This window comes from Rutidosis leptorrhynchoides, chromosome 2 (genome assembly GCF_046630445.1).
Source record: "Rutidosis leptorrhynchoides isolate AG116_Rl617_1_P2 chromosome 2, CSIRO_AGI_Rlap_v1, whole genome shotgun sequence".
NCBI classification, from domain to species: Eukaryota; Viridiplantae; Streptophyta; class Magnoliopsida; order Asterales; family Asteraceae; genus Rutidosis; species Rutidosis leptorrhynchoides.
In genome coordinates this window covers 51466599-51538687 of record NC_092334.1, presented here as the reverse complement: position 1 = coordinate 51538687, position 72089 = coordinate 51466599, and the positions used below count along the sequence as shown (strand labels likewise).

The 72089-nt window shown below is 31.2% G+C and overlaps 1 pseudogene; it reads left to right on the top strand.

Moving 5' to 3' along the window:
• Positions 1-11852: 11852 nt before the first annotated feature.
• LOC139887866 (dicarboxylate transporter 2.1, chloroplastic-like) lies at positions 11853-70335 on the top strand (annotated as a pseudogene).
• The last annotated feature ends 1754 nt before the right edge of the window (positions 70336-72089 follow it).

Here is a 72089-nt window from a genome sequence, read left to right as displayed (position 1 = left end):
TTTATATATATCATTAAGTGTGTTAACAATGAACTACATATGTAAAAAACAAGACTACTAACTCAAGAATTACGAAACGAGACTTATATGTAACGATTATCGTTGTAACGATATTTTAATGTATATATCATATTAAGAGATATTCATACATCATAATATCATGATAACATAATAATTTAACATCTCATTTTATATAATAAATATTGGGTTAACAACATTAATTGAGATCGTTAACTTAAAGGTTTCAAAACAACACTTACATGTAACGACTAACGAAGACTTAACGACTCCATTAGAATGTATATACATTTTGTGTTTTGATATGTATTCTTACACTTTTGAAAGACTTCAAGACACATATCAAAGTACTTCTACTTACCAAAAATGCTTACAATTACATTCTCGTTCAGTTTCATCAACAATTCTACTCGTATGCACCTGTATTCGTACTCGTACAATACACAGCTTTTAGATGTATGTACTATTGGTATATATACTCCAATGATCAGATCTTAGCAGCCCATGTGAGTCACCTAACACATGTGGGAACCATCATTTGGCAACTAGCATAAAATATCTCATAAAATTACAAAAATATTAGCAATCATTCATGACTTATTTACATGAAAACAAAATTACATATCCTTTATATCTAATCCATATACCAACGACCAAAAATACCTACAAACACTTTCATTCTTCAATTTTCTTCATCTAATTGATCTCTCTCAAGTTTCATCTTCAAGTTCTAAGTGTTCTTCATAAATTAAATAAGTATAGTTTCATAAAAATCAAGAATACTTCCAAGTTTGCAAGTCTACTTCCAAGCTTTCTAATCCATTCCAAGTAATCATCTAAGATTAAGGAACCTTTGTTATTTATAGTAGGTTATCTTTCTAATTCAAGGTAATATTCATATTCAAACTTTGATTCAATTTCTACAACTATAACAATCTTATTTAGTGTGAAAATCTTACTTGAACTGTTTTCGTGTCATGATTCTGCTTCAAGAACTTTCAAGCCATCCAATGATCCTTTGAAGCTAGATCCATTTTTTTCATTTCCAGTAGTTTTATCCAGAAAACTTAAGATAGTAATGATGTTCATAACATCATTCGATTCATACATATAAAGCTATCTTATTCGAAGGTTTAAACTTGTAATCACTAGAACATAGTTTAGTTAATTCTAAACTTGTTCGCAAAAAAAAGTTAATCCTTCTAACTTGACTTTTAAAATCAACTAAACACATGTTCTATATATATATGATATGATAACTTAATGATTTAAAACCCGGAAACACGATGAACACCATAAAACCGAATATACGCCGTCGTAGTGAAACCGGGGGCAGTTTTGGTTTGGATAATTAAAAACTATGATAAACTTTGATTTAAAAGTTTTTCTTATGGGAAAATGATTTTTCATATGAACATGAAATTATATCCAAAAATCTTGGTTAAACTCAAAGTGAAAGTATGTTTTTCAAAATGGTCATCAAGATGTCGTTCTTTCAACGGAAATGACTACCTCTTTAGTAATTGACATGTAACTTAAATTTCTGACTATAAACCTATACTTTTTCTGTTTGGATTCTTAAATTAGAGTTCAATATGAAATCATAGCAATTTGATTCACTCAAAACGAATTTAAAATGAAGAAGTTATGGGTAAAACAAGATTGGATATTTTTGATCTTTTTAGCTACGGGAAATGTTTAACAAATCTATACAAATCATATCCTAGCTAACTTATATTGTATTATGCATGTATTATAATATATTATGTAATATTGGGATACCATAGACACGTATGCAAATGTTTTGACATATCATATCGACCCATGTATATATATTATTTGGAACAACCATAGACACTCTATGTGCAGTAATGTTGGAGTTAGCTATACAGGGTTGAGGTTGATTCCAAAAATATATATACTTTGAGTTGTGATCTAGCCTGAAACGTGTATACACTGGGTCGTGGATTGATTCAAGATAATATATATCGATTTATTTCAGTACATCTAACTGTGGAGAACTAGTTGTAGGTTATTAACGAGGACAGCTGACTTAATACACTCAAATCTTTAAACATAATAAAAATGGTTGTAATTATATTTTGATCATACTTTTATATATATGTACATATTTGTATAGGTTCGTGAATCGATCCGTGGCCAAGTCTTATTTTCGAGGAAGGAAATATCTGTGAAAGTGAGTTATAGTCCCACTTTTAAAATCTAATATTTTTGGGATGAGAATACATGCAGGTTTTATAAATGATTTACAAAATAGACACAAGTACGTGAAACTACATTCTATGGTTGAATTATCGAAATCGAATATGCCCCTTTTTATTAAGTCTGGTAATCTAAGAATTAGGGAACAGACACCCTAATTGACGTGAATCCTAAAGATAGTATAACAACCCTCACATTTTCATACTTGAATTTACTAATTTGCCTATAGGGTTGTTATCCATACGTAATATATAATTAAATTCGACGTTGATCAAATATTTATTTTTAGTCGACACGTTCTGTTAACTAAAGTTTACACTAATTATATAAAATAACTTTAGTTAATATTAATGCGTATTATATTTAAAACTATATGTAACATAATTATTAATTAAATGATAAGTTATTTTAATCATTATATATATTTTTAGCTTATAAAAAAAATAAAAATAAAAAGAAATAAGATTTTTTTTATAAATTAAATAATGAGCCCATGAATTTTGACTAAATATTTTCAAAAACAAAAACTTATTAAAAACATTTTTAACATGTTTTTATTATTTTGTCAAAATTGGCACCTTTATTTTATTATTTTTTTTCTTTTCACCAACCATTTTTTACCTATAAATACATAGCTCCTCATTCATTTTTTCTTGCCAAACACAAAAACTTAAGTTATTCTCTCAAAACCTTGAAGAAAATTTGAGGTACTTTCTATTTTTTATTAATTTTTCTTCAATATTGTCATTTATATTTATAATTATTGTATATTCTTTATAAAATTCGAAATTAATTATGTTTATATGTTATAATTAGTATTATAAGTGTTATGATGCATAAAAATAATTTTGATAATTTATGGAATATTATTTATAATTAAATACGAATTATGTAGTGTTTAAATATAAAAACAATGTAAAATTCGTAATAAATACTTTTAACCAAAAATAAAATATATATAATTTTTTTCCGAGTTTTTAAAACTTATATAGATCTGAAAAAATTATAAAAATAATTACTTGGGTCGAATTGGTATTTATTATATAATTAAACTCTATTATTATGTAATTCGAAGGTAAATTAAGAATAAATATAAAATAATAAAAAATATTTTTTTTTAATATTTTTCTACTGGTTAGTAGACTGATAGAAACTTATAAAAATTATAAAAATAATTATTTGGGTTTATTTAGTAATTATGTAGAATTAAAATTTTTTTGTGAATACATTAAGGGTAAAAACAAAAATAAATACAAAAATATAATAAAAATGTTTTCTTAAAATTTTCTACTAATCTATATGATTAACTAAGACTATAAAAATTATGTATGTAATTTTTAGATATTTAATTTATTATTTAGACATTTTTGAATAATATTCGATTAATAAAACACTATTATTTTTGAAGTAATTTAGGTATTTATTTAAAGGTAATTATATTTAATATATATAAGATATACTAAGGTATAATAACTAAATATTAAATAATACTTAGGTTATATTATCACATATATAATTATTAAGTACATTAATAATTCGTTGTGTGTATACACCTAAAGTGAAGGTTAATCAAAGATAATGTACAATTCATGTGAACTTCATCGCTACTCACGGTCGTAAGTGAATGATGTCTAGGTTGCCATTTATGGGTAAGCTTGTGGATCTCGAATGCCATGACTTAGATTCTGGTCAAGAATCCTGGGCCCCCGGTTACATCTGGTCATTCCTGACTTATTTGATAGCAACGAAGTTTGAGTAGAGTTGTACAACATCTTGCTAAAGATTAACCCGAACTTTCTAAAATTGGAAAATTACTATAAGTGGAAACTTTCCATAAATAGTAACCTTCCAAAAATGGAAATTCTTTAGTGAACCATTACTATCAATATAGTACTATATACTATTGTCTGTTAGGCAATGTCTGATCATACGTTCTATCTCTAGGTTGAGATCTCGGTCACGTCCTTCCGTTCAATTCTTTCGTGTGCTACTAAGGTGAACTTCATAGCCCCACTTTTTACTATTTCATAACTGTTTTATAACTTTTGGGGTGAGACACATGCTTGCTTTATAACTGTTTTACGCTTAGACACAAGTACTAAATTGTTAACTATGCTGTCATGCTTTGATTCATGCTAAATCCCTACTGTAATATCGTCAATTGCTACGTTTAAATGTAAACTTAATTATTGTGAGTAGGCCTATTGAGAGTAACGTCTCTAACCATTCGACCGTTGGTCTTTGGTTACATAATAATGATTCCACGACACTGACAGTACAAGGTGTCATAGGGTAAATTGTTTAGTAGCGATATTACAAACTGCAGCAACACTTTTAGATTGATATATCTATATTGATTAACTTTAAACTAAATCTTGTGGTCTAAAACTTTGGATATTATTTATAAACCTATGAATTTCACTCAACCTTTTTGGTTGACACTTTAAGCGTGTTTTGTCTCAGGTGGTGATTGAGCTAGCTGCTACTTGCTACTTGATGATTGATGTATGCTTTGCTGCTTGCATGGAGTCCATCATTCATATTTATCATTTTGTTTAAGACATTTTCCATTTACTGTACTCTTATGATGTAAAACTTTGAATAATGCTTTCGCTGTTTATTTAATAAATAAAACGTCTCATTTAGAGTCGTTCTCGCTTATACAACTGTGTTATGATATGATTGGTCACAATTATCCCTGGTCCATTTTGGGGGTGTGACAGATTGGTATCAGAGCATGTTTGTTATAGAGAACCAGGATTGCATTTTATGTGTGCCTTATTTGCTAGTTAGGGTACCTTAGCAATCTTTAGGACTATAACCTTTCCTGCCTTAGTTTTAAGTGCTTTTCCCTTATATCTTACCTCGTGCTTTTATGTCATCCTTAGAATCATTCTAGTTATCTTTCCTTCTTTCTTTTAGGATGTCTAACCATAATCCGATCATCATCTCTGACTCCGAAACTGAAGGATCAGTCAAACGTAATCCGATCATCATCTCTGATTCTAAAACTGAAGGATCAGGCAACTCACCAACTTACGCACCTGCTACTCCACTTGCATCACCAGTTTATGTTCCGACTACACCGCCTGCACCACCAGTCTATATGCCCGCTACTCCACCATATTCACCACCTGCTGGAGAATCCCAAATTGATGCTGACTATGATGGGGATGATGATGGAAAAGAAATCATGGAGGAAATCATTGAAGAAGAAGAATCAGAACCCGAGAAGGAGTCTGAGCCCACTGTTGTCTTAGCTCCCTCTCAGAAGAGGAAGGAACCTGAGATACCTATTGTTGAAACCCCTAGTTCCTCCAAGAGACTTAAACACAACTAACTTAGTTATTAAAAAAAAAAAGTCAAGTGTTTTTCATATAAAAGGCTTTGCCTACTCATCGTTTTCTGTGTAATAAGGATACTTTATCCATTCGTTATTAATAAAAGCCAAGTGTTTGTTTTTAAAAATTTTGTCTTATCTCACCATATCTATATGTGTGTGTTGTGTGATTATTATGAATCATAATTGCAAACTTATATTTATAGCACCATCACTCTTCAATTAATACTTTATTTATGTATTGAAGAAAATGACTAGTGGTGCGCAAACAAATGACAACAACACTATTTCCAACATCACTCTCTCTGCCGAGCAATTTCAGATACTTTTAGCTGCCGCCCAGGGCAACCACAGCAATGGCAACAACGGTCAACAGAATCTCCCCAAAACTTGTTCATACAAGGATTTCTCAAATTGCAAACCTCCAAGCTATAAAGGAACTGAGGGACCGGTTGAACTAACCCGGTGGTTCGAAAAACTTGAGTCTATTTTCAGGATGTGCAATTGTGCCGATGTTGATCGCGTTAAGTTTGCTACAGGATCTTTATCTGGCGGTGCATTGACTTGGTGGACCGCATACTCTCAAACTGTGGGACTTGATGCTGCAAATGCCATCCCATGGACTGTCCTAAAAAGAATGATGACGGACAAGTATTGTCCAAGAAATCAGGTCCAGAAAATGGAAAGTGAGTTCTGGGAACTCAAGGTAAAGGGTACTGACATTGAGGCTTATACCAACCGTTTCTTAGAGTTGGTTACATTGTGCCCTGACATGGTACCTACGGAACATAAGAAGATTGAACGTTATGTTGAAGGTCTGCCTGATGAGATTCAGGGTAATGTGATAGCTGCTGGTAAAGAGACCGTCGATGGTGTGATATTGATGGCTCAAAATTTGGTAATGGCGAAACCTCTTACTAAGTTAACTCATAAGGGGAAGAAGTTTGAATGGTCTGAAGAACAAGAATATGCGTTTAAGATTTTAAAGGAGAAATTGACCACAGCCCCGATTCTATCTTTACCTGAAGGAGACGAGGATTTCATAGTTTATTGTGATGCCTCGAATCAAGGTTTCGGTTGTGTATATACCACACATGACCTGGAGTTAGGAGCTGTGGTATTCGCTTTGAAGATATGGAGACATTACCTTTACGGAATTAAATTCACGGTGTTTACCGATCATAAAAGTCTTCAACATATCTTCGATCAGAAACAACTAAACATGAGGCAACGACGATGGGTTGAACTACTAAACGACTATGATTGTGAGATTAAGTACCATTACGGTAAGGGAAATGTTGTTGCCGATGCTCTCAGTCGAAAGGAGCGTAATAAACCTATTCGAGTCCGAGCTTTGAACATGGTTATTCAGACTAATCTTACAACTCGAATCCGTGAAGCACAACTTGAAGCATTGAAGGAAGAAAATGTTCAACTCGAGGGACTAAAAGGTCTTGAAAAGCAACTTGAACTCAAGGGAAATGGAACACGGTATTTTAATAACCGAATCTGGGTCCCAACCTTTGGAAATCTTCGAGAACTAGTCTTGGATGAAGCACATAAGACTAGGTATTCTATTCAGCCAGGCTCTAGTAAAATGTATCATGATGTGAAAGAGTTTTATTGGTGGCCTAATCTGAAATCTGATATTGCTGAGTATGTGAGCAAGTGTCTTACTTGTTTGAAAGTTAAGGCTGAGCATCAAAAGCCGTCTGGTTTACTTCAACAGCCAGATATTCCGCAATGGAAGTGGGAATGTATCACTATGGACTTTATTACTAAATTGCCCAAGACTTCTAGTGGCAATGATACTATTTGGGTCATAGTGGATCGCTTTACTAAATCTGCACACTTTTTACCGATAAAGGAAACTGATAAGATGGAGAAATTGTCACACCTTTACATCAAAGAGATTGTCTCACGATATGGAGTCCCTATTTCTATCATTTCTGATCGCGATAGTCGATTCACTTCTAGATTCTGGAAAACTTTACAATCTGCTCTTGGAACTAAACTCGACATGAGTACCGCTTATCATCCGTAAACTGATGGCCAAACTGAACGAAACATTCAAACATTTGAAGATATGCTTCGTGCTTGTGTTATCGACTTCGGCAAAGGTTGGGACAGACATCTGCCCTTGGCTGAATTTTCTTACAACAACAGTTACTACTCAAGTATTAAGGTTGCACCTTTTGAAGCCTTATACGGACGAAAATGTAGATCACCCCTATGTTGGGATGAACTAGAGGACAGACAATTGACTGGTCCTGAAATCATACATGAAACTACCGAAAAGATCGTACAGATTAAGAAACGATTGGAAACTTCCCGTAGCCGACAGAAGAGCTATGCTGATAAACGTCGAAAGGATTTGGAATTCCAAGTTGGTGATAAAGTCATGTTGAAAGTATCCCCTTGGAAAGGCGTCATTCGTTTTGGTAAACGAAGCAAACTAAGTCCGCGTTTTGTTGGACCTTTCAAGATTACTGAGAGAATTGGTCCCGTGGCGTATCGATTAGAACTACTTGCTGAGCTTATTAGAGTACACGACGTATTTCACATCTCGAACCTGAAAAAGTGTCTTGCTGATGACCCACTTGTTATTCCTTTGGATGATCTCCGCATTGATGATAAAATGCACTTCATCGAAGAACCTATTGAAGTTATGGATCGTGAGATTAAACGCTTGAAACAAAGCAACATTCCCATTGTTAAGATCCGTTGGAATTCACGACGTGGCCCCGAGTATACCTGGGAACGTGAAGACCAAATGAAACGAAAATATCCCCACCTCTTCTCAATCGCCGATGCATCCGAGAAGTCTACTTGAAACTTCGGGACGAAGTTTTCTTTAACGGGGAGGTACTATAACAACCCTCACATTTTCATACTTGAATTGACTAATTTGCCTATAGGGTTGTTATCCATACGTAATATATAATTAAATTCGACGTTGATCAAATATTTATTTTTAGTCGACACGTTCTGTTAACTAAAGTTTACACTAATTATATAAAATAACTTTAGTTAATATTAATGCGTATTATATTTAAAACTATATGTAACATAATTATTAATTAAATGATAAGTTATTTTAATCATTATATATATTTTTAGCTTATAAAAAAAATAAAAATAAAAAGAAATAAGATTTTTTTAATAAATTAAATAATGAGCCCATATATTTTGACTAAATATTTTCAAAAATAAAAACTTATTAAAAACATTTTTAACATGTTTTTATTATTTTGTCAAAATTGGCACCTTTATTTTATTATTTTTTTTTCACCAACCATTTTTTACCTATAAATACATGGCTCCTCATTCATTTTTTCTTGCCAAACACAAAAACTTAAGTTATTCTCTCAAAACCTTGAAGAAAATTTGAGGTACTTTCTATTTTTATTAATTTTTCTTCAATATTATCATTTATATTTATATTTATTGTATATTCTTTGTAAAATTCGAAATTAATTATTTTTATATGTTATAATTAGTATTATAAGTGTTATGATGCATAAAAATAATTTTGATAATTTATGGAATATTATTTATAATTAAATACGAATTATGTAGTGTTTAAACATAAAAACAATGTAAAATTCGTAATAAATACTTTTAACTAAAAATAAAATATATATAATTTTTTTCTAAGTTTTTAAAACTTATATAGATCTGAAAAAATTATAAAAATAATTACTTGGGTCGAATTGGTATTTATTATATAATTAAACTCTATTATTATGTAATTCGAAGGTAAATTAAGAATAAATATAAAATAATAAAAAATATTTTTTTTTAATATTTTTCTACAGGTTATTAGACTGATAGAAACTTATAAAAATTATAAAAATAATTATTTGGGTTTATTTAGTAATTATGTAGAATTAAAATTTTTTTGTGAATACATTAAGGGTAAAAACAAAAATAAATACAAAAATATAATAAAAACGTTTTCTTAAATTTTTCTACTAATCTATATGATTAACTAAGACTATAAAAATTATGTATGTAATTTTTAGATATTTAATTTATTATTTAGATATTTTTGAATAATGTTCGATTAATAAAACACTATTATTTTTGAAGTAATTTAGGTATTTATTTAAAGGTAATTATATTTAATATATATAAGACATACTAAGGTATAATAACTAAATATTAAATAATACTTAGGTTATATTATCACATATATAATTATTAAGTACATTAATAATTCGTTGTGTGTATACACCTAAAGTGAAGGTTAATCAAAGATAATGTATAATTCATGTGAACTTCATCGCTACTCACGGTCGTAAGTGAATGATGTCTAGGTTGCCATTTATGTGTAAGCTTGTGGATCTCGAATGCCATGACTTAGATTCTGGTCAAGAATCCTGGGCCCCCGGTTACATCTGGTCATTCCTGACTTATTTGATAGCAACGAAGTTTGAGTAGAGTTGTACAACATCTTGCTAAAGATTAACCCGAACTTTCTAAAATTGGAAAATTACTATAAGTGGAAACTTTCCATAAATAGTAACCTTCCGAAAATGGAAATTCTTTAGTGAACCATTACTATCAATATAGTACTATATACTATTGTCTGTTAGGCAATGTCTGATCATACGTTCTATCTCTAGGTTGAGATCTCGGTCACGTCCTTCCGTTCAATTCTTTCGTGTGCTACTAAGGTGAACTTCATAGCCCCACTTTTTACTGTTTCATAACTGTTTTATAACTTTTGGGGTGAGACACATGCTTGCTTTATAACTGTTTTACGCTTAGACACAAGTACTTAATTGTTAACTATGCTGTCATGCTTTGATTCATGCTAAATCCCTACTGTAATATCATCAATTGATACGTTTAAATGCAAACTTAATTATTGTGAGTAGGCCTATTGAGAGTAACGTCTCTAACCATTCGACCGTTGGTCTTTGGTTCCATAATAATGATTCCACGACACTGATAGTACAAGGTGTCATAGGGTTAATTATTTAGTAGCGATATTACAAACTGCAGCAACATTTTTAGATTGATATATCTATATTGATTAACTTTAAACTAAATCTTGTGGTCTAAAACTTTGGATATTATTTATAAACCTATGAATTTCACTCAACCTTTTTGGTTGACACTTTAAGCGTGTTTTATCTCAGGTGATGATTGAGCTAGCTGCTACTTGCTACTTGATGATTGATGTATGCTTTGCTGCTTGCATGGAGTCCATCATTCATATTTATCATTTTGTTTAAGACATTTTCCATTTACTGTACTCTTATGATGTAAAACTTTGAATAATGCTTTCGCTATTTATTTAATAAATAAAACGTCTCATTTAGAGTCGTTCTCGCTTATACAACTGTGTTATGATATGATTGGTCACAATTACCCCTGGTCCATTTTGGGGGTGTGACAAATTGGTATCAGAGCATGTTTGTTATAGAGAACCAGGATTGCATTTTATGTGTGCCTTATTTTCTAGTTAGGGTACCTTAGCAATCTTTAGGACTATAACCTTTCCTGCCTTAGTTTTAAGTGCTTTTCCCTTATATCTTACCTCGTGCTTTTATGTCATCCTTAGAATCATTCTAGTTCTCTTTCCTTCTTTCTTTTAGGATGTCTAACCATAATCTGATCATCATCTCTGACTCCGAAACTGAAGGATCAGTCAAACGTAATCCGATCATCATCTCTGATTCTGAACTGAAGGATCAGGCAACTCACCAACTTACGCACCTGCTACTCCACTTGCATCACCAGTTTATGTTCCGACTACACCACCTGCACCACCAGTCTATATGCCCGCTACTCCACCATATTCACCACCTGCTGGAGAATCCCAAATTGATGCTGACTATGATGGGGAAGATGATGGAGAAGAAATCATAGAGGAAATCATTGAAGAAGAAGAATCAGAACCCGAGAAGGAGTCTGAGCCCACTTTTGTCTTAGCTCCCTCTCAGAAGAGGAAGGAACCTGAGACACCTATTGTTGAAACCCCTAGTTCCTCCAAGAGACTTAAACACAACTAACTTAGTTATTAAAAAAAAAGTCAAGTGTTTTTCATATAAAAGGCTTTGCCTACTCATCGTTTTCTGTGTAATAAGGATACTTTATCCATTCGTTATTAATAAAAGTCAAGTGTTTGTTTTTAAAAATTTTGTCTTATCTCACCATATCTATATGTGTGTGTTGTGTGATTATTATGAATCATAATTGCAAACTTATATTTATAGCACCATAACTCTTCAATTAATACTTTATTTATGTATTGAAGAAAATGACTAGTGGTGCGCAAACAAATGACAACAACACTATTTCCAACATCACTCTCTCTGCCGAGCAATTTCAGATACTTTTAGCTGCCGCCCAGGGCAACCACAGCAATGGCAACAACGGTCAACTGAATCTCCCCAAAACTTGTTCATACAAGGATTTCTCTAATTGCAAACCTCCAAGCTATAAAGGAACTGAGGGACCGGTTGAACTAACCCGGTGGTTCGAAAAACTTGAGTCTATTTTCAGGATGTGCAATTGTGCCGATGTTGATCGCGTTAAGTTTGCTACAGGATCTTTATCTGGCGGTGCATTGACTTGGTGGACCGCATACTCTCAAACTGTGGGACTTGATGCTGCAAATGCCATCCCATGGACTGTCCTAAAAAGAATGATGACGGACAAGTATTGTCCAAGAAATCAGGTCCAGAAAATGGAAAGTGAGTTCTGGGAACTCAAGGTAAAGGGTACTGACATTGAGGCTTATACCAACCGTTTCTTAGAGTTGGTTACATTGTGCCCTGACATGGTACCTACGGAACATAAGAAGATTGAACGTTATGTTGAAGGTCTGCCTGATGAGATTCAGGGTAATGTGATAGCTGCTGGTAAAGAGACCGTCGATGGTGTGATATTGATGGCTCAAAATTTGGTAATGGCGAAACCTCTTACTAAGTTAACTCATAAGGGGAAGAAGTTTGAATGGTCTGAAGAACAAGAATATGCGTTTAAGATTTTAAAGGAGAAATTGACCACAGCCCCGATTCTATCTTTACCTGAAGGAGACGAGGATTTCATAGTTTATTGTGATGCCTCGAATCAAGGTTTCGGTTGTGTATATACCACACATGACCTGGAGTTAGGAGCTGTGGTATTCGCTTTGAAGATATGGAGACATTACCTTTACGGAATTAAATTCACGGTGTTTACCGATCATAAAAGTCTTCAACATATCTTCGATCAGAAACAACTAAACATGAGGCAACGACGATGGGTTGAACTACTAAACGACTATGATTGTGAGATTAAGTACCATTACGGTAAGGGAAATGTTGTTGCCGATGCTCTCAGTCGAAAGGAGCGTAATAAACCTATTCGAGTCCGAGCTTTGAACATGGTTATTCAGACTAATCTTACAACTCGAATCCGTGAAGCACAACTTGAAGCATTGAAGGAAGAAAATGTTCAACTCGAGGGACTAAAAGGTCTTGAAAAGCAACTTGAACTCAAGGGAAATGGAACACGGTATTTTAATAACCGAATCTGGGTCCCAACCTTTGGAAATCTTCGAGAACTAGTCTTGGATGAAGCACATAAGACTAGGTATTCTATTCACCCAGGCTCTAGTAAAATGTATCATGATGTGAAAGAGTTTTATTGGTGGCCTAATCTGAAATCTGATATTGCTGAGTATGTGAGCAAGTGTCTTACTTGTTTGAAAGTTAAGGCCGAGCATCAAAAGCCGTCTGGTTTACTTCAACAGCCAGATATTCCGCAATGGAAGTGGGAATGTATCACTATGGACTTTATTACTAAATTGCCCAAGACTTCTAGTGGCAATGATACTATTTGGGTCATAGTGGATCGCTTTACTAAATCTGCACACTTTTTACCGATAAAGGAAACTGATAAGATGGAGAAATTGTCACACCTTTACATCAAAGAGATTGTCTCACGATATGGAGTCCCTATTTCTATCATTTCTGATCGCGATAGTCGATTCACTTCTAGATTCTGGAAAACTTTACAATCTGCTCTTGGAACTAAACTCGACATGAGTACCGCTTATCATCCGTAAACTGATGGCCAAACTGAACGAACCATTCAAACATTTGAAGATATGCTTCGTGCTTGTGTTATCGACTTCGGCAAAGGTTGGGACAGACATCTGCCCTTGGCTGAATTTTCTTACAACAACAGTTACTACTCAAGTATTAAGGTTGCACCTTTTGAAGCCTTATACGGACGAAAATGTAGATCACCCCTTTGTTGGGATGAACTAGAGGTCAGACAATTGACTGGTCCTGAAATCATACATGAAACTACCGAAAAGATCGTACAGATTAAGAAACGATTGGAAACTTCCCGCAGCCGACAGAAGAGCTATGCTGATAAACGTCGAAAGGATTTGGAATTCCAAGTTGGTGATAAAGTCATGTTGAAAGTATCCCCTTGGAAAGGCGTCATTCGTTTTGGTAAACGAAGCAAACTAAGTCCGCGTTTTGTTGGACCTTTCAAGATTACTGAGAGAATTGGTCCCGTGGCGTATCGATTAGAACTACCTGCTGAGCTTATTAGAGTACACGACGTATTTCACATCTCGAACCTGAAAAAGTGTCTTGCTGATGACCCACTTGTTATTCCTTTGGATGATCTCCGCATTGATGATAAAATGCACTTCATCGAAGAACCTATTGAAGTTATGGATCGTGAGATTAAACGCTTGAAACAAAGCAACATTCCCATTGTTAAGATCTGTTGGAATTCACGACGTGGCCCCGAGTATACCTGGGAACGTGAAGACCAAATGAAACGGAAATATCCCCACCTCTTCTCAACCGCCGATGCATCCGAGAAGTCTACTTGAAACTTCGGGACGAAGTTTTCTTTAACGGGGAGGTACTATAACAACCCTCACATTTTCATACTTGAATTGACTAATTTTCCTATAGGGTTGTTATCCATACGTAATATATAATTAAATTCGACGTTGATCAAATATTTATTTTTAGTCGACACGTTCTGTTAACTAAAGTTTACACTAATTATATAAAATAACTTTAGTTAATATTAATGCGTATTATATTTAAAACTATATGTAACATAATTATTAATTAAATGATAAGTTATTTTAATCATTATATATATATTTTTAGCTTATAAAAAAAATAAAAATAAAAAGAAATAAGATTTTTTTTATAAATTAAATAATGAGCCCATGAATTTTGACTAAATATTTTCAAAAACAAAAACTTATTAAAAACATTTTTAACATGTTTTTATTATTTTGTCAAAATTGGCACCTTTATTTTATTATTTTTTTTTCTTTTCACCAACCATTTTTTACCTATAAATACATGGCTCCTCATTCATTTTTTCTTGCCAAACACAAAAACTTAAGTTATTCTCTCAAAACCTTGAAGAAAATTTGAGGTACTTTCTATTTTTATTAATTTTTCTTCAATATTGTCATTTATATTTATATTTATTGTATATTCTTTGTAAAATTTGAAATTAATTATGTTTATATGTTATAATTAGTATTATAAGTGTTATGATGCATAAAAATAATTTTGATAATTTATTGAATATTATTTATAATTAAATACGAATTATGTAGTGTTTAAACATAAAAACAATGTAAAATTCGTAATAAATACTTTTAACCAAAAATAAAATATATATAATTTTTTTCTGAGTTTTTAAAACTTATATAGATCTGAAAAAATTATAAAAATAATTACTTGGGTCGAATTGGTATTTATTATATAATTAAATTCTATTATTATGTAATTAGAAGGTAAATTAAGAATAAATATAAATAAATAAAAAATATTTTTTTAATATTTTTCTACAGGTTATTAGTCTGATAGAAACTTATAAAAATTATAAAAATAATTATTTGGGTTTATTTAGTAATTATGTAGAATTAAAATTTTTTTGTGAATACATTAAGGGTAAAAACAAAAATAAATACAAAAATATAATAAAAACATTTTCTTAAATTTTTTTACTAATCTATATGATTAACTAAGACTATAAAAATTATGTATGTAATTTTTAGATATTTAATTTATTATTTAGACATTTTTGAATAATATTCAATTAATAAAACACTATTATTTTTGAATTAATTTAGGTATTTATTTAAAGGTAATTATATTTAATATATATAAGACATACTAAGGTATAATAACTAAATATTAAATAATACTTAGGTTATATTATCACATATATAATTATTAAGTATATTAATAATTCGTTGTGTGTATACACCTAAAGTGAAGGTTAATCAAAGATAATGTATAATTCATGTGAACTTCATCGCTACTCACGGTCGTAAGTGAATGATGTCTAGGTTGCCATTTATGGGTAAGCTTGTGGATCTCGAATGCCATGAATTAGATTCTGGTCAAGAATCCTGGGCCCCCGGTTACATCTGGTCATTCCTGACTTATTTGATAGCAACGAAGTTTGAGTAGAGTTGTACAACATCTTGCTAAAGATTAACCCGAACTTTCTAAAATTGGAAAATTACTATAAGTGGAAACTTTCCATAAATAGTAACCTTCCGAAAATGAAAATTCTTTAGTGAACCATTACTATCAATATAGTACTATATACTATTGTCTGTTAGGCAATGTCTGATCATACATTCTATCTCTAGGTTGAGATCTCGGTCACGTCCTTCCGTTCAATTCTTTCGTGTGCTACTAAGGTGAACTTCATAGCCCCACTTTTTACTGTTTCATAACTATTTTATAACTTTTGGGGTGAGACACATGCTTGCTTTATAACTGTTTTACGCTTAGACACAAGTACTAAATTGTTAACTATGCTGTCATGCTTTGATTCATGCTAAATCGCTACTGTAATATCGTCAATTGCTACGTTTAAATGCAAACTTAATTATTGTGAGAAGGCCTATTGAGAGTAACGTCTCTAACCATTCGACCGTTGGTCTTTGGTTACATAATAATGATTCCACGACACTGACAGTACAAGGTGTCATAGGGTAAATTGTTTAGTAGCGATATTACAAACTGCAGCAACACTTTTAGATTGATATATCTATATTGATCAACTTTAAACTAAATCTTGTGGTCTAAAACTTTGGATATTATTTATAAACCTATGAATTTCACTCAACCTTTTTGGTTGACACTTTAAGCGTGTTTTGTCTCAGGTGATGATTGAGCTAGCTGCTACTTGCTACTTGATGATTGATGTATGCTTTGCTGCTTGCATGGAGTCCATCATTCATATTTATCATTTTGTTTAAGACATTTTCCATTTACTGTACTCTTATGATGTAAAACTTTGAATAATGTTTTCGCTGTTTATTTAATAAATAAAACGTCTCATTTAGAGTCGTTCTCGCTTATACAACTGTGCTATGATATGATTGGTCACAAATACCCGTGGTCCATTTTGGGGGTGTGATAGATAGATCTTGATGATGTAGCGTGAGGGTACGAAATAGTATTATTTTTAATACAAAATACTACAAAATATGACACAAGTTTTATTAATTTACGGATGGGATATACCTAAACCTTGCTACAACACTATAGGCAGTGTACCTAATCGTAGAGTAGTGTAGTTTTTAGTAAGTCCGGTTCGTTCCACAGGGAGCTGGTGATACTTACTATATTTTTAACAACTATATTTATACAAAATATATATAATTATATAAGTAGTAATATTATTATAAAAGGGGGGTTTTACCGTTTAATGACCGGTTTGTCGATTCTATATTTTAAGCGCAAAGATAAATGACGATAATTAAAGTGCGTAAAATAATGACAATAAATAAAATGACAGTAAATAAAATTGCGAGTAATAAAATGACAGTAAATAAAGATACGATGAGAAATACAATAAAAGAATTATACTTATTTAAACTTCCGTAATCATGATGTTTGACGTGTTGATTTTAATTTATTACCATGGGTTAATTGTCCTTTGTCCTGGTTTATTTGATACGTCTATCTGGTTTTTGTCCATAATAGTCCATCGGTCATAAATATAAAGTGCGAGTGTCCTCGTCAAATTACCCTTATACCCGAAGTCAAATATTCCAACTAATTAAGGATTTAAACTGTGACGCAGTTATCACTTCTGTCAACAATTACACCAGTTATCACTGTATGTAATCTACCCCTGTTTTGATTAGATATGAATATTAATTTACCCACTTGATCAGTTTGAATAATCAATTACCCAACCCGAATAATTAATTAAATGATTATAATAGATTCCATATGAACGTCACTAAATAGGACAACCATAATCATTATTAATTATTAGGATAATTAATTTGAAGATAGGTTCGACAGACTCCAATGAGTTGTCACTCAATTAGACAATACCCCCATCTATTAATAGTCAATAGTCCAATTTCCACAAGTGTCGGTCTTTTGCCCAAACCTTAATTATGGTACAAAGCCCAATTACCCAATTTTAGTAATTAGCCCAACATCATGATTACTTCGTTTTAAATAAGCATAATAATAACTTAGCTACGAGACATTAAATTAAAAAGGAAAGACATAACTTACAATGGGTATTAATATCGTAGTATTACACGGGCAGAGTCTTGACTTAAAACCCGTAAATCATTTGTTACAATACTAAACTAAATCATAATTATTAAAATTATAATTAAAATTAAAATTATTTATTTATGTTATATGTTTACAGAGAAGGAAAAGAAAAAGATGTGTTTGAGTTCGTGCATAAACTGCCTTTTTATAGGCATTTGGCCAGATTTTTACTGCCATGCGACTCGCATGGGTTTATGCCTATTTGCCATGCGACTCGCATGGCCACGCTGGACAGCTCACATATCTTTTGTCTTCTTGTTCGTCGACATATTTATTAAATATATATAAAATATAAATAATTTTAATAATTATTTATATATTATATTATATTTATGTGCATAGTAGACTAGATATTTTTGGTCCATTGCGTCGGGCGTTTCTTCTTGGCTCGGGTCCCGGTTCTGGATTTTCGGACGTCCTTTCGTACTATTTTATATCGTGTACTTTGCGTTCCGCAACTTGTACTCTTGTCATTTTTAGACGTTCTTCATCAATAATTTGAACCTTTTTATTTGTATCTTGTATATTTGAGCTTTTTGGACCTTTGTGTCTTTAATTCGTCATTTTCGCCTTTTGTCTTCGCACTTATTTAATATAAACGAATATCACTTGAAAATGGAACAATTGCAACTAAAATCTTGTCTTTCTTGGGGGATTTTGCTATGAAATATATGTTCCTTTTTAGCCTTATCAATATCCCCACACTTGAGCGTTGCTTGTCCTCAAGCAATACAGTCTTGAAATAATATAATACATCACACGAATCACTTCTTTATTCTTCACACTTTGTACATCAGTGATTTTGATAGAGCGGTATAAACAATGATATTAACAATAGAACCATGGTTAAAGGTGGGTGTGTCATCCATAGTTGCCTTGGGTTTAGGTCAACGACACTTGCAATCAAATAGCCGATTTACTTTCGGTTTCCAAAGCAAAGTGCACATTTAAAAGGCGGTTTACAGTCCCACATGACTATAAAAATGTAGATCCTTTAGGAAATTGGATCTTTATGAAAACATTTGATCTTTTAAAAATTCAAGCTAGATTTTACCCTAGACAAGTTTTCTGATTTGACCCACCATCGGTGTTGCAAAATATATTTGTGGATCAATATTTTGGCTAAAAACATTTAGGTTCGTGTAATCCACTGCTATCCCTGTATCGGAAAGCACACATCCAATTTACTTGTTCCGTATATTACCTTTCGGTAAACTACCGTCCGGTTATAAAGGAAAGCGATGAACAAGAAACTGTTAAGGCAATGTCCCATGACATGCAGATGATTATGGTCTTTTGACGTGTCGGATGCTAGTACTATCCTTGGTAGGAGCAATAGTAAAGATCATCCTATGATTTTTCGGTCTGGCACAAGGTCCTGTCTCCGACCATGCTATGCAACCACCGTTCTTACGGTTGACACCCGATTTGGTTCAGGTGACCTAATGAATTCCAGGTGAATTCCTAGGATTTTACGTTCAATGGTGATGAACGCATTGAAAATGGGTTTTCAGAAAACAAATCGGTTTGTATTTTTGATCAAAATATTTTCTCGTTCAAGCTCGAGTTTAGATATCATTGAATTCCATGAGTTTGAATTCTCAATCTTTAAGGTCAATATCAAGGATTGAGTAATATCAGGCTTAAATGCTGATTTTTAATCTTTAAGGAGATTATCCTTTCTGGGGATCTGATTCATTAGTCTTATCAAGCTAATTTGCACGGTGCCCCCCCATTGTACGAGATAAATCCTTCTCATGGTTAGGATAAATCTGACCACATGGCGACCCTGTTTGATGCTGAGGTCCGTGGATTTCCTGCTGATTTTAGAGATGACTTTTCTAGATTTTTCGTCAACCTACAGCTGGTCTGGACAACAACTTCATGACCTAAATCAAGAAGCGCGTGTCTTTTTCGGAAGACTTTACTTCCTTCAAATGATGGAATTGATTCATCGTGTAGATCCATCTTTCTTTCAAAAGTATTATAGTAAATCGGGTAAAACTGATTAGTATCATCCAAAACAAAAGTACCTGCAATAATCTTGTACAAAGATATGTGATAGATAGTTTTTAATTGAATAACTTGGTACATTCTCCCCACACTTAGTTTCTTTCTTTGCCTTTTTATTCTCCTTTATTCCTTTTTAAATGAATTCAAGCGTTTTGGGTTGTTTCTCAATTTATGTCCTCGAGGTAACGATAATTTCGGTATTAACACCTAGTTTTCATCGTTCATAAATATGTATAAACATGATTTTGACTTCATTTAATTGAAAATTTTGAAAATTTTTACTAGAAGTGGGTAGTCAGTATATAAGACTAGGGCTGTTCCTTGTTATCAGAGAGCACTAGATTCTAATACAACTACTGCGTTACTAGTATTTTAGTTGAAAATTTTTCAAATTTTCATGAAATTTGGCAATTAAACTAAGTATAAACCCGAGAGAATTTATAACCCTTCCCCACACTTGAGATCATGCAATGCCCTCATTTGCATGAAATCAGACTATAATTATAAATTCATGAGGGTGATTAGTGTAGAAAAGTGATTAAAAATACCGAGTTTGTAATTACAAAGCTCGTCGAATGATTGATGGCGCCTCATCGTTCATTCCTCCATTTGTTATATAACATTTGTTATTTTGCGTCTTGTCGTCAAAATTGGTACCTTTTGCTGAACTTTAATGACAGTCTTTGAAAGTGCGTTGTTTTACCCTGTTGTGTTCATGATATAAACTACAAACATATATACATATTTTTGAAGTTGGGTATATTTCCCCACGTTCAAAAATTTATAAAATATAATATTTTTTTTTTGGCATACTTTAGATCAATAAAATTAAAAATAATGATAACAAAATTTTTCGCCCCGCTCTCGGGTAAAGCAATTTCGGCTCTATGACCTAGTCTTCAACTCACGACGAATTTTAGAAATCAAAATTTTTTTTTTTAACTTAATGAAATAAAGTAAATTTTGTTTTTAAAATCACACAAAACTTAAATTTAAAAAGCATATTAATTTTTATATAAAACCTACAAAATAAAAAAAAAATTCAGAATGGAGGGAGGAAACTAGTTCTTTAGTGTCTGCTAGCGGAAAAGACCAATCGGGTTCCATTCTCGGAACTACACGAGAACAGAACAACTAACTCTAGATAGCATTTTCTTTTTAGAACATTTGAATCTCCCCACACTTAGGTAGCCGTGGTGTCAAAATTGTGATTAACTTCATCGTTAATTTCTCTTGGTCCATAATCAACTTGCATATCCGTGACTTTTTCTTTAAGCCATTGGTCGGATTCCTGTGTAATATCCACAATTTCAACTAGTTTCTCCTTTTCTTTAGGTGATAGATTGGATACTAACCGGTTACATAACTTAAAGTTCCCCTTGGTTCTAGCATCGCGAATCCGTTTAATAAGTTTCTTCATTGAACTATTAATAACGAGATCATTTAATTTCGTATCAACAACGGGGTTCTTTGTTATCATGTCATCATTAGGTGTTACTTCATTTTCCCCACACTTAGGCGTTTCATTATTATTAAGCACTACCGTTGGAGTTGGTAAAACAACATGGTTGTTACCAATCGTTTTTGCTGGTTCAATGGTTTTGGTTGGTGGAGATTTAGACTTTCGAATCATAAAGGTGATCGATTTGTTACCACTACTAAGTGTCATTCTTCCATTTCCTACATCAAATAACGCCCCGGTGGACGCAAAGAATGGTCGACCTAAAATTAGAGGAATGTTTGGGTCCTCTTCTATGTCAATGACAATGAATTCGACTAGAAAGGTTAAATTACCTACTTGAATGGGTAGGTTGTTAGCAATTCCAACTGGGTGCTTAATGGTTTGATCAAAGAGTCGAACACTCATATCCGTTGGACTTAACTTACCTACACCTAATCTCTTATATAAGGAAAGAGGCATAACACTTACACTTGCACCTAAATCTGCTAGTGCATCATACATGACACAATCACTAAGTAGACAAGGAACAATAAATTCACCCGGATCACCTACCCTAGGTGGAGGTTTTGGTGGAACTGTCTTCACCGGGTTTATATTTACGGCTTTTGTTTCTTGCACTTTCTTATTCTTTTTCTTCTTCTTCTTTCCAGAGGTATCACAATCTTTATTACCTATCACTTGCTCATACTCAACTCCTTTTCTTGGAAACGGGATGGGTGGTTTGTATGGTGCCACCATTGGCTTTACATACTCGGGTGGTGGTGGTGTAACTTCTTCATTGTTACTCTCATCTAAAACCTTCCCATCTTCTGGTGCTGGTTTTTCAGAATTCGTTGAAACCATATTAACATTCTCATTCCGAGGATTTACTTCAGTATTACTCGGTAGCTTTCCTTGTTCCCTCTCACTCATCATGCTAGCAAGAGTACCTACATGTTTTTCTAGATTCAAAATGGAAGCTTGTTGAGTTCTTAATGACTGATCAAATCTCTCGTTCGTTTGGGTTTGAGATGTAATGAATTGTGTTTGAGATTCAATCAGCTTTGCCATCATTTCTTCTAGATTTGGCTTTTTCTCTTCGGGTTGTTGTGGTGGTTTATACAAGCTAGGTCTTTGTTGATTGAAAGTGTTGTTTTGAGTCGGTTGGTTATTCGGACCTTGTTGGTTATACCAGTTATTTTCGGGTCCTTTTGGATTGTAAAGAATGTTTTGATTTCGATTTAAGTTTAGCCTTGGTGGTTGATAATTATTTTGATAATTATTTCCCGGCCTTTGGTTCATATAGGAAACATTCTCTCGTTGTTCCATCGTTGGTTCAATGTGACAATCTTTTAATAAGTGTGGTCCACCGCATTGCTCACAACTGATTCGTATTGCGTGAATATCTTTATTCATCTTTTCCATTCGTCTTTCGAAAGCATCTATTTTTGCGGAAACGGAATCAAAGTCATGGCTAGAATCGGCTCTAGCCACTTTAGATGAACGAAAAATATCTTTTTCTTGGTGCCACTCATGCGAGTGGGAGGCTGTATTATCAATAATTTTGTAAGCTTCAGTTGCGGTTTTCTTCATGATGGAACCACCAGCTGTTATGTCGATGTCTTTTCGTGTAGCAACGTTGACACCTTGGTAGAATATTTTTACTATTTGGTAAGTGTCTAAACCGTGTTGAGGACATCCTCTCAACATCCTTCCGAATTTTGTCCACGCCTCATATAATGTTTCATTTGGCTTTTGCGCGAACGTAACAATTTCTCCTTGAAGTCTCACGGCTTTAGATGCCGGAAAGAATTGTTTAAGAAATTTTTCAACTAAAACATCCCATGTGTCAATCGCCCCTTCAGGTAACGATTCTAACCAATCTTTGGCTTCTCCCTTTAAAGTCCAGGGAAACAACATGAGATAGATCTGCTCATCTTCCACTTCTCGGATTTTGAATAGTGTACAAATTCTTTTAAACGTACGAAGGTGTTCGTTAGGATCTTCATTCGGTGCACCACTGAATTGGCATTGGTTAGTTACCATGTGTAGAATTTGTCCTTTTATTTCATAATCTGGCGCATTAACTTCTGGCTTAATAATGGCGTGACCTTGGCCCGTGCGTGTGGCTCTCATTCGATCTTCCATACTTAGAGGTTCCGTTACTTCCATAATTGAATTTGTTGAATACGAATCACTAGAGGACTCTGATTTAACGGTTTGTGGTTCAGGAGGAATAATTAGTGGTTCAGGATCTTGGAATTGTCCTTGAATATGCTCCGGGTTCTTAATTGTGAAGTCGGGTTCAAAAGATGGATTATCGGAAATTTGAGTTGGAGTTCTTGTTCGACTAGATGACGATTCTAAAGAAAAATCAACGGCGACAATATTTGCTAGATGTCTTGATCGAGTTACAGGTGGTGAACGTATGAAAGGTGGTGAACGTTTTGCTCGGTGCATTCACTGAATATCCTATTAGTTTTTAAAAAGGAAAGAAAAATTATAATAAGTTATCCAATTAATAGACTTTTCTGATTTTGCCCACGTTTCGAATAGCCAAAAGATGCAGCAGAGGGGCAGGATTCGTTTGGTCTCAATATAATTGAGGACTGTTTGGCTCCAATAACCCGGTCCACGTACAAATCCAACTATTACTACGAACCAGAAAATTTTGATGTCTATCAATTTAACCACTTAAAATAAATTTTCGTAATTTTAAGAAATTTAGAGAAGAAGTAGAAAAAAATCTAAGTCCTAAAAACTAGAATGGCGAGAAATAAGAGAGAAAAAGATTGCGCGTCGAAAAGTGTCGAAAAATGAAAAAGACGAAGAGTGGTTTGTAAACACGCGGTTAATCCAACCTTATAACTATCTTAAAATTAAAGCTACAAATGGAGATCACTAATTGGAATTGTAATTGATACATAGGTAAAAGGCGTCGAAAAATACGAAATAAGAAAATAGCACGAAAAATGGCGTCGCAAAATTTTAAGGCACCTAAATCTTAGTCTAAAGAAAAAGCACTTAAGGGATTTTACGGCAAAACTAAAAATTCTAGAAGTAAAAATAACTATGGCAAAACTAAACTTAATACTAAAAGTTGCGAATATAGTCTAAAAATCTAAAGGTAATAAAACTAAAAAAAAATTTTTTTTTTTATAGACAAAATCTTAAAAATATATTTTTTTATAATTTTTTTTTTTTTTATGTTTTTTTTTTTTTATTTTACGTTTTTTTTTTTTTTTTTTTTTTTTTTGCAAATATAAATTAAAAATATAGCGTTTTAGTGCTCCCCGGCAGCGGCGCCAAAAACTTGATGATGTAGCGTGAGGGTACGAAATAGTATTATTTTTAATACAAAATACTACAAAATATGACACAAGTTTTATTAATTTACGGATGGGATATACCTAAACCTTGCTACAACACTATAGGCAGTGTACCTAATCGTAGAGTAGTGTAGTTTTTAGTAAGTCCGGTTCGTTCCACAGGGAGCTGGTGATACTTACTATATTTTTAACAACTATATTTATACAAAATATATATAATTATATAAGTAGTAATATTATTATAAAAGGGGGGTTTTACCGTTTAATGACCGGTTTGTCGATTCTATATTTTAAGCGCAAAGATAAATGACGATAATTAAAGTGCGTAAAATAATGACAATAAATAAAATGACAGTAAATAAAATTGCGAGTAATAAAATGACAGTAAATAAAGATACGATGAGAAATACAATAAAAGAATTATACTTATTTAAACTTCCGTAATCATGATGTTTGACGTGTTGATTTTAATTTATTACCATGGGTTAATTGTCCTTTGTCCTGGTTTATTTGATACGTCTATCTGGTTTTTGTCCATAATAGTCCATCGGTCATAAATATAAAGTGCGAGTGTCCTCGTCAAATTACCCTTATACCCGAAGTCAAATATTCCAACTAATTAAGGATTTAAACTGTGACGCAGTTATCACTTCTGTCAACAATTACACCAGTTATCACTGTATGTAATCTACCCCTATTTTGATTAGATATGAATATTAATTTACCCACTTGATCAGTTTGAATAATCAATTACCCAACCCGAATAATTAATTAAATGATTATAATAGATTCCATATGAACGTCACTAAATAGGACAACCATAATCATTATTAATTATTAGGATAATTAATTTGAAGATAGGTTCGACAGACTCCAATGAGTTGTCACTCAATTAGACAATACCCCCCATCTATTAATAGTCAATAGTCCAATTTCCACAAGTGTCGGTCTTTTGCCCAAACCTTAATTATGGTACAAAGCCCAATTACCCAATTTTAGTAATTAGCCCAACATCATGATTACTTCGTTTTAAATAAGCATAATAATAACTTAGCTACGAGACATTAAATTAAAAAGGAAAGACATAACTTACAGTGGGTATTAATATCGTAGTATTACACGGGCAGAGTCTTGACTTAAAACCCGTAAATCATTTGTTACAATACTAAACTAAATCATAATTATTAAAATTATAATTAAAATTATAATTATTTATTTATGTTATATGTTTACAGAGAAGGAAAAGAAAAAGATGTGTTTGAGTTCGTGCATAAACTGCCTTTTTATAGGCATTTGGCTAGATTTTTACTGCCATGCGACTCGCATGGGTTTATGCCTATTTGCCATGCGACTCGCATGGCCACGCTGGACAGCTCACATATCTTTTGTCTTCTTGTTCGTCGACATATTTATTAAATATATATAAAATATAAATAATTTTAATAATTATTTATATATTATATTATATTTATGTGCATAGTAGACTAGATATTTTTGGTCCATTGCGTCGGGCGTTTCTTCTTGGCTCGGGTCCCGGTTCCGGATTTTCGGACGTCCTTTCGTACTATTTTATATCGTGTACTTTGCGTTCCGCAACTTGTACTCTTGTCATTTTTAGACGTTCTTCATCAATAATTTGAACCTTTTTATTTGTATCTTGTATATTTGAGCTTTTTGGACCTTTGTGTCTTTAATTCGTCGTTTTCGCCTTTTGTCTTCGCACTTATTTAATATAAACGAATATCACTTGAAAATGGAACAATTGCAACTAAAATCTTGTCTTTCTTGGGGGATTTTGCTATGAAATATATGTTCCTTTTTAGCCTTATCAATCTATTGGGCCGAACAAACTGTGATGCCCCGTCCTAATCCATCCGGACGAAGTCCATATCGATTTTAAACGATTCACAACAGTTGATTACATCGCGAGGTACTTGACCTCTATATGATACATTTTACAAACATTGCATTCGTTTTTGAAAAGACAATCTTTCATTACATCGAAAGTTGACAACATGCATACCATTTCGTAATATAACTTACTATAATTGACTTAATGATAATCTTGATGAACTCAACGACTCGAATGCAACGTCTTTTGAAATATGTCATGAATGACTCCAAGTAATATCTCTAAGATAAGCAAATGTATAGCGGAAGATTTCTTTCGTACCTGAGATTAAACATGCTTTACAATGTCAACCAAAAGGTTGGTGAGTTCATTAGTTTAACATAAATAATCAATTCATATTTTTAATAGACCACAAGATTTCACATTTCCATTTCTCATAAACATACGTCCCATACATAGAGACAAAAATATCATTCATATGGATTGAACACCTGGTAATCGACATTCACAAAATGCATATAAGAATATCCCCATCATTCCGGGATCCTCCTTCGGACATGATATAAATTTCGAAGTACTAAAGCATCCGGTACTTTGGATGGGGCTTGTTGGGCCCGATAGATCTATCTTTAGGATTCGCGTCAATTAGGGTGTCTGTTCCCTAATTCTTAGATTACCAGACTTAATAAAAAGGGGCATATTCGATTTCGATCATTCAACCATATAATGTAGTTTCAATTACTTGTGTCTATTTTGTAAAACGGTTATAAAAACAGCGCATGTATTCTCAGTCCCAAAAATATAAAGAGTAAAAGGGAGCAAATGAAACTCACCATACTGTATTTTGTAGTAAAAATACATATGACAATATTTGAATAACTGAACAATGCAGGGTTGGCCTCGGATTCACGAACCTATATCATGTATATATATATTAACACATATAATTGTAATTGAACAAGGTTGTACACACACACACACATATATATATATATATATATATATATATATATATATATATATATATATATATATATATATATATATATATATATATATATATATATATATATATATATATATATATATATATATATATATATATATATATATATGTTATTAAATAAATTGTAACTTATTTATTTTTATATGTATATAATGTGTTGAATTCAATATTTTTATATGTGTTTATTATTACTTATAATATCTTAAAATATTTTTATACACTATATGTAATTTAGTTATTATTACAGTTAATAATATTTCATATAAAAATATAGTATGTAATATATACTTTTTACATATAAATCTCTTTTGTTTGTAAAATTAATATTGTTAATACTATTAAGATAAAGATATTAATATAATTAAGTTATGTATATTAAATATATCTTTATATGAAGATCATTTGTTTGTGAAACTGTTAATTAGGTTAATATTAATTTTAATAATAATACTGATCTTTTATAATGATAAAAGTGATACTAATAATGTAAAAAAAAATATATAATGATGTTACTAATGATAATAATACTGAATTTATATTAATATTGGGAAAAATGATAATGGTTATAATATTAGTAGTTATGTTAATAATAATAATAATACTAATAGTTTTTAAAATACTATAAATTCTAATATTCGTGATAAGTTTTTATTTCTTTCATAATACTAATAATAATAGTTCTATTACTTAAGGATAATAATAATCATAACAATAATGATAATATTAATAGTAGTAATAATAGTTATATTAGTAATCTTTATTTTCATAATAACAATTTTGATTACTAATACTAGTACTAACAATAACAATAACCAAAATAATAATAATATTAATAATAATAATAATACTAAAGATGATAATAATAATAATAATAATAATAATAGTAAAAATAATTAAGTTACTACCTTTAAAAGAAACCAGCAAAAGAATAAGGAAAGCCCTTGCCCGGGCTCGAACCCTCGACCTCTCGCTCCCCCGACTAACATCTTAACCATTGCTCTGTGTCCGTTTTTCTGTTATTATAGGAAACCTATTTATATTTATTCCTGTTATTTGAGTTATCCTCATCTTCTTCATAATAAAAGTCGATCAGAAAATTTCCCAAATCAAAAGGAGAGTTAATGTTTGTATTATATTGCTAAATTAAAACAGAATCGTTTTGTGATCGATTGAAATTAACAAAGAAAGAAAAAAAAATAAAAGGCAGTAGCAGTAGCTTCGACTTCATGAACACAACTCAAACTTTGATATCGATTTTTAGACAGTTTTGGATCACGATATCTAAATGAAAAAGATTCTAAATCCTTATTATAAACTTTTTGTAAAATCAATTTAAACTGAAACATCATAAGGAATACGAATTTGCTATGAACATAATCGTTTGACTTTTGACAATCAAACTTTGACTCGAAAATTGAAGCTTGATAGGAAGAATTGAAACTGGAAATTTCACAGATAGTTTGAATGTACGATTCCTAACACAATGACATTTTTACATTTTGCAATATGATTTGATTTCGAGATTTGGCAAAAAATGGAAGTGATACAGAGGTAGCGAGCAGAGAAAAAAAAATAAAAATAAAATATCTGTTTCTCCTCCTTCTGTTATCAGTGTTTGATATACATGTAGTACGATTGATTGCGAGATAAAACAATATAATTTGATAAATTTTGTATTGTAATTAGGGTAGACAAGATGTACAAAAAAAATATTCAATCAGGAAAACAATATCGCCTTTATCTGCTTCTTTTGTTGTTATTGTGATTATTTGAAATCAATTATTATTAGATTTTAGCCATAAAACAAACCTCCAGTACAGTTGATTAGTACGTAAAGCAGATTAAGATCCTAAAGTAGATTATATGATTTTTTTTATACAAATAAAAATAATAATTAATAATTAATACTTATGATTATATTAATAATAATATAAATTCTAACACTAATAATATTAATAATTAGAAATAATCCTAATAATAAGAGTAATAATAATAATAGGTCATAAAAATAATAATTTTTGTGAAATTTGGTAATAATAATATTATTAATGATATTAATAATAATAATAATAATACAACCATTTATACTTATCTAATTTCATATATGTATATATATATATATTTTATATAATAATAATAATGATACAAATATTAATATTAATGAAAGTAATGATAATAATATTAATATAGTATTTACACTTAAACATATAATTAAATTTAATATGTTACCATTTATTAATTATATCATATTTACCAATAATATAATATATTGAATCTTTAGTATTTATTTACTATTTATATTTTAACTTGTAATTAAATATATTATTGTTACAATTTATTAATCACGTAATATTTAATAATTATATACTACATACATGTATTTACATATTTATTTACACACAATTGTTCGTGAATCGTCAGGATTAGTCAAAGGTCAAATGTATACACGAACGCAGTTCAAAGTTTTTGAGATTTAGTTTAACATACTTTGCTTATCGTATCGGAAACATATAAAGATTAAGTTTAATTTTGGTCAGAAATTCCCGGGTCATCACAGTAGCTACCCGTTAAAGAAATTTCGTCCCCGAAATTTGATAGAAGTCGTCATGGATAACAATAAAAAGGTTTTTATGACAAAATGAGTTGATAAATAGAGTTTTATCATCATTGAGTAAATGGATAGAACCATTTGATTTTATGAAGAGTACGGGTGGAGCTATCACCAAAAAGTGAAATGAGTAGGTATAGATTCGTCATATCTTTTGACATAGATAGGATTGATTCCCAAGTTCAAGAGATTTGGAGAAAATCTTCGTAATAGGATTTAATTCTTTGGTAATCAAGGAGATTAAGATCCGCTTTAAATGCGATCATCTGTTTTGATTTCTCTGTCGGATAGTTCATTATAAATCAATTCCTTTCGTTTCCTTACAACTCACACTTTTTATTCTTCCTTCTTCAAATCATACTTTGAAGCATTCGTCAATATGCTCCATCCAGTATTGATTCTCGATATACTTCTAACTTCCATATCTGTCATTCTTCTCTTTCATCTACCATCGGAGGATTTTATTTACTTCTATTATTATCTTGGACTTATAGTGTTGTTAATCTTCCCGTGTCTTTACGTTGCAATACGTATTGATATACACGGTTTGTAATTTCTGGGTTGTTGTTGGGTTTTATATCTTCCCTTATATTTCGAATCTCTTTGCCTTTTTATTCTCCTCTCGATCTCTGGTAAAGTGAGTAATGGTCCAGAATTTGTAAGTATGAATTTCGGAATGAACATAGTTAATGTTCTAAGAAGGAAATTATACTGGTATGAACTTGATTTGTCAAATTACCAGAATATCCGGAAAGATAGAACTATCAAGGACATATGTTCTTAATATGCTTGGAGATTGGATAGAATGTAAGAGTCGTGTAAATGGCACATGATGACGGTATGTTCTGTGAATCATCACGTTCCATTAGAAACTCAGCATGACTTACTGTAATATAATCACGTTTATCAAGTGTCATTATATTATACTAACTCATGCATCAGTTTCCAACACTACTTCAATAACATTCATATTTTAAGCTCGAAAGTTTACAGAATATAGAAACTAACAGTTTCTATATGATGTAACACTGATATCAGGAAGAGATTAATAATTTCAGATAAGAATAGTTATGAAAATATCTTCAGAAATATGGAGGATATTTATAATGAAAGATCTAAGAGTTATGAAAATATCGTATCTTGCTAGGCGCACATAACTCTTACAGGTACGTATCTTTTGCCCTATCTATTTCGTTTTTTTATGAGCACTTCTGGCCGGAGGTCCTTTTTGGAAGCAATCTCTTTTGCTCTAGAGTAGAGGGAGGGATGACCTTATCTAAGCGCGGGTTCTATACTCGCGGGTGGAGTAGCGACTTCCTTCTAATCTAGGGTACGAGGAATGATTGTCTACACCCACCTCTCCCATACCCCACTTTTGTGGGATTAGGTATTGTTGTTGTTGTTGTTGTATTTATAATGAAAAATACGATAATATCTCGGAATATCTAAGATCAGAGGATGATAGAAACTATTGTCTGCAAAGGTTTAGAGTAAGGAGCAAGATATTCACTAAAGACTTTAGCAGACATTGAATCATTTTTTTATTTTTTTTTTTAAAGTCAAACTTATTCTTTGTGATTTGTCCACGGCTTTCTTCATAGTTTCGCATATTCTGCTTTTCAGTACTAAATTTTCTATTGAATGTTTCCAATATAATGATACATAGGAAGCACGAAGAGGTATATAATTTCGGACGAGAATATTTATGAAAATATCCTCAGAAATATCGAAGATATTGATGATGATATTTTGGAATTTCTAAGTTCGATGGTTGATGGAGAAAGATTTTCCGCAAGATTTTAACATGACTTCGGAGCAAAATATTCTCTAAAGATTTCCACGGATCCAGAATTATCTGGATTATTTGAATATAGGGTATGGTCCTTGTATTTGTCCTTGGTCTCCTTCATGGTTAACTTTATCCGTTTTCCAGTTCCAACGTTTCTGAGCCTTTCCAACATTCAGAGTATCGATTCGTAAACTGGGTGCCTTTTCAAAATTTCATAATTGAAGATCGTAATCCTAAAAGATAATTGTTATATGTATACATATAACTATTGATGTAGAAATGTTACGAGATTCGAAATACTGATTGCTGATTCCCGGTAATTGGCATGACAATTATTGTTACTGGGTATAGATGAATACAAGATGGGGTTTCAATGAATATAATGATTTTTCAGAAAGTCTAAATTCATTGAAGTTGCTGGTAATTTTACTGCTAATGTGGTGAAATATAAACGGTTCTCCGGTAACGATGACGACAGGCAAACTTATATATCGAGGTTATAATAAGGCTAATTCGAATGGAAGTTGAAGTTGATTTGCTGAAGCTGTGATAAAATTGGCTAATTTGAAAAAGAGTTGCAATGTTATTTTGGGTAATAACAATGCCAAAGGAGTTAACACAGACACGTGTTAAACCCTTACTTAGGGTCTAGGAGTTTTCAGGTGCATAACTATATGCGTTAATATTTTCTTCCATAGATGATGTGCGGTTGGTTCATCCTCTCGATTGAGGTGTTTTTAAGAATCATGAAAGGTTTGAATCACAGATTGTAATCGTCAAGATACAAATGAGGTTTAAGATGAAATCAAGTGGCAAACTTGAAGTATTGTTTAGTTTTATATGTTATAATCAATATTTTAATTCATTTTAATTGTCCACTGTTGGTAGTCCTCAGTTGATTAATCCACAGTTAGCTAGGAACAGTTAGCTAGGATTTTGTTAGCGTGGATTCTTAACAAAATTTCTCATAGTTAATTTGTTTGTTTCTAACAAATTTTATTCCGTCAAATGTTTTCTTCATTATGCCACTTGTTGGATTCTGATAGGTTAAAATCCAAATATGAAATTGAACTTGGATGAAAATAGTTGTTCTTTGGTGAACGGATACATATATGTGTGAGTTTGAGTAGTGTTGTTAATGACTGCTGAATCTGAATTGAAGAATGTACAGTGTAACTTATTAATGTGAAAACTTAAGTATTCCTCGGGTATTACCTACCCGTTAAAATATTTTCATCATTAACAGTTTGTACGAAAGAATTTTCAATCACAATCTTTATGAAAATATATATACAAATATATTTTATTCAGATGTAATCATGGATTTAATGAGTCAATATAATATTAGACTCATTTGATTTTTGATTTGAGCTAGAATAAGTAATCTCTAAAACTATTAGGATCCACATATTCTTTGCAGAATATTGATGAAGTTATGGATCAATACCTCATCGTTAATTATTATGATCCACATATTCTTCACAGAATATTAATGAAGTTATGGTTCAATACTTCATTGTTAATTGCTGTTGGTACTCCTTGGTGTCCATGGTGCGTATGATGTTGATGTTCGTGGAACAGATTGTGATGTTGAGATGTGGGATGCGGATATTGTTGTTGGTGGTATTGTTGGTGCCGGTAATGTTGCTGAAGCTGGTACATTTTGCACCATACTTTTCAAGGCTACAACTCGTGCGCGAAGCTCGTTGGCTTATTACTCCGGAATGATTGTCGGTAGGAACAAGTGAATGAATAAAGTTTAGAATATGAGATATGATATGTTCGTGGCAAGATATTCGGGAAATGAGAGTGAAAGTGGTGTTTCTAATAGGTTCACTGGTAAGTGTTTCAGGTTCTTCGTCAAAAGGTGAATTTGGTTGGTGGAAAGGATCGCCTTCTTCTCGTCTCCATTGATTAGGTCGACTACGAATCCATCAGATGAATTGGGGATGGATGATTGGTTGCTTCATTCTGGGGACGTTGTTTCCGGAGCTTAGATGACTATCCATTCGGAATAACTGTCGGGATAATTATCGGAATACTTGTCGGAATCTGAGGGACTCGAACTGGTTGAGGGATTCATCTCGTACGATCAGATGAATTATTTTCAATAAGGAATAGATTATAGGATGTAGATTAGTACCCTGCAATACATAGTTTACATATGCATATGTAGTACTAAAATCCTATAAGTTACGGAGGAATCTACGGAAGCTGTCAGGCGAAGGTAACAATAACAGATACGCTAAGATATGAATTTATCTATACACTGTCTATGCAACAGAAGCAGTAAGACGTGTCTAGAATGTAAGTATGATAAGCGAATGATTTCTGACACGAAATGATAAGCAAAACTTTTGACATGCAGACACGGTCGAAGTCCAGACTCACTAAAGCATCCTAACGACTATCAGTTAGACACACTAATGCAAGACCTGGTTCGCTAAGACCACCGCTCTGATACCAACTGTGATGCCCCGTCCTAATCCATTCGGACGAAGTCCATATCGATTATAAACGATTCACAACAGTTGATTACATCGCGAGGTACTTGACCTCTATATGATACATTTTACAAACATTGCATTCGTTTTTGAAAAGACAATCTTTCATTACATCGAAAGTTGACAACATGCATACCATTTCGTAATATATCTTACTATAATTGACTTAATGATAATCTTGATGAACTCAACGACTCGAATGCAACGTCTTTTGAAATATGTCATGAATGACCCCAAGTAATATCTCTAAGATAAGCAAATGTATAGCGGAAGATTTCTTTCGTACCTGAGATTAAACATGCTTTAAAATGTCAACCAAAAGGTTGGTGAGTTCATTAGTTTAACATAAATAATCAATTCATATTTTTAATAGACCACAAGATTTCACATTTCCATTTCTCATAAACATACGTCCCATACATAGAGACAAAAATATCATTCATATGGATTGAACACCTGGTAATCGACATTCACAAAATGCATATAAGAATATCCCCATCATTCCGGGATCCTCCTTCGGACATGATATAAATTTCGAAGTACTAAAGCATCCGGTACTTTGGATGGGGCTTGTTGGGCCCGATAGATCTATCTTTAGGATTCGCGTCAATTAGGGTGTCTGTTCCCTAATTCTTAGATTACCAGACTTAATAAAAAGGGGCATATTCGATTTCGATCATTCAACCATATAATGTAGTTTCAATTACTTGTGTCTATTTTGTAAAACGGTTATAAAAACAGCGCATGTATTCTCAGTCCCAAAAATATAAAGAGTAAAAGGGAGCAAATGAAACTCACCATACTGTATTTTGTAGTAAAAATACATATGACAATATTTGAATAACTGAACAATGCAGGGTTGGCCTCGGATTCACGAACCTATATCATGTATATATATATTAACACATATAATTGTAATTGAACAAGGTTGTACATATATATATATATATATATATATATATATATATATATATATATATATATATATATATATATATATATATGTTATTAAATAAATTGTAACTTATTTATTTTTATATGTATATAATGTGTTGAATTCAATATTTTTATATGTGTTTATTATTACTTATAATATCTTAAAATATTTTTATACACTATATGTAATTTAGTTATTATTACAGTTAATAATATTTCATATAAAAATATAGTATGTAATATATACTTTTTACATATAAATCTCTTTTGTTTGTAAAATTAATATTGTTAATACTATTAAGATAAAGATATTAATATAATTAAGTTATGTATATTAAATATATCTTTATATGAAGATCATTTGTTTGTGAAACTGTTAATTAGGTTAATATTAATTTTAATAATAATACTGATCTTTTATAATGATAAAAGTGATACTAATAATGTAAAAAAAAAATATATAATGATGTTACTAATGATAATAATACTGAATTTATATTAATATTGGGAAAAATGATAATGGTTATAATATTAGTAGTTATGTTAATAATAATAATACTAATAGTTTTTAAAATACTACAAATTCTAATATTCGTGATAAGTTTTTATTTCTTTCATAATACTAATAATAATAGTTCTATTAGTTAAGGATAATAATAATCATAACAATAATGATAATATTAATAGTAATAATAATAGTTATATTAGTAATCTTTATTTTCATAATAACAATTTTGATTACTAATACTAGTACTAACAATAACAATAACCAAAATAATAATAATATTAATAATAATAATAATAATAATAATAATAATAATACTAAAGATGATAATAATAATAATAATAATAGTAAAAATAATTAAGTTACTACCTTTAAAAGAAACCAGCAAAAGAATAAGGAAAGCCCCTGCCCGGGCTCGAACCCTCGACCTCTCGCTCCCCCGACTAACACCTTAACCATTGCTCTGTGTCCGTTTTTCTGTTATTATTGGAAACCTATTTATATTTATTCCTGTTATTTGAGTTATCCTCATCTTCTTCATAATAAAAGTCGATCAGAAAATTTCCCAAATCAAAAGGAGAGTTAATGTTTGTATTATATTGCTAAATTGAAACAAAATCGTTTTGTGATCGATTGAAATTAACAAAGAAAGAAAAAAAAATAAAAGGCAGTAGCAGTAGCTTCGACTTCATGAACACAACTCAAACTTTGATATCGATTTTTAGACAGTTTTGGATCACGATATCTAAATGAAAAAGATGCTAAATCCTTATTAAAAACTTTCTGTAAAATCAATTTAAACTGAAACATCATAAGGAATACGAATTTGCTATGAACATAATCGTTTGACTTTTGACAATCAAACTTTGACTCGAAAATTGAAGCTTGATAGGAAGAATTGAAACTGGAAATTTCACAGATAGTTTGAATGTACGATTCCTAACACAATGGCATTTTTACATTTTGCAATATGATTTGATTTCGAGATTTGGCAAAAAATGGAAGTGATACAGAGGTAGCGAGCAGAGAAAAAAAAATAAAAATAAAATATCTGTTTCTCCTCCTTCTGTTATCAGTGTTTGATATACATGTAGTACGATTGATTGCGAGATAAAACAATATAATTTGATAAATTTTGTATTGTAATTAGGGTAGACAAGAAGTACAAAAAAAATATTCAATCAGGAAAACAATATCGCCTTTATCTGCTTCTTTTGTTGTTATTGTGATTATTTGAAATCAATTATTATTAGATTTTAGCCATAAAACAAACCTCCAGTACAGTTGATTAGTACGTAAAGCAGATTAAGATCCTAAAGTAGATTATATGATTTTTTATACAAATAATAATAATAATAATAATAATTAATAATTAATACTTATGATTATATTAATAATAATATAAATTCTAACACTAATAATATTAATAATTAGCAATAATCCTAATAATAAGAGTAATAATAATAATAGGTCATAAAAATAATAATTTTTGTGAAATTTGGTAATAATAATTTTATTAATGATATTAATAATAATAATAATACAACCATTTATACTTATCTAATTTCATATATGTATATATATATATATATATTTTATATAATAATAATAATGATACAAATATTAATATTAATGAAAGTAATGATAATAATATTAATACAGTATTTACACTTAAACATATAATTAAATTTAATATGTTACCATTTATTAATTATATCATATTTACCAATAATATAATATATTGAATCTTTAGTATTTATTTACTATTTATATTTTAACTTGTAATTAAATATATTATTGTTACAATTTATTAATCATGTAATATTTAATAATTATATACTACATACATGTATTTACATATTTATTTACACACAATTGTTCGTGAATCGTCAGGATTAGTCAAAGGTCAAATGTATACACGAACGCAGTTCAAAGTTTTTGAGATTTAGTTTAACATACTTTGCTTATCGTATCGAAAACATATAAAGATTAAATTTAATTTTGGTCGGAAATTCCCGGGTCATCACAGTACCTACCCGTTAAAGAAATTTTGTCACGACCCGGAAAATTTCGACTAATTTTAAACCAAACTCTCGATACAATTTTATATTTCTAACACGATAAGCAAAGTCTGTTAGGTGGAGTCTCAAAATTTTGAACTGTTTCATATATTCAATTGACCTTCGGCTACTCTTGACGATTCACGAACCATTAATTGTAAATAGATATGTGTGTATGGTTATATAAATAATAATTGGAAGTATTATTTAAAATATTAAATGTTAATGTTATTAAAATGTAATAAAATAAAAATAAGATATTATAATAATTATTATTTAAAATATATCTCTAAATATATATAATGTGTGTTAAAAATAAATATTAAATAATTGTAATACTCGTTTGATGTTTCGATCGATATTAAACCAGTTTAATACGAACTTATATGATTTTTAAAATAAACGGTGATCTGAAAATAAGTTATATAAATTTCAGGCTTATTAAAAATGTATTTAAGAGCTATTTGTTAAATTTTAAAATATTTTACCCAGGACCGAGAGCGGACAGTTGATTTAATCTTTATTTAATAATTAAGGATAAATTTTATACCATGAAAGACTGAAATAAATAAATGAACTTAATTTTAAGATCTGGGATTTTTCTGAATTAAATTTATCCGTAACCGTTTAGCGATGGACGCGATATATCACTCCGTGAAAACCAGTACAAATGAACAAAATATCTGAGTGATTGATAAATTACTGTGAATAATTGAATTATATATTACTGTGTTTACTTTTTGGTACCACTATCTCATATACAATTACATATTCGATTACATCACCCATATCTTTTCATTTAAACTCATTCGGAAATTTGGTGAATGTTACTGTTGTTAGTTGATTTCTTACCCACTATCTTTTCATTATATAAATATAATTTACATATACACATGTTATTATGCATCATAATCTTTTTCCCTATATATATATATACATATATATATATATATCATAATATATACAGATGCAAATCGATACATATTCAGTATCAAACACTCCACCATTATCATCCGTCATCAGTGGCCATCCACCACCATCCGCCATCATCTCACAACCGCCACCTTCAACACCCTTAGTCCATCGTGACCACCACCCTACAATAATCATACGAGCCACCACCACCTTCAAGATTATCATGAACAACACCACCTTCCACCATGTTAACTACCACGGCTACCAACACTACCTTCAAAACCGTCATCCTTCAGCTTCACAGGCCACCCGTATCACCATCTAGAACCACCATCACCATACATCGAAAACCACTATTTTCATCCCAAAACCAACGGACCACTTTCATTATCAAATGATTACCATGGAACCACTACTAGCCATCTTTAACCCGAAACACTTCACCACCTTTACGTATTTAATAAACTACTCGCCACTTCCATATTCGACCACCAATATAATCAACAGCCCATTTCACCTTTTACTGCTCATTGTTGCTGCTGGTAACGAAGTTGTTTCAGCTTCATTTGTCTGTTAAAAACCCCCATTAAAGCACTCCACCACCGTCGATCACTGTTTCAGTCGGAGGAAACCCAGAACTGTAGCTCTGCTACTTCGTATTTTCTATTGATGATTATGAATGAGGTCATTTATGAAGTGATGATGATGATATAAAATAATGAGGTTTAGAGATTTAATGATGATATTATTGGAGTCGATAACCGGCGACTGTTTTTATTTTATTTTTATTGTTGTTGTGAACATCATCGAAACTTCATTTATTTATATATACTCGTTCACCGCTATTGTGTCCGTTGAGAATTCGATATAATAAGCCCAACGATTTAATGGACTACCTGATTGGGCTATCACGTTTTCTGTTTGGGCCGTATAAAATTTAAATGGAGTTATTTACAGTTGGGCCGTTTTTTTTTAATTGGACTTAGACAGTTAGTTGGGCTGAAAAGAAAAATGGGAGAAGGAAACTGAAATAGTGCGGGTTATATATTTATATGTGAGAAATAAAACAGAAAAATAGTAACAGAGGGATGGGGAGGAGTGTTGTTGGGTTATCGAGAGGTCTCAGGTTCGAGCTTGAGCTATGACCATTTTTTTTGGGAAAGCCTTTTAACTCTTACAAAGGTAGTTTACTCACTTTTAATATTATTATTATTATTATTATTATTATTATTATTATTATTATTATTATTATTATTATTATTATTATTATTATTATTATTATTATTATTATTATTATTATTATTATTATTATTAAACTAACAATAAATATTAAAATCATGATTATAATCGTCAAAAGTATTACTATCATTATTAGTATTATTATCATTATAGTTATTAATATAAATATTAGTATCATTATTATTATTAGTAAAATCATTATTTTTTTTTTTACTATTATTTATTATTATGAAAATTAACATTTTTATTAAAAAGTATCTTTTTTATTAAAGTATCAATTTTTATCATCTATATTAAAAGTATCACTTTTAACCCTATTATCATTATTATTATTTTTACAATTACTAATATTATTTTAGTATTACTATAATTTTAACAAACAAATTATATATATATATATATATATATATATATATATATATATATATATATATATATATATATATATATATATATATATATATATATATATATGTACAAAAATATATTTATATGTATATATATACAAAAATATATTTACTATATATAGCATAACAAAATTTATATTTTTATTTATTTTGAATATATAAAATGAATATACTAAACATATCGGTTAATAATATAAAAATAATATAACTAATAAATTTATATATAACTTTGTTCGATTACAATAATGTGTGTTAATATATATATATACAAATGATATAGGTTCATAAATCCGAGGCCAACCTTGTATTTGTTAAATGACGTCATATGTATTTTTACTACAAAATACAGTATGGTGAGTTTCATTTGCTCCCTTTTTAATTGCTTTTGCAATATATAATTTTGGGCTGAGAATACATGCGCTGCTTTTATAAGTGTTTACGAAATAGACACAAGTACTTAAAAATATATTCTACGTTGAGTTGTACCACTGGCATACTTCCCTGTAGCTTGGTAACTACTATTTACATGGGTATTGTAAACGTGAATCCTGTTGATAGATCTATCGGGCCTGACAAGCCCAACCGGACTGGACGACCAGTATTCAACGGTTGCACAGTACTTCGTTTTGTAGGCTACACTTGGTACAGTGTAGTGAGATTTCATAATAAAGGGAATATGCGACGTTGATTAATAGTTAATTATGGTTACCAAGTGCTCAACCACTTAGAATGCTTTACATACACTTGCGAGTGTATTATGTTTATGATTATGAAATCTTGTGGTCTATTAATATATTAAAAAGATTGTTATGATAAACCTATGAACTCACCAACCTTTTGGTTGACACTTTAAAGCATGTTTATTCTCAGGTACGAATTAAGTCTTCCGCTGTGCATTTGCTCATTTTAAGGACATTGCTTGGAGTCGATCATCGCAATGGGACCAAATGTTGATGACTTCGTCCAGGTGGATAAGGACGGGTCCTCACAGGTGGTATCAGAGCGGTGGTCTTAGCGAACCAGGTCTTGCATTAGTGTGTCTAACTGATAGTTGATAGGATGCATTAGTGGGTCTGAACTTCGACCTTAGCTGCATATTATAAGTTTTGTTTATAATTCCTAGTGGAAAACTTCCTGCTTAGCATTCCTAAGTCTAGACACGACTTCCTGCACTTATTTGATAGATTGTGTACAGATAAATTCATATCTTAGCGTATCTATTATTGTAGACTTTATCTGACACGTTTCCTTAATTCTCTCCGTAATCTACGGGATCTTCTATACTGAACATAAGTATTCTATGAATATCATCTGATATCTGAAATTCTTTTCATATCGAAAACCCTTTATCTAATCGTACGAAATGAAACTCACCACTAGTTCAAATCCCTCGGATTCCGATATGAAGTCTCACTTAAGCCCTGAAAGCAGCGTCACCAGAATGAATCAATCAATCATCCATCCCCAATTCATCTGATGGGTTCGTAGCCTACTTAATCATTGGAGGCAAGAAGAAGGCGATCCTTTCCACCCACCAAACTGCACCCTCAGCGAAGAACCTGAATCATTTACCGGCAAACCTGCTCGAAACACCATTTTCACTCTCGTTTCCCGAATATCTCGCCACGATTATATTCTATCCACAATTCTAAACTTTATTCATCCCCTTGTTCCAACCTTCAATCATCCCGGAGTAGTAGAAGAAGTCAACGAGCTTCGCGTTCAAGTCATGGCGTTGGAGAATATGGTGCAAAACTTACCAGCACCAGCAGCATCACTGACACCAACAGTACCACCAGCAACCTAAGTTTCAACACCACGTGCCTCAACATCTCATTCTGTACCTCGAGTATAATCATCGTTCTACGTATCATTCTATCTACTTTATCTTCGTTCTACATATCGTTCTACATCGATTATCTTCGCTCGACATGGCGATTATGTAATTTCTAAAGTTTTAGAGATGTAATCTAGTACTAACGATAAATCAATGAGTTTAATATCATATTAACTCATTAAATCCATAATTGCATCTGAAGAAAATATATATGTATGTATATTTTCATAAAGATTGTAATTAAAAATTCTTTTGTACCAACTGTTAATGATGAAAATATTTTAACGGGTAGGTAATACCCGAGGAATATTTAGAATTCACATTAATGAGTTACACAGTACACTCTTCAGTTCTGATTCAGCGATCATTAATAAATACTGCTCAAATCCATACATATACGTATCCGTTCACCAAAGAACAACTATTTCCATTCAAATTCAATTTCATATTTGGATATTTACCTAACAGAATCCAACAAGTGGCATAATGAAGAAAACATTGAACAAAATAAAATTTGTTAGAAACAAACGAATTAACTAATTGAAATTTTGTTAAGAATCCACGCTAACTGTTCCTAGCTAACTGTTCCTAGCTAACTGGTTACATTTTATTTATCGCAAATTATTTATCGCAATTTATATTATCGCAATTTATATTCTCGCAATTTTATTTATCGTTATTTAATTTTTGTTATTTACTTTACGCACTTTAAATAACGGGACACGCATACAAGGTTTCGACATATCATATTGACCCATCTATATATCTATCTTGGAACAACCATAGACACTCTATATGCAAATGACGGAGTTAGCTATACAGGGTTGAGGTTGATTCCAAAATATATATATAGTTTGAGTTGTGATCAATACTGAGACCGGTACACGGGTCACGATACATATTAAATTAATTCGAATATTATATATTAAATTATATATGAATTTATTGGACTATTGGACTGCTAACTTTGGACAATTAAAATGATTAAAATATTGATTATAACATATGAAACTAAACAATTCTTCAAGTTTGACACTTGATTTTATCTTAAACTTCATTTGTATCTTGACGATTCCAATCCATGTTCAAATCTTTCATGATCCTTGAAAACACCTCGATCGAGAGGATGAACCAGTCGCACATCATCTACAGAAGAAAAGATTGATGCATATAGTTAAGCACCTGAAAAACCCTCGGAAACTGAGTAAACGTTTAAAATGTAGCTGTGCTAATTCCTTAATGTTATTATTACCCAAAATCTTGGTAATCCCTTTCAAAATGGCAAATTTTGTCACAGCTCCAGCAAATCAACTTTGACTTTTCATTATAACCTTATTATAACCTGATATATATGCGTACTCAGTTATTGTTACCAGTAAACCTTTTACATTCCACCATACTACCATCAGCGTTTAATCATCTCAAAATGCAATTCTTCTGAAAACCCTCGGTTTAGTAATCGATGATCCAGATCCGTTAACTTTGAAAATGCTGATGAAGCAGCAAAAGTAGTAGATGGTCTTACTGGCCAAAAGTTTGATGATAAAGCATGGAGTGTTGGAAATACTCAGTGGAAAATTGGTACCGGAAAACGAATTGAGCAAACCATGAAGGAGACTGTGGACAAATCACAAGGAGTGAACATGTACTTAACAAATCCAGACGATTCTGTACCTGACGAAATCTCCAGCGAATATCTTGCCCCCTTACTTATATCAATTCTTTGCAGAAAAAGTTTCTGCATCACCCTTTAATTTCAGGTACTTTAGAAATTCTAAAATATCATCGTATCTTCCGTTATAAATATCTTCGATATTTCTGAGTATATCTTCACAGCTATTCTTATCCGAAATTATATATCTCTTCGTGCTATCTATATTACATCATAAAAGAAACTGTTTTAGTTTCTATATTCTGTAACCATCGAGTTTAAATTATGAATAATTTTCTAGAGAAATGTTGGGAATTGAAGCATGAGTTAGTATAATATAATGACGTCAGGCCAACGTGGTTATATTACAGTAAGCCATGCTAAATTTCTAATGGGATGTGATGATGGTTCACAGATCTTACCCTCATCATGTACCATATTACATGACTCTTTCATTCTACTTAATCTCTAAGTATATCACGGAAATATTTTCTTGATATTTCTGTTCTTCTGTAATTCCACAAATTGCTAATAAATTGTGCTATTTCATTTTCTTTCTGATTAGAGGATTTCTTTAAATTCCTTGAATTTCGAAAATCAACTGTGACTACGTCAAGAGTCAAGAAGAATCTTATTTTCCTCAGATCACTATTTTGTGATAGCTTCACTCGTACTCTTTACACAATCGAATTGTTTTATCCATATTACTCAATGGTAATAAAACTCTATTTGTCAACTCATATTCGTCATGAAAACATTTTTATTGTTAGCCATGACCACCACACTCAAATTTCGGGACGAAATTTCGTTAACGGGTAGGTACTGTCACGACCCAGAAAATTTCGACTAATTTTAAACCAAACTCTCGATACAATTTTATATTTCTAACACGATAAGCAAAGTCTGTTAGGTGGAGTCTCAAAATTTTGAACTGTTTCATATATTCAATTGACCTTCAGCTACTCTTGACGATTCACGAACCATTAATTGTAAATAGATATGTGTGTATGGTTATATAAATAATAATTGGAAGTATAATTTAAAATATTAAATGTTAATGTTATTAAAATGTAATAAAATAAAAATAAGATATTATAATAATTATTATTTAAAATATATCTCTAAATATATATAATGTGTGTTAAAAATAAATATTAAATAATTGTAATACTCGTTTGATGTTTTGATCGATATTAAACCAGTTTAATACGAACTTATATGATTTTTAAAATAAACGGTGATCTGAAAATAAGTTATATAAATTTCAGGCTTATTAAAAATGTATTTAAGAGCTATTTGTTAAATTTTAAAATATATTATCCAGGACCGAGAGCGGACAGTTGATTTAATCTTTATTTAATAATTAAGGACAAATTTTATACCATGAAAGACTGAAATAAATAAATGAACTTAATTTTAAGATCTGGGATTTTTCTGAATTAAATTTATCCGTAACCGTTTAGCGATGGACGCGATATATCACTCCGTGAAAACCAGTACAAATGAACAAAATATCTGAGTGATTGATAAATTACTGTGAATGATTGAATTATATATTACTGTGTTTACTTTTTGGTACCACTATCTCATATACAATTACATATTCGATTACATCACCCATATCTTTTCATTTAAACTCATTCGGAAATTTGGTGAATGTTACTGTTGTTAGTTGATTTCTTACCCACTATCTTTTCATTATATAAATATAATTTACATATACACATGTTATTATGCATCATAATCTTTTTCCCTATATATATATATACATATATATATATATATATATATATATATATATCATAATATATACAGATGCAAATCGATACATATTCAGTATCAAACACTCCACCATTATCATCCGTCATCAGTGGCCATCCACCACCATCCGCCATCATCTCACAACCGCCACCTTCAACACCCTTAGTCCATCGTGACCACCACCCTACAATAATCATACGAGCCACCACCACCTTCAAGATTATCATGAACAACACCACCTTCCACCATGTTAACTACCACGGCTACCAACACTACCTTTAAAACCGTCATCCTTCAGCTTTACAGGCCACCCGTATCACCATCTAGAACCACCATCACAATACATCAAAAACCACTATTTTCATCCCAAAACCAACGGACCACTTTCATTATCAAATGATTACCATGGAACCACTACTAGCCATCTTTAACCCGAAACACTTCACCACCTTTACGTATTTAATAAACTACTCGCCACTTCCATATTCGACCACCAATATAATCAACAGCCCATTTCACCTTTTACTGCTCATTGTTGCTGCTGGTAACGAAGTTGTTTCAGCTTCATTTGTCTGTTAAAAACCCCCACTAAAGCACTCCACCACCGTCGATCACTGTTTCAGTCGGAGGAAACCCAGAACTGTAGCTCTGCTACTTCGTATTTTCTATTGATGATTATGAATGTGGTCATTTATGAAGTGATGATGATGATATAAAATAATGAGGTTTAGAGATTTAATGATGATATTATTGGAGTCGATAACCGGCGACTGTTTTTTTTTCTTTTTATTGTTGTTGTAAACATCATCGAAACTTCATTTATTTATATATACTCGTTCACCGCTATTGTGTCTGTTGAGAATTCGATACAATAAGCCCAACGATTTAATGGACTACCTGATTGGGCTATCACGTTTTCTGTTTGGGCCGTATAAAATTTAAATGGAGTTATTTGCAGTTGGGCCGTTTTTTTTAATTGGACTTAGATAGTTAGTTGGGCTGAAAAGAAAAATGGGAGAAGGAAACTGAAATAGTGCGGGTTATATATTTATATGTGAGAAATAAAACAGAAAAATAGTAACATAGGGATGGGGAGGAGTGTTGTTGGGTTATCGAGAGGTCTCAGGTTCGAGCTTGAGCTATGACCATTTTTTTTTGGGAAAGCCTTTTAACTCTTACAAAGGTAGTTTACTCACTTTTATTATTATTATTATTATTATTATTATTATTATTATTATTATTATTATTATTATTATTATTATTATTATTATTATTATTATTATTATTATTATTATTATTATTATTATTATTATTATTATTAAACTAACAATAAATATTAAAATCATGATTATAATCGTCAAAAGTATTACTATCATTATTAGTATTATTATCATTATAGTTATTAATATAAATATTAGTATCATTATTATTATTAGTAAAATCATTATTTTTTTTACTATTATTTATTATTATGAAAATTAACATTTTTATTAAAAAGTATCTTTTTTATTAAAGTATCAATTTTTATCATCTATATTAAAAGTATCACTTTTAACCCTATTATCATTATTATTATTTTTACAATTACTAATATTATTTTAGTATTACTATAATTTTAACAAACAAATTATATATATATATATATATATATATATATATATATATATATATATATATATATATATATGTACAAAAATATATTTATATGTATATATATACAAAAATATATTTACTATATATAGCATAACAAAATTTATATTTTTATTTATTTTGAATATATAAAATGAATATACTAAACATATAGGTTAATAATATAAAAATAATATAACTAATAAATTTATATATAACTTTGTTCGATTACAATAATGTGTGTTAATATATATATACAAATGATATAGGTTCATAAATCCGAGGCCAACCTTGTATTTGTTAAATGACGTCATATGTATTTTTACTACAAAATACAGTATGGTGAGTTTCATTTGCTCCCTTTTTAATTGCTTTTGCAATATATATTTTTGGGCTGAGAATACATGCGCTGCTTTTATAAATGTTTACGAAATAGACACAAGTACTTAAAAATATATTCTACGTTGAGTTGTACCACTGGCATACTTCCCTGTAGCTTGGTAACTACTATTTACATGGGTATTGTAAACGCGAATCCTGTTGATAGATCTATCGGGCCTGACAACCCCAACCGGACTGGACGACCAGTATTCAACGGTTGCACAGTACTTCGTTTTGTAGGCTACACTTGGTACAGTGTAGTGAGATTTCATAATAAAGGGAATATGCGACGTTGATTAATAGTTAATTATGGTTACCAAGTGCTCAACCACTTAGAATGCTTTACATACACTTGCGAGTGTATTATGTTTATGATTATGAAATCTTGTGGTCTATTAATATATTAAAAAGATTGTTATGATAAACCTATGAACTCACCAACCTTTTGGTTGACACTTTAAAGCATGTTTATTCTCAGGTACGAATGAAGTCTTCCGCTGTGCATTTGCTCATTTTAAGGACATTGCTTGGAGTCGATCATCGCAATGGGACCAAATGTTGATGACTTCGTCCAGGTGGATAAGGACGGGTCCTCACAAATTTCGTCCCCGAAATTTGATAGAAGTCGTCATGGATAACAATAAAAATGTTTTTATGACAAAATGAGTTGATAAATAGAGTTTTATCATCATTGAGTAAATGGATAGAACCATTTGATTTTATGAAGAGTACGGGTGGAGCTATCACCAAAAAGTGAAATGAGTAGGTATAGATTCGTCATATCTTTTGACATAGATAGGATTGATTCCCAAGTTCAAGAGATTTGGAGAAAATCTTCGTAATAGGATTTGATTCTTTGGTAATCAAGGAGATTAAGATCCGATTTAAATGCGATCATCTGTTTGGATTTCTCTATCGGATAGTTCATTATAAATCAATTCCTTTCATTTCCTTACAACTCACACTTTTTATTCTTCCTTCTTCAAATCATACTTTGAAGCATTCGTCAATATGCTCCATCCAGTATTGATTCTCGATATACTTCTAACTTCTATATCTGTCATTCTTCTCTTTCATCTACCATCGGAGGATTTTATTTACTTCTATTATTATCTTGGACTTATAGTGTTGTTAATCTTCCCGTGTCTTTACGTTGCAATACGTATTGATATACACGGTTTGTAATTTCTGGGTTGTTGTTGGGTTTTATATCTTCCCTTATATTTCGAATCTCTTTACCTTTTTATTCTCCTCTCGATCTCTGGTAAAGCGAGTAATGGTCCAGAATTCGTAAGTATGAATTTTGGAATGAACATAGTTAATGTTCTAAGAAGGAAATTGTACTGGTATGAACTTGATTTGTCAAATTACCAGAATATCCGGAAAAATAGAACTATCAAGGACATATGTTCTTAATATGCTTGGAGATTGGATAGAATGTAAGAGTCGTGTAAATGGCACATGATGAAGGTATGTTCTGTGAATCATCACGTTCCATTAGAAACTCAGCATGACTTACTGTAATATAATCATGTTGATCAAGTGTCATTATATTATACTAACTCATGCATCAATTCCCAACACTACTTCAATAACATTCATATTTTAAGCTCGAAAGTTTACAGAATATAGAAACTAACAGTTTCTATATGATGTAACACTGATATCAGGAAGAGATTAATAATTTCAGATAAGAATAGTTATGAAAATATCTTCAGAAATATGGAGGATATTTATAATGAAAGATCTAAGAGTTATGAAAATATCGTATCTTGCTAGGCGCACATAACTCTTACAGGTACGTATCTTTTGCCCTATCTATTTCGTTTTTTATGAGCACTTCTGGCCGGAGGTCCTTTTTGGAAGCAATCTCTTTTGCTCTAGAGTAGAGGGAGGGACGACCTTATCTAAGCGCGGGTTCTATACTCGCGGGTGGAGTAGCGACTTCCTTCTAATCTAGGGTACGAGGAATGATTGTCTACACCCACCTCTCCCATACCCCACTTTTGTGGGATTGGGTATTGTTGTTGTTGTTGTTGTTGTTGTTGTATTTATAATGAAAGATACGATAATATCTCAGAATATCTAAGATCAGAGGATGATAGAAACTATTGTCTGTAAAGGTTTAGAGTAAGGAGCAAGATATTCACTAAAGACTTTAGCAGACATTGAATCATTATTTTATTTTTATTTTTTTAAAGTCAAACTTATTCTTTGTGATTTGTCCACGGCTTTCTTCATAGTTTCGCATATTCTGCTTTTCGGTACTAAATTTTCTATTGAATGTTTCCAATATAATGATACATAGGAAGCACGAAGAGGTATATAATTTCAGACGAGAATATTTATGAAAATATCCTCAGAAATATCGAAGATATTGATGATGATATTTTGGAATTTCTAAGTTCGATGGTTGATGGAGAAAGATTTTCCGCAAGATTTTAACATGACTTCGGAGCAAAATATTCTCTAAAGATTTCCACAGATCCAGAATTATCTGGATTATTTGAATATAGGGTATGGTCCTTGTATTTGTCCTTGGTCTCCTTCATGGTTAACTTTATCCGTTTTCCAGTTCCAACGTTTCTGAGCCTTTCCAACATTCAGAGTATCGATTCGTAAACTGGGTGCCTTTTCAAAATTTCAGAATTGAAGATCGTAATCCTAAAAGATAATTGTTATATGTATACATATAACTATTGATGTAGAAATGTTACGAGATTCGAAATACTGATTGCTGATTCCCGGTAATTGGCATGACAATTATTGTTACAGGGTATAGATGAATACAAGATGGGGTTTCAATGAATATAATGATTTTTCAGAAAGTCTAAATTCATTGAAGTTGCTGGTAATTTTACTGCTAATGTGGTGAAATATAAACGGTTCTCCGGTAACGATGACGACAGGCAAACTTATATATCGAGGTTATAATAAGGCTAATTCGAATGGAAGTTGAAGTTGATTTGCTGAAGCTGTGATAAAATTGGCTAATTTGAAAAAGAGTTGCAATGTTATTTTGGGTAATAACAATGCCAAAGGAGTTAACACAGACACGTTAAACCCTTACTTAGGGTCTAGGAGTTTTCAGGTGCATAACTATATGCGTTAATATTTTCTTCCATAGATGATGTGCGGTTGATTCATCCTCTCGATTGAGGTGTTTTTAAGAATCATGAAAGGTTTGAATCACAGATTGTAATCGTCAAGATACAAATGAGGTTTAAGATGAAATCAAGTGGCAAACTTGAAGTATTGTTTAGTTTTATATGTTATAATCAATATTTTAAATCATTTTAATTGTCCACTGTTGGTAGTCCTCGGTTGATTAATCCACAGTTAGCTGGGAACAGTTAGCTAGGATTTTGTTAGCGTGGATTCTTAACAAAATTTCTCATAGTTAATTTGTTTGTTTCTAACAAATTTTATTCCGTCAAATGTTTTCTTCATTATGCCACTTGTTGGATTCTGATAGGTCAAAATCCAAATATGAAATTGAACTTGGATGAAAATAGTTGTTCTTTGGTGAACGGATACATATATGTGTGAATTTGAGTAGTGTTGTTAATGACTGCTGAATCTGAATTGAAGAATGTACAGTGTAACTTATTAATGTGAAAACTTAAGTATTCCTCGGGTATTACCTACCCGTTAAAATATTTTCATCATTAACAGTTTGTACGAAAGAATTTTCAATCACAATCTTTATGAAAATATATATACAAATATATTTTATTCAGATGTAATCATGGAATTAATGAGTCAATATAATATTAGACTCATTTGATTTTCGATTTGAGCTAGAATAAGTAATCTCTAAAACTATTAGGATCCACATATTCTTTGCAGAATATTGATGAAGTTATGGATCAATACCTCATCGTTAATTATTATGATCCACATATTCTTCACAGAATATTAATGAAGTTATGGTTCAATACTTCTTTGTTAATTGCTGTTGGTACTCCTTGGTGTCCATGGTGCGTATGATGTTGATGTTCGTGGAACAGATTGTGATGTTGAGATGTGGGATGCGGATATTGTTGTTGGTGGTATTGTTGGTGCCGGTAATGTTGCTGAAGCTGGTACATTTTGCACCATACTTTTCAAGGCTACAACTCGTGCGCGAAGCTCGTTGGCTTATTACTCCGGAATGATTGTCGGTAGGAACAAGTGAATGAATAAAGTTTAGAATATGAGATATGATATGTTCGTGGCAAGATATTCGGGAAATGAGAGTGAAAGTGGTGTTTCTAATAGGTTCACTGGTAAGTGTTTCAGGTTCTTCGTCAAAAGGTGAATTTGGTTGGTGGAAAGGATCGCCTTCTTCTCGTCTCCATTGATTAGGTCGACTACGAATCCATCAGATGAATTGGGGATGGATGATTGGTTGCTTCATTCTGGGGACGTTGTTTCCGGAGCTTAGATGACTATCCATTCGGAATAACTGTCGGGATAATTATCGGAATACTTGTCGGAATCCGAGGGACTCGAACTGGTTGAGGGATTCATCTCGTACGATCAGATGAATTATTTTCAATAAGGAATAGATTATAGGATGTAGATTAGTACCCTGCAATACATAGTTTACATATGCATATGTAGTACTAAAATCCTATAAGTTACGGAGGAATCTACGGAAGCTGTCAGGCGAAGGTAACAATAACAGATACGCTAAGATATGAATTTATCTATACACTGTCTATGCAACAGAAGCAGTAAGACGTTTCTAGAATGTAAGGATGATAAGCGAATGATTTCTGACACGAAATGATAAGCAAAACTTTTGACATGCAGACACGGTCGAAGTCCAGACTCACTAAAGCATCCTAACGACTATCAGTTAGACACACTAATGCAAGACCTGATTCGCTAAGACCACCGCTCTGATACCAACTGTGATGCCCCGTCCTAATCCATCCGGACGAAGTCCATATCGATTATAAACGATTCACAACAGTTGATTACATCGCGAGGTACTTGACCTCTATATGATACATTTTACAAACATTGCATTCGTTTTTGAAAAGACAATCTTTCATTACATCGAAAGTTGACAACATGCATACCATTTTGTAATATATCTTACTATAATTGACTTAATGATAATCTTGATGAACTCAACGACTCGAATGCAACGTCTTTTGAAATATGTCATGAATGACTCCAAGTAATATCTCTAAGATAAGCAAATGTATAGCGGAAGATTTCTTTCGTACCTGAGATTAAACATGCTTTAAAATGTCAACCAAAAGGTTGGTGAGTTCATTAGTTTAACATAAATAATCAATTCATATTTTTAATAGACCACAAGATTTCACATTTCCATTTCTCATAAACATACGTCCCATACATAGAGACAAAAATATCATTCATATGGATTGAACACCTGGTAATCGACATTCACAAAATGAATATAAGAATATCCCCATCATTCCGGGATCCTCCTTCGGACATGATATAAATTTCGAAGTACTAAAGCATCCGGTACTTTGGATGGGGCTTGTTGGGCCCGATAGATCTATCTTTAGGATTCGCGTCAATTAGGGTGTCTGTTCCCTAATTCTTAGATTACCAGACTTAATAAAAAGGGGCATATTCGATTTCGATCATTCAACCATATAATGTAGTTTCAATTACTTGTGTCTATTTTGTAAAACGGTTATAAAAACAGCGCATGTATTCTCAGTCCCAAAAATATAAAGAGTAAAAGGGAGCAAATGAAACTCACCATACTGTATTTTGTAGTAAAAATACATATGACAATATTTGAATAACTGAACAATGCAGGGTTGACCTCGGATTCACGAACCTATATCATGTATATATATATTAACACATATAATTGTAATTGAACAAGGTTGTACACACACACACACACACACACACACACACACACACACACACACATATATATATATATATATATATATATATATATATATATATATATATATATATATATATATATATGTTATTAAATAAATTGTAACTTATTTATTTTTATATGTATATAATGTGTTGAATTCAATATTTTTATATGTGTTTATTATTACTTATAATATCTTAAAATATTTTTATACACTATATGTAATTTAGTTATTATTACAGTTAATAATATTTCATATAAAAATATAGTATGTAATATATACTTTTTACATATAAATCTCTTTTGTTTGTAAAATTAATATTGTTAATACTATTAAGATAAAGATATTAATATAATTAAGTTATGTATATTAAATATATCTTTATATGAAGATCATTTGTTTGTGAAACTGTTAATTAGGTTAATATTAATTTTAATAATAATACTGATCTTTTATAATGATAAAAGTGATACTAATAATGTAAAAAAAAATATATAATGATGTTACTAATGATAATAATACTGAATTTATATTAATATTGGGAAAAATGATAATGGTTATAATATTAGTAGTTATGTTAATAATAATAATACTAATAGTTTTTAAAATACTACAAATTCTAATATTCGTGATAAGTTTTTATTTCTTTCATAATACTAATAATAATAGTTCTATTACTTAAGGATAATAATAATCATAACAATAATGATAATATTAATAGTAGTAATAATAGTTATATTAGTAATCTTTATTTTCATAATAACAATTTTGATTACTAATACTAGTACTAACAATAACAATAACCAAAATAATAATAATAATAATAATAATAATAATAATAATAATAATAATAATAATAATAATAATAATACTAAAGATGATAATAATAATAATAATAATAGTAAAAATAATTAAGTTACTACCTTTAAAAGAAACCAGCAAAAGAATAAGGAAAGCCCCTGCCCGGGCTCGAACCCTCGACCTCTCGCTCCCCCGACTAACACCTTAACCATTGCTCTGTGTCCGTTTTTCTGTTATTATAGGAAACCTATTTATATTTATTCCTGTTATTTGAGTTATCCTCATCTTCTTCATAATAAAAGTCGATCAGAAAATTTCCCAAATCAAAAGGAGAGTTAATGTTTGTATTATATTGCTAAATTGAAACAGAATCATTTTGTGATCGATTGAAATTAACAAAGAAAGAAAAAAAAATAAAAGGCAGTAGCAGTAGCTTCGACTTCATGAACACAACTCAAACTTTGATATCGATTTTTAGACAGTTTTGGATCACGATATCTAAATGAAAAAGATGCTAAATCCTTATTATAAACTTTCTGTAAAATCAATTTAAACTGAAACATCATAAGGAATACGAATTTGCTATGAACATAATCGTTTGACTTTTGACAATCAAACTTTGACTCGAAAATTAAAGCTTGATAGGAAGAATTGAAACTGGAAATTTCACAGATAGTTTGAATGTACGATTCCTAACACAATGGCATTTTTACATTTTGCAATATGATTTGATTTCGAGATTTGGCAAAAAATGGAAGTGATACAGAGGTAGCGAGCAGAGAAAAAAAAATAAAAAAAAATATCTGTTTCTCCTCCTTCTGTTATCAGTGTTTGATATACATGTAGTACGATTGATTGCGAGATAAAACAATATAATTTGATAAATTTTGTATTGTAATTAGGGTAGACAAGAAGTACAAAAAAAATATTCAATCAGGAAAACAATATCGCCTTTATCTGCTTCTTTTGTTGTTATTGTGATTATTTGAAATGAATTATTATTAGATTTTAGCCATAAAACAAACCTCCAGTACAGTTGATTAGTACGTAAAGCAGATTAAGATCCTAAAGTAGATGATATGATTTTTTTTATACAAATAATAATAATAATTAATAATTAATACTTATGATTATATTAATAATAATATAAATTCTAACACTAATAATATTAATAATTATCAATAATCCTAATAATAAGAGTAATAATAATAATCGGTCATAAAAATAATAATTTTTGTGAAATTTGGTAATAATAATATTATTAATGATATTAATAATAATAATAATAATACAACCATTTATACTTATCTAATTTCATATATGTATATATATATATATATATTTTATATAATAATAATAATGATACAAATATTAATATTAATGAAAGTAATGATAATAATATTAATATAGTATTTACACTTAAACATATAATTAAATGTAATATGTTACCATTTATTAATTATATCATATTTACCAAAAATATAATATATTGAATCTTTAGTATTTATTTACTATTTATATTTTAACTTGTAATTAAATATATTATTGTTACAATTTATTAATCACGTAATATTTAATAATTTTATACTACATACATGTATTTACATATTTATTTACACACAATTGTTCGTGAATCGTCAGGATTAGTCAAAGGTCAAATGTATACACGAACGCAGTTCAAAGTTTTTGAGATTTAGTTTAACATACTTTGCTTATCGTATCGGAAACATATAAAGATTAAGTTTAATTTTGGTCGGAAATTCCCGGGTCATCACACAAACCCCATCCAAAGTACCGGATGCTTTAGTACTTCGAAATTTATATCATATCCGAAGGGTGTCCCGGAATGATGGGGATATTCTTATATATGCATCTTGTTAATGTCGGTTACTAGGTGTTCACCATATGAATGATTTTTATCTCTATGTATGGGATGTGTATTGAAATATGAAATCTTGTGGTCTATTGTTACGATTTGATATATATAGGTTAAACCTATAACTCACTAACATTTTTATTGACGTTTAAAGCATGTTTATTCTCAGGTGAATACTAAGAGCTTCCGCTGTTGCATACTAAAATAAGGACAAGATTTGGAGTCCATGTTTGTATGATATTGTGTAAAAACTGCATTCAAGAAACATATGTCGATGTAATATATTTCTATTGTAAACCATTATGTAATGGTCATGTGTAAACAGTATATTTTAGATTATCATTATTTGATAATCTACGTAATGCTTTTAAAACCTTTATTGATAAAATAAAGGTTATGGTTGTTTTAAAAATGAATGCAGTCTTTGAAAAACGTCTCATATAGAGGTCAAAATCTCGCAACGAAATCAATTAATATGGAACGTTTATAATCAATATGAACGGGACATTTCATCGGTCCCCAGGTAGAGGAAGTCGTCTCTCCCTATTCTGTAGAGCAGAGAGGCTGCTTCCTAGGGACCTCCGGCCAGAAAGAACCATGAATTCCGATATGTGCAGTAAAAATATACAAGTACAGTTGATAAAATAGAAACTTTACCATAAATAATGTATACTCCAATACGATATGTATAGGTAAAAAGAGCAGGAAACAATATAATGTAATATAACATAAAAGTAAAATAAGTGAGTGTCAAATATGCAATTATAACAATTCATGTAAGTATAATAAGTATACGTAAACATGTTGGTAAAAAGCATGTAGGTATAATATGCAGTATAAAGTTGATGATATACAATGTAAGCGTAGGCAAATAAGTATATTATGTTAGCAAAAAAACATGTGATATGAAAGTACGTATAATTAAATTGCTATATAATGTAATACAAACATGTAACCATATAGAGCAATAAAGCATGTGAAAATGCTACAATAAGTATAGATATTTTATATATCCAAAAAAATGTACAGCCAATACGAAAAGTCCCACGCAAAAAAAAAAAATGAAGTGCACACAAGCAAGTAGACAGGGAATATAAAATAAATATATAAAATAAATAAACAATATGTAGAACCTAGTCATCTATTCTAATTCTACTCCTCCACAAATTCCTATCAGAGGTCATGTCCTCGGTCAATAAGAGCTCCTTCATGTCAAGCTTCAATCTATCCTCCAACCTACGTCTGGGTCTACCCCTTCTCCTTACGCCCCCAACAACGAGGGTCTCGAATCTCCTGATCGGGGCTAAAAGTGGACACCTCAAAACATGTCCAAACCATCTAAGTCGTCCTTCCCTCAGCTTGTTGGTTATGTTCCCAACTTCCAAGTTCTCCCTAAAAACTCCATTTGGTATCATATCTAGCATAGTCTTACCACACATCCACCTAAGCATCCTCATTTCTGCCACCTCCATCCTTCTCTCCTGGGCTTTCGTCATTGGCCAACACTCCGATCCGTACAAATTGGCCGGTCTGATTGCCACCTTGAAGAATTTCCCTTTCAATTTAAGGGGTACCTTCTTGTTTCACAACACCCCTTTCGCTGCCCTCCACTTCAACCATCCTACTCGTATACGGTGTGTCACGTCCTCGTCTATCCTTCCCGATTTGTGGAGCATCGAGCCTAAATATCTAAAGGACTCTTGTGGAGGTAAAAGTTGATCCCCAATTCGGACATCCACTATATCCTCTTGTTCCTCTTCGCTCGTCCTGAAATCGCATCTAAGGTACTCCGATTTAAGTCTGCTAATCCGTAGACAATTTGATTCTAGGGTGATACTCCATTGCTCTAGCCTTCTGTTAAGCTCATCTTGAGAATCCGAAACTAATACAATATTGTTCGCGAATATTAGGCACCATGGAATGTTATCTTGTATCCTTTGAGTTAGATTTGAGCTTAAATGGTATGTGCCACTAAGGATAACATGTCTACAAAGCCCAAAACTGCCCGTGGCTTTGAGGATAAGCCCATTGTAAGATGACAAAAAGTTTGGTGTACCATTTTGTAACGAAAACCATCGGTAAATTCGGAAAAATGTCTCAATTTCAAAAGTCTTGAATAATCTGCACTTAAAAAATCGCAAATGCTAAAATTGTCCCCTGACCACGCATCATGCACCATGCATGATGCGTACTAATATTATTATATTAGTCATGTTTGCATACAAGGGTGGATGTAGTATGTTCCGAGTGGTTGCACAAGACACCACTGAAATACGCTATGTAGTAGAATTTTTGGAGTTTTTAACTAGTGACACCAGTGGATAGTGTAGATTTTTTTAGTGACACCACTGAAATAAGCCATCTAGTAGAAATTTTTTTGGGGTTTTAACAGGTGACACCAGTGACTACTAATCCTAGATCCACCACTGTTTGCATACATTCGTCGTCCATTCAATGAAAATGAAAATTTTTTACTGACACACAGCTTAAGATAACTGTTTGACCACTTAACTAGGTATTGTTTGTGCGAAGCGCCCATTTATATGACAAATAGCGGATCATCAATTCTTATTTAGGGAAATCTATATCAAGTTTTGTACTTTTTATGAATTTGTTATGTAATGATGATTGACAGTGTGCTGGCAATTCTAGTGCGCTTTTCTTGACGGCTGCAGCACAAAATTTGTTGTGTTTGAAAGTAGCTGAGGAACTTGGGTTAGTTATTGCAAGTTCGTGGGTTTCATGGTTCAAGGCTGCTAGTTTACGTGCTTTTGTTTCACTTATACTTACTCCGTACATCTTGTACAAAACTTATCCTCCTGAAACCACTGTGCAGGCTGCCAAGCGGCTCGAAGCCATGGGTCCCGTTACAAAGAACGAATGGGTCATGATCGGAACTATGCTTTTTGCTGTCTCACTTTGGGTACTCGGGTATGTCATATTTTGTTAACTACATGGTTTGTTTAAGTACAAATTACTAACATGGTTTGTTTTTAAACAGGGATACCATTGGTATACCTAGTATTGTTACTGCAATGTTAGGCTTATCGGTACTATTATTATTGAGAGTACTTGAATGGGATGAATGTTTAAGTGAAAAATCGGCATGGGACACGTTGGCTTGGTTTGCGGTTCTTGTAAGCATGGCAGGACAATTAACAAATCTCGGAAAGTAACATGGATGTCTAATTGTGTAGCTAAATTTCTTCAATCTTTTTATTTGAGTAGGCCGGCTGCATTCGGTGTTCTTCAAGGGTCTTATTTCTTAATCCATTACATGTTTACTAGTCAAACGGGCCATGTAGGAGCGTTATATTCTGCGTTTCTTGCAATGCATTTAGCAGCTAGGGTGCCAGGTGTATTGGCGGCACTTGCGCTAGCTTATAATACGAACTTATTTGGTGCACAAATTCATTATAGCAGTGGTCAAGCTGCTGTTTACTTCAGAGGTATGTTACTCTCTCTTATGCTATATAATTTTCTAAATCCTTTTATTTTAAGATATAAATTAATTTTTGTAATATCAACCATTTTTTTATTGTACTACGGAGTATAAAAAAATATACAAAAGAGTATTTGCGTGTCAACGGAGGTTGTTTTGACCCTTAATTGACTCGTTTCAAATCACATATTTTTATCCTTTACCAAATCTCTTTATTAAACCCGCCCATTTTGACACCTTTATCAACCAGTGATTACATTTGGACTTTAGAGGTCAAACAAATTAATCTCCAGAACGCAAGTTGGAAAACCTTGTAAATTAACGCGCTGATATGGACAGTTGTTGGGGGTGCATGGTGGAAGTTTTTGGGGTTGTATTGATTTGCAAATTGAATGCAAGTATATATCTTTCATTTCACTGGATAACACCCTACATTTCATGATAGAATTTGAACAAATTTTTTTGACTTCTGAATTTTACCTTTTGGAATCGAATTTTATGATCACTTGTCTCATTAATTTAATTTAGAAATAAAATTGATAGCTGTTGCATAATGTGAGAATATATTTTTCCTCTATTCAAATGGATAACTGCGTACAAAGAGTGTTTACGCGATTCTTACTAGGCTTAAATGCCATTACTTACTGATGCTTTTTATTATGTCTTTAGATTTTTGTGGGATTGGGTATCATTGTATTTAAATGATCGGTTTATGGTGTTTGTTTCTAGAAAAAATTACTTGAATGGTCCCTGTATTTTACATCATATTTCACCGGGAGTCCCTGAATTTCTATTTTGACTTGATTGGTCCTTGTAATTTACAAATGTTACGTAGACCTACAAACCTCCGTCCAAGTTAACCGTTAAGTATTAGCATGTGCCAAGCACATGAGGGTAGTTTTTTCATTTTACCTCGAAAAATTACTTGAGTGGTCCCTTTGTTTTACAAAAATTACTTGAGTGGTCCCTGTGTTTTACAAAATATTTCAAGCAGAGTCCTTGTGTTATTTTTTACTTATGTGGTCACTGAGTTTTACACAATATTTCATGTGTTTATGATTCGCGCTTACTATCACGCTTACGATTCACGTTTCAGTTCGCATTTTCGAATTCATTTCGCGTTATCGAATCGCGTTTTGGGTTTGCTTTATTGTTTAACATTTAATTCGCATTTTCGTTCCGTGTCTTCGTTTCATGTTTTCAGTTTTCATTTCCGGTTCACGTTTTTGGTTTGCGTTTACGATTCACATTTTCGATTCGCGTTTCAACGAGAATTTTCGATTTCACTCCTCGTTATCGAAACGAAAATGAGAAAAAAGTGAAACGATACCGGGAACCGGAAACGCGATTCGTTAACGAGGAGTGAAATCAAAAATTCGCGTTGAAACGCGAATCGAATACGCGAATCAAAAACGCAAACTAAAAATGCGAACCGAAAATGAGAACTGAAAACATGAAACGAAGACACGAAACGAAAATGCGAAAAAAATGTTAAACGATAAAGCGAACCCAAAACGCGATTCGATAACGCGAAATGAATTCGAAAATGAGAACTGAAACGTGAATCGTAAACGTGATAGTAAGCGCGAATCGAAAACACATGAAATATTGTGCAAAACACAGGGACCACATAAGTCAAAAATAACACGAGGACTCTGCTTGAAATAATTTGTAAAACACAGGGACCACTCAAGTAATTTTTAAAGGTAAAATGACAAAACTACCCTCATGTGCTTGGCACATGTTAATACTTAACGGTTGACTTGGACGGACGTTTGGCGGAGGGACCGTCTACGTAACATTTATAAATTACAAGGACCAATCAAGTCAAAATAGAAATTCAGGGACTCTCAACGAAATATTCAAGTAATTTTTTCTTGTTTCTATGTACTTTTGTTATGGAACACATATACACGGACATTGGATAAGGTATCCTTTGGACAACCAAAAGGGCATCTTTGTAATAGGGCAACACGTTTTTGTATGAAACAGTAACAATTGCTTGGTTCCCATCCAATTATCGGTGACCTGAACACTTTTTGTTAATTTTAATTCTTAAAGACTGAACATCTCAAAATTATTGGTACAATTCTTAATCAATAACAAATGGCCTTGTTTAACTTCATCTAGCTTGAATTCATTTCATGTAATCAAGATTGGCTAAAAGGTTTGGATCTCGGGTCTATGTGATATGATTAGAGTAACATGTAGTATACATGATATTCAATCAAAATCAAAATCATAATATGCACGGATAAGAAACAAAAATTTCTTCCAAATATGTATTAAAATGACATTAATTGAAGCTCTCGATTGGTTTTTGGATGCTTTGATGGACCCATACCAGTACATGAATCATTTCAACATGAATCTACACAATTGTGGTATCTTTTGTCCATGCATGGTCGGCCATATGCTTATTAAAATATACTTATACATATTTCTATACAACCACTTATATTACATTTTCATAGATTCCAAGAGTTGTTTCTTATTAGACTGGTATTAACGCAGTGTGAAATCCCATCTGTCATCCCTCGTGGCTATTTTTGATGCCCTCTGACGCCGTTAACGCAACGTATGCCTAGGACGTCAGTCAACTTTTCGACGAAAAAAAATGTGTTATGCCATGTGTCTGTTTCTGATTGGTCCACGTGATTTGACCGTTGGCAACGGTCATAGAGTCATTTGATTTATTTATTTTTCCAATATTTTCATCTATTTAATCTCCATTTCACATTTCATTTTTTCACACCAAAACAAACATTTCTCTTTTTTTTTATACATTCTAATTTTATAATTGTTATAATTATGTAATCGTTTTTACAACATTTTGATTCCAATTCGGAGGACGGGTTTGTTGTTCAACTTATTCAAGAATTAGAAGAGTTCAAGCCCTAACGTATTCCAAGAGTTTGAGGTTACATTCCGAGGGAGCGTTGATAATGCTAAAAACGAACATATATTTCATAGCATTATCCCTCAAGAAAGACAAGCTTTTGGTTGCAATTGTTCTATTTACAAGTGATATTCGTTTAAATATTAAAAGGTGAAGACAAAAGACAGATTCGACGATTTGAAGACGCAAATGACCAAAAAGCTAAAAAGTACAAAGTACAATCAAAGTGGTTCAAATTATTGATGAGAAACGTCTAAAAATTACAAGAGTACGAGCCGCAAAACGCAAAGTACAAGATATTAAATTGTACGCAAGGACGTTCGAAAATCCGGAACCGGGACCAGAGTCAACTTTCAATGCACGATGCAACGGACTAAAAATTACAAGTCAACTATGCACATGAATATAATATAATAAATAATTAATTCTTAAAATTATATATATATTATATTATATATTAAAACCGTCGGCAAACTAGCAAACAAGCAAATGTGAGCTGTCCCAGGGAGCCATGCGATTGCATGGCCAGGCAGTGTTAAATCCATGCGATCGCATGGCAAGAAGTAGCTGGCCACATCTATAAATTTCGAAGTTTTCAGCCGAATATGATACACCTAATTCAATCTCTCTCTCTCTCTCTCTCACGACATATATATATATATATATATATATATATATATATATATATATATATATATATATATATATATATATATATATATATAATTTATAATTTTAATTTTAATTTAAGATTAATAATAATAAGGGTATGTTAGCGAATGTTGTAAGTGTGTAAGTCGAAATTCTGTCCGTGTAAAGCTACGCTATTATTAATCATTGTAAGTTATGTTCAACCTTTTTAAATTAATGTCTCGTAGTTAAGTTATTATTATGCTTATTTAAATCGAAGTAATCGTGATGTTGGGCTAAATATTAAAGACGGGGTAATTGGGCTTTGGACCATAATTGGGGTTTGGATAAAAGAACGACACTTGTGGAAATTAGACTATGGGCTATTAATGGGCTTTATATTAACTAAATGATACCTCGTTAATTTAATATATAGACTTATAATTTGACGTATTTATATATAACCACATACGCTTGACTGGGTACGGTGGGCGGGATATCTATAAATACCAATAATTATTCATTTGACCGGATACGGGGATGGATTAATAATCAATAGACTTGTTGAAACATGGGTGAATTACATACAAGGGTAATTGGTGTAATTGTTAACAAAGTAATAAAACCTTGGATTACACGCAGTCGATAACCTGGTGTATTCATTAAATAAAGTATTAAGACCTTGTTACAGTTCGAATCCCCAATTAGTTGGAATATTTGACTTCGGGTATAAGGATAATTTGACGAAGACTCTCGCACTTTATATTTATGACTGATGGACTATTATGGACAAAACCGTATGGACATATCGAATAATCTAGGACAAAGGACAATTAACCTATGGTAATAAACTAAAATCAACACGTCGAACATCATGATTACGGAAGTTTAAATAAGCATAATTCCTTTAATTCATATTTCATCGCACTTTTATTTACTGTCATTTTATTCATTGCATTTTTATTTATCGCATTTTTTAATTATCGTACTTTTTAATTATCGCAATTTTATTTATCGCACTTTAAATTATTTCATTTTAATTAATCGTCATTTACTTTACGCTTTAAATTAAGTTATTTTTATTTTTAATATTTTACATTAGGTTTTAACTGCGACTAAAGTTTTAAAATCGACAAACCAGTCATTAAACGGTAAAAACCCCCTTTTATAATAATAATACTACTTATATATATATATATTTATATATATACAAATGTAGTTTTAAAAATATAGCGTTAAACTTGGCTAGTTCCCTGTGGATGAACCGGACTTACTAAAAACTACACTACTGTACGATTAGGTACACTGTCTATAAGTGTTGTAGCAAGGTTTAGGTATATCTACTCTATAAATAAATAAATAACTTGTGTAAAATTGTATCGCATTTAATAGTATTTCGCAACAAAAATATAACTATTTCGTATACACCGCTGCACACATCAAGTATTTTTGGCGCCGCTGTCGGGGACCCAAAAGCGAAACGCTATAAAAAAAGATTTTTATTAAGTTTTAATTTCTTTTTGTAAAAATACGTTTTAAATATTAAAAATACAAAAATATAAAAAGATAAACAAAATATATATATATTTTTAAGAGTTGTTCAAAATATATAAAATTATAAAGTATTTTTATTTATATTTTAGTTTTTAAATATAAGTTTATTTAATTTATATAAATATTTTATATAAATTTAAAAACAGAAAATAATAATAATAATAATAATTAAAAGTATTCGGGCCGACACTGTAGCAGCCCAACTAATTAGGCCTGGATCCACGACTCATGCGACTGCATGGAATTATAACTTCAGACTCATGCAATCACATGACTTGAAGTGACAGGTCTGGTACCTTGGATCCATCGAATTAGGGTTAGGTTTTAATTATTATTATTATTAATTAATTAAGATTAGGGTTAATTATTTAATTAATTTGTTTTAGTTTTATTTATTTTGTATTTTTAAGTTATAATTAGTTGTATTATTTATAAAATTAATACTTTTATAAAATAAATAATATAAAAATAATATTTTTATAAAAATTGTATTTTTTATAACTTTAAGCCTATTTTTATATTTTGTATATTTTTAATCGTTAAAGAGTAATTTTATAAATTTTCGTTCGTAATTAGTTCGTAACTTAGTATTTTGCCATAGTTATTTTATATTTCTAGATTTTTAGACTTTGCCGTAAAATCCCTTAAGTGCTTTTTCTTTAGACTAAGATTTAGATGCTTTAGAATTTTGCGACGCCGTTTTAAGATTTTAGTACTTTTTAAGTTATTGCCGTTTTGGATATAGAATTCCTTTTAAGCTTTAGTACCTTTATACGTAAGTTTTAAATTTTAGTTTTTAGACTTTCATTTTTCGACGCTTATTTTTCGACCTTTTATTTTTCGACATTTTTCGACGCGCTCTTTTTCTTTCTTATTTCTCGACGCTCTAGTTTTTTTATGACATAGAATTTTCTATTTCTTCTCTAAAATTTCTTTAAACTTCGAGGAAAAATTATTTTAAGTGGTTAAATTGATAGACATCCAAAATTTCATGTTCGTAGTAATAGTTGGATTTGTTAGTGGCGAGTTGTGGGCTTCCGATTTAAAGGGTCCTGGCTACCTGCTGCATCTATTGGTTATTTGAAACGTGGGCAAATCAGAAAAGTCTATTAATTTGATAACTTATATAATTTTTATCTTTTATAGCTAATAGGATATTCAGTGAATGCACCGAGCAAAACGTTCACCACCTTTTATACGTTCACCACCTATAACTCGATCAAGACATCTAGCCAATATTGTCGCCGTTGATTTTTCTTTAGAATCGTCATCTAGTCGACCAAGTACTCAAATTCAAATTTTCGATAATCCATTTTTTGAACCTGACCTCACAATTGAGAATCCAGAGGATATTCAGGGACAATTCAGAGATCCTGAACCACTAATCATTCCTCCTGAACCACAAATCACTCATCCAGAGATTGTCGAGGAGGAAACCATTAAGTCAGAATCCTTTAGTGATTCAGATTCAACAAATTCAATCATGAAAAATCTGGAACCTCTAAGTATGGAAGACCGAATGAGAGCTAAACGCACTGGCCAAGGTCACGCAATTACTCAACCAGACATTAATGCGCCAGATTATGAAATCAAAGGACAAATCCTACACATGGTAACTAATCAATGCCAATTTAGTGGTACACCGAAGGAAGATCCAAACGAACATCTTCATACATTTAATATGATCTGTACTCTATTTAAAATTAGAGAAGTAGAGGATGAACAGATATATCTCATGTTATTTCCCTGGACTTTAAAGGGAGAAGCCAAAGATTGGTTAGAATCATTACCTGAAGGGGCGATTGATACATGAGATGTTTTAGTTGAAAAATTTCTTAAACAATTCTTTCTGGCATCTAAAGCCATGAGACTTCAAGGAGAAATTGTTACGTTCACGCAAAAGCCAAATGAAACTCTATATGAGGCGTGGACAAGATTTGAAAAGTTGTTGAGAGGATGTCCGCAACATGGTTTAGACACTTATCAAATAGTACAAATATTCTACCAAGGATGCGACATCACTACACGAAAAGACATCGATATAGCAGCTGGTGGTTCCATTATGAAGAAAACCGCAACTGAAGCTTACAAAATTATTGATAACACTGCTTCCCACTCACATGAGTGGCATCAAGAAAAAGATATCGTTAGATCATCTAAAGCAGCTAGAGCCGATTCTAGCCATGACTTTGATTCCATGTCCGCAAATTTTAATTTAAACACTTGGTTACTATTAAAAATGAAATGACCCGTTCATATACAATATAAACGATTCACAATAATTGATTACATCGCGAGGTAATTGACCTCTATATGATACATTTTACAAACATTGCATTCGTTTTTAAAAAACAAACTTTCTTTACATCGAAAGTTGACGGCAAGCATACTATTTCAAAATACCTCCAACTATAATTGACTTAATAATAATCTTGATGAACTCGACGACTCGAATGCAACGTCTTTTGAAATATGTCATGAATGACTCCAAGTAATATCTCTAATATGAGCAAATGCAGAGCGGAAGATTTCTTTCATACCTGAGAATAAATATTCTTTCAAGTGTCAACCAAAAGGTTGGTGAGTTCATAGGTTTATCATAAAACAAAAAATTCTGTAATTTTGATAGACCACAAGATTTAAATGCTGCATGGTACAAATGGGCCCGAATCCTATACCCACCTGTAATGTACATGCGATATCTTTTAAATACAGTAGACATATCTCGTGTACGAAACCATTTGTCAACAATTCTTTATAACCGTACACATATCTCGTGTACAAAATAACATACACATAACCTGTGTATAAAATCATTCTCTCGATACATAACATTCACTTTTCATTCATTGCTTGGCTTGGTAACCAACCTTAACATATAATGCGCATAAATAATATCCCCAAAACAGAACATCTCGTCTGTATAATAAATAAACCTCGAAGTACTAAACACCACGCCCATTAGCTCTTCCGTCTAGTGAACATTCTGGGTGGGGGTGTTAAACCCGGTAGCTACCTTTATGATTCATGTGAATTAGGCATGCACTAATTCTCAAAATCAGTGATGTTCCCTAATTCTTAGGTTACCAAGCAATAATAATCAGGGGAAAAATATTCATATCAATTATGGCAATTATCACTTCCACATAATTCAATGGTGGCAATTATCACGTCCACATAATTCATTCGAGGAATGTTTTGCTTGTGTCTATCTCGTCAAACATTTATAAAAGTATTTCATGTATTCGCAGTTCAAAATGTATTTCAAAAGCATTTAATAAAGCAGTTGTAAAAGTAGCGCATGTATTCTCAGTCCCAAAAATGTAAAGAGTAAAAGGGAATCAAATGAACTCACCATACTGTATTTTTTTGTAAAAATACATATGACTAAATTGAACAATGCGGGGTTGGACTCGGATTCACGAACCTATATCATATATATATATATATATATATATTAAAACCTCTAATTAACATGAAATAGTAATCAAACTAGTTTATATATGTTAATTATATAATATATTACTTATTTAAAATGGTAATATATCTATTATTTCAAATGATATATATATATCCATATGTGTTATTTTTATATAGTATATGAAGATAGTAACTTTAGATATACTTATGATGTATGTAATATTTATATTTTTATATAATTATCTTTTGTTAAGATAATATTTATATTTATAATAATACTAAAATAAGGTTAATAATGATAATAAGAATGGTAGTACTTTTAATAAAAAAAAGTACTTTTGTTAATGATAATAATTTTAACGATAATACTAGTAATGATATTAATAATAATAATAATACTAAGTAAAAAGTGGTAATATCTTTATAATGATAATAATAACAATAACTAATAATCATTTAAAAATAATAATAATAGTAATAATAATGTTAATGATATTTCAGGTTATAGTACTACTTTTACTAATAATAATACTAATACTTATTATAATAATAATAATGATAATAATAATATTAATAATAATAATAATAATAATAATAATAATAATAATAATAATAATAATAATAATAATAATAATAATAATAATAATAATAATAAAAGTTATACCATCATAAATATATCATCATCAACATCTTGATCATTTCCATCATCATCATCGATTCATCATCATCAAACATCATACGTAACATCACTCGTATCATCTCATCATGATCATCACGATATCTTCAAAGTCCATCATCAAGATTCATTATCATCATCGTCCTCTCTCGACATCATCATTCATTACGTTCATCATCTTCATAACATCATCGTAGTCGTTCTCATGCTTCACTATCATTGTTAACGATCATCATCATCGAACATCATTCCATTCGGCCTAAACAGAAAAGGATACCCAGACTAAAAGCAATTTAATCAAAGTTTGGCCCAACAATTAAATAATTATCATGGCCCAAGTTGTTTAACTTTCTAAGCCCACGTGTGCAGTCCAAATACACGCTTAATCTGGTTTGCGAGAAGAAGAGAAACCAGTCGACAAAACAAAACAAGTGGTGGGGTTTCAGAAGGACCGAGTGCTGCATCCAATATCATTATCAATATTGATTTTTTTTATTTCTCATCAATCATCATCATTATCATTCCCTCTTTGTTTATCGTCTTCCTTGTTTCACCATCATCATCATCCTTATCATTTATCTTCTATCATTGTTAATAGTTTCGTAAACGGGTTAAGGTTTGGATAGACATAGACACTGTATCGAATAGTAGATGATTTCGAATGATGGTTGATGATAGAAACAAAATGGCAGGGACAAGGTGACTGATTAGGTGGCGTGTGGTGGTTAAAACAAAACGAGTAGGTGCACCAATCCAATCAACAAGGCAGTTATAAACAGGAGCCGCAATACATCGAGAAAAAAAAATAAAACTAATGGTTTTTGGTTTATGTTTACAGCGAACAACAGAAAAAGGAAAGAGTATATATAGTGTAATAGTAGTCAAAAGAGATGTTATTGGGTTTATGTTCGACCAAATTAAAAGTAAATATATATATATATATATATATATATATATATATATATATATATATATATATATATATATATATATATATATATATTTATACAAACCGTAGTTCGATGATGATGATGTTTGATGATATAGTTCGAAAGGGAAACAGTAACGGAGGAGTAGCAGTTTACAGGAGTTATAGGGGTGGTGATGGAAGTTATCAAGGTGGCGGTTGATTGTTTTAGTCGTAGGTTTAAGGTGTTGGTGATCACATGAAGAAGAAGGAGAAGGTGTAGAAGTGGCGGTTGTGATGGTTGGTTGAAGAAGAAATGGAAAAATTTTGAAACTGGTTGAAGGTGTGGTGTTCTTGTTCTTTGTCGTCAACAACTCAGCAAGTAACAGTAGCAATCAGGAGCACTAAACTAAATTTGTTTGATTGATATTGTCATCGAACCAAATATAAGGCAGTTGGTGATGCTTGAAGTCGTAGGAGGTGGTGTTTTATATAATGGTTCGATGAGGTAATCGATGGTGGGTTAAGTGATGTTATTCGGGTAGAGAGCAAGAGGGATACCGATTGTTTGTATGTATATATATAGTTTGGTGTTGGATGGTTTTGGCTCAAAGAAAAATATGGTGACTCCCATATTTTCAATAGATATATGTATATATTTTAGTAAACAAAGTAGTAATAATTAAGAATGTAGTGACCCGAACTATTTCATGTTTATATATATATTAAATAAAATTGTTATTTACATGATTAAGTGTTTCCAATATGTTAAGCAATCAAACTTGTTAAGACTTGATTAATTGAAATAGGTTTCATATAGACAATTGACCACCCAAGTTGACCGGTGATTCACGAACGTTAAAACATGTAAAAACTATATGATGACATATATATGGATATATATATATATATATATATATATATATATATATATATATATATATATATATATATATATATATATATAGTTAACATGATATTATGATAAGTAAACATATCATTAAGTATATTAACAATGAACTACAACTACATATGTAAAAACAAGACTACTAACTTAATGATTTTGAAACGAGACATATATGTAACGATAATCGTTGTAACGACATATAATGTATATATATCATATTAAGAGATATTCATACATCATAATATCATGATAATATAATAATTTAAAATCTCATTTGATATTATAAACATTGGGTTAACAACATTTAACACGATCGTTAACCTAAAGGTTTCAAAACAAAACTTACATGTAACGACTAACGATGACTTAACTGTAGTGACCCGAACTTTTCCATGTTTATATATATATTAAATGAAATTGTTATTTACATGATTAAGTGTTTCCAACATGTTAAGCAATCAAACTTGTTAAGACTTGATTAATCGAAATAGGTTTCATATAGACAATTGACCACCCAAGTTGACCGGTAATTCACGAACGTTAAAACTTGTAAAAACTATATGATGACATATATATGGATATATATATATATATATATATAGTTAACATGATATTATGATAAGTAAACATATCATTAAGTATATTAACAATGAACTACATATGTAAAAACAAGACTACTAACTTAATGATTTTGAAACGAGACATATATGTAACGATTATCGTTGTAACGACATTTAATGTATATATATCATATTAAGAGATATATATACATCATAATATCATGATAATATAATAATTTAAAATCTCATTTGATATTATAAACATTGGGTTAACAACACTTAACAAGATCGTTAACCTAAAGGTTTCAAAACAACACTTACATGTAACGACTAACGATGACTTAACGACTCAGTTAAAATGTATATACATGTAGTGTTTTAATATGTATTCATACACTTTTGAAAGACTTCAAGACACTTATCAAAATACTTCTACTTAACAAAAATGTTTACAATTACATCCTCGTTCAGTTTCATCAACAATTCTACTCGTATGCACCCGTATTCGTA